Genomic DNA, 72089 nt, shown 5'->3' with positions numbered 1-72089 from the left:
CGCACTGTGCTTTGAGTATGGGTATGGATGTATATGTAAGACATGGTAATTTTAAATCCTTTCAGAATATACATAGGGAGGTTTGCCTGGTTCAAAAGCAAATTAGTATTTTTATTTTTTATGTTATCAAAATGGTTCTACTTTATATTCTTACCAACAACATATGAAGGTGCCTTCCAAAATTTTTAAAACATGAATGCACCCAATTCTCTGGAGGATGTTTTGAAAACATCTATTATTACACTAGCATTCATTTGCATTTTGAATATTGCTTCCAGATTAGCAATTTTTTAGCTAATGTATGTCTCATATTCTTATATACTTGAAGATGAGTTCCTGTCAAAGTTTAATATGTATTCTTTTCATATATGCCTACACATAAATGCAGTTACATACATTTTCATAATGTTGATCATGGAAGACTTGTTTTATACAGATGTATGAGATAGTGTCTCTTGTTACATAATATTACTGCTAACTTAGTTTCCTATATGGGAATATTTCTATATTCAATTGTCAGATTATGCAAAATCAACCTGTATGCATATCTGGAGAATTTTTGTGAGATTAAACAAGTTTGAACATGGCCTCGTTTGTAGAGTTTCCTTGGTTGTAATATTTTTCTGGTCACACAGCAACTCTTGGGGAATATTCCTTTTCCTTATGAATGCAAATTACCTTAGACTTCTTGAGCAATTTTTACATTCTCCTTCAATTTGTGGCTTGCCCCAGGTTCTTCCTGAATTATAGCCTTAAAATATAAAAAGTCATCATATCATTTTATAAAAATTAGCAGACAGCAGTTAGATTCATGGTATAGTATAAACAGGCCTGAGATGTTCTTCAAAATGTTTTCAGATTCTATTTAATGAATCTGTACCACTGAGCAAGAACCAATGCTCTCTCATTTACAAATGAGAAAATGATATCATCCATACCTATAGCAGTCGTATTCATAAGTGTTTCCCACATCACATTTCTGTAGAGCTTCTTTTGGGATAGATTCAGCACAGCCCACTCCTCCATGGTGAAGTTCACAGCTACAGCCTCCAAAGTCACTGCCTCCTAAAAATTCACATATATACTCCCTGGAAGAAGGTTCAGACTCACACCCCGAGGTATCTGAACTTCTCTTGTAAAAGGTGAAGTGAGGCTGATTTTTTAAACTATTAACTCCGTGTCTTAGTCACCAAACCCATGTGTATGCACATATTTTCACACAGCAAATCTGTTACTAGATTGCAACTCACTGCTACAGCAAAAGCAGAATAGTATCATTGGTTGGCCAGCAGGGTCACAGAAATTGTACTTGTGCATTGTTTCTAAAGCAGAGCTCATTTAGGGAGCCTGAAAAATCACCATCTACAAAACGTAGGGGCAGACAAATATCTAATGAATGCTTCTGATAGACATAGATTATACCTCTTTTCAAACCTGATTATTCATAGAATTAAGTCATTCTTTATTTGATTGTATTTAGGCAGCATTTTGAAATTTGAATCTGGTTCTGTAGAAAGAAAAAGAATAGAAGGAAACAATGGAAACAAATTATTTTGTAAATAAAGAGGAAAAGAGCAGCTGAAGGAAGGGAGGGGGATGGGAAAGAAAGAAGCAAGATATACTATGTACAAGTACAAATACATCATGATGAATGTTATCCCTATGTATATCTAAAATATATCAATTAAAAAAGAAAATAAATAAGGTTTATGAATAATAACTAAATTTTTAATGGAAAAACACTATTACTGGAGCAAGGCCATGGACACTGAAAATAGTGGAATGGTGGCATATTATCTTATAGTTCAGAGACACCAAATGTTCACCCTCCACTCAGATATAAGAAATTCTAGGATTGTGTAAGGGAGATTAATGAGGAGAAGAATATGAATAAAATATATTAAATGCATTAAAATGAAGATACCACAAAGAAATTAGGCACTAATTAGAAAAGGAAAACTTCAGCCAGGTGTGGTGGTACATGGCTGTAATCCCAGCACTTGGGAGGCTGATGTGGGAGGATGGCCATGAGTAATGCCAGAAGTCCAAAGTCCACCCCAGCTATTTAGTAACTTCAAAGCTCATCAAGATTACAAAGTGAGACCCTGTGTCAAACTACACCTCAAAAGGAAAACTTAAACAAAATATTGTATCACTTACAAATTACTCCTTTGATTTGTTAAAAAAATTATGGCTGTCCAGTATAATAAAATACTGATAACATTCAACATCTTGTGAGCAAGGTGATAGCTTGCATAGTTTACATAAAACACATTCGTATTCTACCTTTCATGACAGTGTATGATTAGCAGAGAGAATGACAAATTGATCTACAGAAAAAAAAATAGCTTTCTATGGATCCACATATAAATAGAATACTGATTCATGATTCATCTGATGTTAGACATTTCTGGAAGGTATCACAGTATGTTTCATTTATGTTCATGGAGAAACAGGTATATACTTGGCAATCTGGATTGTATTCTCTTCCCTTCTATTTGGATAAATTACACAATGAAATGGGAAAGATAAACTTAAATGCCTTGGGATTTTTAAAAAATTCTTTTATAGGTACACTTTAGGTGCACAATACATTAAGATTTCTCATTGGGAACTTGTACCTTTACATGATGCATCTTGGTTCTTATTTTTTCCCCATTCCCTGTCCTCCCTGCACCCCCTCCACCCTTCCCTATTTACATGGACTTTGTTTCCATTTTTCCCATTTCTCATCATTTTTCCTTTCCCTTCTTTCCTTTCCCCTGCCCCTCCCACTACCCCTACCCCTTTGGACCTTTTCTTCCTATTTTGCATTATCGATTATTCATTCTAACCATTGGTACATTTTAGGTATACAATATAATGACATTCATCATTGGAAATTTGCACCTTTACATAGTCTCTCTTGGTTCTTATTTTCTCCCCTTCCCCAGCCCTCCCTTCAACCTCTCCACCCCTCCCTATTTACAAAGATTTTGTTCTTATATTTCCATTTTCTCATATTAATTCCATTCCCTTCTTTCCTTTCCCCTACTCCTCCCATTTCCCCTTCCCCTTTGCCCCTTTTCTTCTTATTTCACATTATCTATTATACCTTTTAGTCTTTATTTACACTTTCAGTATCTCACACTAGCGAAACTATTCAGTATTTACACGTCTGTCCTATTTATTTCACTTAAGAGTGTCGCCTGAATGTGCATCCATTTAGCTATAAATGTCTCTAATTTCTCACTTTTTATGGCTGAGTAGTACTCCATTTTATTAAAAAAACCCACATTTTCTTTATCTAGTCTCCAGTTGAGGGGCGATTGGGCCGTTTCCAAGTTTCATCTATTACAAATTGTGCTGCTATGAACATGGGTGCACATATATCACTGTGGTATGATTCTTTTAATTCTTTGGGGAAGATCCCCAGCAGAGGAATAGCGGGGTCAAATGGGACTTCCAGTCCTAGTTCTTTGAGGTATCTCCATACTGATTTCCACAGTGGTTGCACCAGTCTACAATTCCACCAGCAGTGGAGCAGGGTTCCTCTTTCCCCACAGCCCCACCAGCATTTCTTATTGGTTGATATCATGATAGCAGCCATTCTTTCTGGAGTGAGGTAGAATCTCAGTGTTGTTTTCATTTGCATCTCTTGAAAGACCAGTGATATTGAACATTTTTTCATGTATTCATTTGCTATTTCTACTTCTTTGTGTGAGAAATGTCTGTTCATTTCAGATGCCCATTTTTGGATTGGGTCTTTGCATTTAGGAGACCTGATGTTTTTAAGTTCTTTATAGATTTGAGATAGTAGGTCTTTGAGGACAGCACATGAACGTTTTTTCCCACATTGTGGGTTGCTTCTTCATACGGTTGGTGGTTTTTCTTGCTGTGAAGAAGCTTTTTAATAAGAAGAGATCCCATTTGTTGATTGTTTGTGCTAGTTCACAGGCAACTGAGGTTTGGTTCATAAAATTTTTTCTTACACCAATGTCTTCAAGAGTTATACCTAACCTCTGTTCCAGCTGGTTCAGCATTTCTATTTTAATATTTAGATCTTTAATCCATTTAAATTTCAGTTTAGTGCATGGCAAGAGAAATAGGCCTAGTTTTAATCTTTGACAAGTTGAAACCCAATTTTTCCAGCACCATTTATTCAAGAGGCTATCTTTTCTCCAGTGAGGGTGTTTGGCTCCTTTATCAAAGATGAGATGACTGAGTGTGTCTGGAGTTGTTTTGGAATCTTCTAATCTGTTCCACTGGTCCTCAGGTCTGTTTCTTTGCCAGTACCATGCTGTTTTTATCACAGTAGCTTTGTAGTATAGTTTCAAGTTAGGAATTGTGACACCCCCTGCCATGTTTCTATTACGTAAAATTGCTTTTGCTATTCTGAGTCTCTTCTTATTCCAAATGAATTTTTGAATTGTTTTCTCAAGGTCTATGAAGTATGCTGCTGGGATCTCAATTGGGATTGCATTGAATCTATATAGCAGTTTTGGAAGTATGGCCATTTTCACTATGTTGATCCTCCCTACCCAGGAGCAGGGGATCTCTTTCCATTTTCTGATAGCATCTTCAATCTCTCTTTTCAGAGTGCTATAGTTTTCAGAGAAGAGGTCTTTGATTTCTTTCGTTAGGTTGATTCCTAGGTATTTCCGTTTTGTGGATGCTATTGTGAAAGGAATTATTTGCCCTATTTCTGTCTCAGTGAGTCTGTTGTTTGTGTAGAGGAAAGCTATTGATTGTTGTGTGTTGACTTTGTATCCAGCTACTTGACTGAATTTGGTTATTAAGTCTAGAAGATTTTGGTGGAGTTCTTGGGGTCTTCTATATACAGTATCATGTCATTTGCAAATAATGACAATTTGGCTTCTTCATTTCCTATCTTTATTCCTTTTGTTTGTTTCTCTTGTCAAATTGCCGTGGCTAATGTTTCCAAAACTATATTGAACAAGAGTGGTGATAGTGGATATCCTTGTCTTGTTCCTGATTTTAGTGTGAAGGATTTCAGTTTTTGACCATTTAGTATGATATTGGCTGTTGGTTTTTCATGGATAGCTTTTATCAGATTGAGAAAGAGAACATCTATTCCAATTTTTGTAGGGTTTTTATCATAAATGCATGCTGCAGTTTATCAAATGCATTTTCTAAATCTATGGAGATAATCATATAGTTTTTGTCCTTGGCTCTATTGATATAGTGTATTACATTGATTGACTTGCGTGTGCTGAACCATCCCTGCCTCCCTAGGATGAATCCCACTTGATCAGGGTGTATGATCTTCTTGATGATCTTCTGTATTCTATTTGCCAGTATCTTATTAAGGATTTTTGCATCTATGCTTATTAGTGAGATCGGCCTATAGTTCTCTTTTTTGGTTGGGTCTTTCTCTGTTTTGAGGATCAAGGTGATGCTTGCTTCCAGGAATGAATTTGGGAGTATTGCTTCACTTTCAGTTTCATTGAAGAGTTGAAACAGTAGTGGCAGTAGTTCCTCTCTAAATTTCTTGTAGAATTCAGCAGTGAAGCCATCGGGACCTGGGCTTTTCTTAGTTGGTAAGTTTTTAATTATGTTTTCAATTTCATTGGTTCATATTGGGTTGTTCAGAATTTTTAGGTCTTCTTCATTCAACCTTGGCAATTCATATGTATCTAGGAATCTGTCCATTTCTTCTGTGTTGTCCATCTTATTGGTGTATAGGTTCTGGAAGTAGATATTGATGATGCTCTGGCTTTCTGCTGGGTCTGTTGTAATTTCACCCTTTTCATTCCTAATTGCATGGATTTGGGCCTTTTCTTTCCTTTTTCTGACAAGGTTGGCTAAGGGTTTGTCAATTTTGTTGATTCTTTCAAAGAACCAACTCTTGGCTTCATTAATTTTTTGTATCATTCTCTTAGTCTCCACTGCATTGATTTCTCCTTTGATCTTTATAATTTCCTCTCTTGCATGAGCTTTGTGGTTGTCCTGCTCTTCTTTTTCTAGAAGTTTGAGATTCAGCATCAGGTTGCTTAATTGGGCTCTCTCTGTTTTCCTAATATGTGCATTTACTGCTATGAATTTCCCTTGTAAGACTGATTTCATTGTGTCCCATAGATTCTGATATGTTGTATTGTCATTGTCATTTAATTGTAGGAACTGTCTGATTTCTTCTTTCATTTCCTCTGTGACCCATTGGTTATTCAGAAGTGTGTTGTTCAATTTCCATGTGTTTATGAAATTTTTGTGGATTTTTTTTGCTATTGATCTCCAATTTTATCACACTATGGTCTGATAATATACAGGGGATAACTTCAATTCCTTTGCATTTACTTAAACATGTTCTATGAGTGAGCATGTGGTCTATTTTGGAGAATGCTCCATGTGCAGCTGAAAAGAATGTGTATTCTGATTTTGTGGGGTGGAACACTCTGTAAACAGCTGTTAACTTCATTTGTTCAAGAGTTCAATTGAGATCTAGTATTTCACTACTGATTTTTTGTCTAGTTGATCTATCTATTTGTGACAGTGGGGTATTTGTGACAGTTGAGGTTCCCTACTACAGTTGTATTTGTGCATATATGACTTTTCATGTCCTTTAGCATTTGTTTTATATAGTTGGGTGCACTAGTGTTTGGTGCATAGATATTTATGATTGTCATCTCTTCCTCTTAGATTGTTCCCTTTACAGGAATGTAATGTCCTTCTTTGTCTGTCTTAATCAGTGTTGGTTTGAAATCTACTTGATATGCAAAGAGGATAGCTACTCCTGCCTTCTTTTGGGTTCCCGTCAAGTGGAGTACTGTTTTCCACCCTTTAACATTCAGTCTATGAGTTTCATTTTGAATCATATTTCTTTTTTTTATGTAGAAAAGCAATTTAATCCATTATAAGCACTTACATAGTTAGTCATGGAGAGTAACAGGCCTGCTGGTGACGGGTCACCTGAAATGGAGATGGTATTAAACTAGTGGTCAAGGACTAACTTCTTTAAAAAAAAAAGCAACTCTTATCAGGGTGAATTGTATTTTTTGTATGCAGCATATTGTTGGATTTTGCTTTTTGACCTATTCTGCCAGTCTATTTCCTTTGATTGGTGAATTGAGACCATTAACGTTAATGGTTATAACTGATACATATTGAGTTATCATTGTCAGGACATTTCTTTTTGTTGGATTCTCCCCCTTTAAATTTAATTTCTTGTTATGCCTGATGGGTTCATTCTCCTGGGCTTCCTGGGGTTGTGATCCTCATTCTCTGTTCCTAGGATATTGTCTAAAATTTTCTGGAGTGCTAGTTTGGTATTTATGAAGTTCCTAAGGTGCTTTTTGTCATGAAAGTATCTTATATCTCCATCAATTTTGGAAGACAGTTTTGCAGGGTACATCAATCTGGGTTGGAGGCTGTTTTCCTTTAGGGCTTGGAATACATCACTCTAAGCTCTTCTTGCCTTGAGAGTTTGCATTAAGAAGTCTGCTATGATTCTGATGGGCTTTCCTTTGTATGTGATTTGTTTCTTTTCTCTAACTGCTTGTAGAACTTTGTTCTTCTGTTGGGTTTCTGGAATCTTAACAATTATATGCCTATGTGTAGATTTTTTTTATCAAGTCTAGTTGGAGTCCTATATGCCTCACTTATCTGTTTGTCAAGTTCTTTTCCCCTGCTTGGGAAGTTTTCTGCCATTACTTATGTGAAAGTTTTTTTATGTCATCTGCACTCTCTCCTGTTTCTTCTTTGACTCCAATCAGTCTTATATTATTCTTCTTTACATCATCTAGCAGCTGCTGGATTGATTTCTCATGGTTCCTTGCAATTTTGAAGCAATTTTTCTTTTTCTGGTCACTAATTGCAATCTTTTCTTCTATATCTGAAATTCTGTCCTCACATTAGCTCATTCTACTGCATAGACTTTCAATGGAGTTTTTAATCTCCTGAAAATCTATTTGCATCTGTTTTATGGATTCCATTTGTTTCCTATGTTGGGATTCCATCGTGTTCCTCAGCTCCTCTCTAGATTTATTAATCATGACTTGCACTATGAGCACAGTCTGCTGTTATCTGTGAAATTATTTCTGATTTCATTTTTTCCTGATCCTCTTCTGTTGCCAGTTCAGGGAGTCCAGGTGGTTCAGCATCAGAGTGTTCCATCTTGTTTCCCTTTGGGGTTAATGTAGGTGATCTGGAAGTCTGGTTTTGAGACTTGTTTATATGTCTTCTCATTTCGACGTGGCAGGGGGGTTGCTATTGGTGCCCATGCTGCTCACCTCCTCTGGGCTGGGAGCAGTGGAATGGCAGCCTGGAAGCACCTTCCACTTACCTTGGGATTTTTATAGTGAAGTAATGTTTCCATATGTAAGATTCAAGTCTTGTTTAAGAAAATCACCAAAGGAAATTGAGGTGTGAGATGTGGAATAACACAATAAGACTTAGGCAAGAACGGAGAACAGACACACTCCACACTCATCTTTCCTTTGGAGTTTACGAAAATCAACAGACCAGTGACTTCTTTCCTATGCCCAGAGAATACATTGTGCTATTATTCTTGTAGATGTGATTCTCGCCAAGTACACTTGAAAAATCTTGAAACTGATTACCAATGGAATTGATGAGAAAGTACTTTCCTTTTTATTAAGATATCAATATTTGTAAAGAAAAGTGAGACAAAAACCCTCACCAAATATTTCTCTGTGCAATTTCTAAAATACTTATTGAGAATTCCAAGGAGGAAAATTAAAAGAACACTACTCATGGAAAATCACACATGGTAAACTTAAGAAAAGTTGCCAAGGAGTAGAGTGGTCATCAATAAGGCAAGAAAGGTTTGAGTCAGATAGGGTGTTTATCACCTGTATACTCTCATACATTGCCCCAGACTCAGCAATGAAATGTTCTGAATATACTCAGGACAGTTATATTGTCATTATCATTAAATCTCACCAAATTTTTTTGAGAATAAAATTTGTTATAAAATATTTAAATAGCAAGTTGTGAAAAACAAAGTTAATATTCATTTATATATATTTGTCTGCCTTCAAACATAAAATGATGAGGCATAATTGACAGATTAAGCAGCAATTGGGAAGTACAGTTGCAAATGTGAGTTCTACAGAGTCTTAGCAAGCAGTGGTCAAACTCTTTATGTTGGCCACCAGGAGAACAGGTCAGACTATCAGAAAAAGAGAGAGCAGGTGTCACAGCTGATCTATGTCTAGACACCTAGGTTATGGAGCAAATCCTATGACTACCTGGACTGGGGTAGTTATTATATGGACACTGGTGATGATATTGTAAGACCGAGGGCCTTACCAAACGCTCCGAGGAGCTGACTGTAGCAAAGAACACCAGGGAAGGAACACACCAGACAAGTTGGAAAGTAAAACAGACCTTTATTAGTCTGGCCAGATGGCACTCACAAAGCAAAGTAGCTTAGAGAGGCAACTGGCTCAGAGTCCGAGGCTGTTTTTATAGGGGGTTGTAGGGGAAGTTAGCAAGCAGAACTTACAGAAAAGAGAGAAAAATGTTGATGGTCAAAAGATGTTTGCAGATTGTCTTATAGATAGCTGTGTCCGGAACATTGGTTTCGGACAAACAAGGAGATGGGTAATTCACTTAGGAACTCTATGTTTGTTACAGACTTTATCTTGTGTCCCAGAACTAACAAGCATCTTTAACCATTAACTCACATTCAATCACAATTGGGGCTAGGGGAGTTTTATGATTACAAAGTTATGCAGTTCCACATAAGTTAGATCCCAATGAAACTTCTCTAACTGACATATGTTCCCTGTCAGAAACCCCTCTGCCTTTTGCCATGGGAACAGCACAGAGTGCTGTATTAGAACAATGATTTCAAAGGTCATTGTAAAAATCAAAATAACCAACAAAAAAAATCATAAAACTGAAAAAAATGTAGAAATGTATTTGCCATGAAATGGATCTGATAAATGTGGAGACAAGAAGAGTGCTGTGGACCTCAGCTGGGAACGTGCGCAACATGTGACTCAAAAATTTTCCAGGCTGTGCATGTCCCAGGACAACTGGAAAGGCATCATCAGTTTGGATTTTCCAATGTGAATTAATTTTTAACAATTACCCAATTTTTTATGGTGCCAATTTTAAATACTTGTATTGAAGACATTGCATTTCCACTTATAATACAGTGCTTATAAAGTGCAATGTTATCTTTTTCCCCTGCACATGTTCCATGTTCAAGTATTGAGAATGCCCAGTACTTTACTGTAGCAGTTAAACTTTAACAATTGCCACAGAATTAACTACAAATTTAGGTGCTTCAATGTTTTATTATGTGGAACAATGCTATTTCGATACTTAGGGTTGGCTTAATCAATCTCTTCAGTAGTAGGCCCTGAGGAAGCACCACCAGAAGGAGGAGCTCCCCACCAGGGAAGCCACCAGGCATTCCTCCAGGCATGCCACCTGCACTCTGGTACAGCTTGGTAATGATGGGATTGCAGACGTTCTCCAGCTCCTTCTGCTGATGTTCAAATTCTTCCTTCTCTGAAGTCTGATTCTTATCCAGCCAGTTGATTATTTCATTACACTTATCAAGAATCTTCTGTTTATCTTCATCATTGATCTTGCCCTGAAGTTTCTCATCTTCAACAGTTGCTTTCATATTAAAAGCATAAGGCTCCAGTGAATTCTTGGAGGACACTTTATCCCTCTGCTTCTCATCTTCAGCTTTGTACTTCTCTGCTTCCTGGACCATACACTATGTCCTCCTTGCTCAAATGGCCCTTGTTATTAGTGATGGTAATCTTGTTCTCTTTCCCTGTACTTTTGTCAACAGCAGAGACTTTGAGTATGCCATTGGCATCAATATCAAAGGTGACCTCAATCTGAGGAACACCTTGGGGTTCAGGAGGTATGCCTGTGAGTTCAAACTTTCCAAGCGAGTTGTTATCCTTAGTCATGGCATGCTCACCTTCATATACCTGAATAAGCACACCAGGCTGGTTGTCAGAGTAGGTAGTGAAGGTCTGTGTCTGCTTGGTAGGAATGGTAGTATTGCATTTGATGAGGATTGTCATGACTCCACCAGCAGTTTCAATACCAAGGGAAAGGGGAGTGACAGCATCTTTGGTTGCTTGACGCTGAGAGTCATTAAAGTAAGGTGGCACAGTACCCACATCATTTGTAACTGTCTTCCCAAGATAAGCTTCAGCAATTTCCTTCATCTTTGTCAGCACCATAGAAGATACTTCTTCTGGATAGAAGCTCTTTGTTTCTCCTTTGTATTCGACCTGAACCTTGGGTCTGCCTGCATCATTCACTACCATGAAGGGCCAATGCTTCATATCAGACTGGATTACAGCATCATCAAATCTTCATCCAATCAGATGCTTGGCATCAAAAACTATGTTGGTGGGGTTCGTTGCAACTTGATTTTTTGTAGCATCTCCAATCAGTAGTCCTGTGTCAGTGAAAGCGACATAACTCGGGGTGGTTAGGTTTTCCTGATCATTGGCAATTATCTCCACCTTCCCATGCTGGAAGACACCCACACAGGAGTAGGGGGTTGTCGGGAGCAATGCTACATAATTTTAGGGAAAAATCATTTGGTTTTCCTAGTTCTCCTGCCTATAGCCCAGCTATGGCATTCTGAGACATAATTCCATTTTGGCGTCTGGTCACAACTGAGACCTCAATGATCTGGTGATGCTGTGATGCTCCAGGACAAGATTACACCAGTGGGAGACATCCTGGGAGAAACCAAATCTTCATCTGCGTAGTTCCTCATTGTTCTTGGATTTCTGCTCCCCCCAGTCTTTGTGACACCTTGTTTATCCCAATGTGAAGTACTGAACTCTGCATTTCATTTGTTACATTTGTTTCTCCTGAGGTATTGAATAAAAGGTGCTGTAAGCTATGGGTCTTTGTCTTTGCTGCCCAGAGCAGCACCGATCAGGCCCAAAGCTCAGGTTCTCCAAGTCTCATTTTTTCTACCTTTCCTGTATATTGTTAATTCACCTTGTGCTGCCTTGGCTCGAAGGAGACTAGGACTCACTGCAGAGGTTCTAGTGATGTCCCCTTTCCCTGTTCCCTACAGGTGGTGCCAAGATCAATGACAACTGCAGGTCCCCTCGACATGGTTGCTTGAGAGTAGGGCTGGTTCTACTGGCAAAGAAATCACACAAAAGCCTCCAAAGCTGCCAGTGCATTCAATGAGCCAATTATCCAATTTTTGAAATGTGGAATCAGCGTGTAGTGACTATCCATGGTAGCCAATGTTGAAACTCTATTGCATTGGAAGTCTGGAACAGCAGAAGTATAAGATCTCAACTTATGATTGCAAAGTTACATTAGCCCAAGGAAAATATGACTCCTTCTTCCACATGTGCAAGAAATAAGCAGGAATATTTAGACTCTGAGCAAAATATTATGTTCCAAAAGTAAGATAAAACCTAAATTAAGAGAATCTTACATGGCAAAAAGTCTCTAGAGGAGTTTCAGTGCAGGATGAGGAAACCAGGCAGTCTAAATTAATTGCTCCTTAGGCCCTCTCTGTAACTGCTCCTGTAGCTCAGTTCTGCATGCTACCAGCTGGTCACCAGCTCCCTATAGGGACATTTGAGTCTGGGCTCACACTGATGTTCCCTCAATGTGACTCTTAGACAATAATACATGGCTGTATCCTTGGCCCTTGGGCTGCTCAATATTAATGAAACTGAGCTCTTGGAAGCCTGCTGAAGCACACTCAGGATTTAAGAGTGAACTTACACCCTGTGTTTCCATGACTTGATATCACACTAATCACCTTCAGCCCCTTTCCTGAAGCCTGAAAGCTCCAGCTGACACCATGCTTGGATAAAGAGAATCCAGAGATAGTGCAGGTGAGGGACAGGGTTTGCAAGGTCTTCACCAGGCAATATCTTGACTCCCACAGTTGTGCCTGAGACAGGACACCTGGAGACAAGAAGCATCACCATCAGTCAAACACACCAAATGTTTCATTCTCAGGTCCCTCTCTTGAAACCCTGAGATACTCATAGCAGGGAGCTGCCATTAGGCAGAGAAGCAGCCTCAGGACATCCATGCTCTGATACAGGCTCCTGTAAGAGGAAACTGGGGCTTGATCCAGAAGATCAAGGTAAAGGATGGACAATTATCTTCTTCACTCTCTGCTGCCACTCAAAAGAACCAAGAAACAAGATTCTTTCCATGGTAGCAAAGGCCACTACATGCTCTCCATAGGTGGCTTTTTTGTCCCCAGTCCAGCACAAAGCCCAATCTACCTTCTTCATGCAGGGCATGGTCTTGATGGCATTGAAGAGAAACTCCCTTTCTTTGAAATCTTTAGTGTTACTGTCAAGAAGGAGACTATACATTTCAGAATGCATGTTTTCCAGGGCCATTTGGAAACCACAGAAACAATGGGCTTCTGTCATTTGAACTTCTCGGCTAAATTGCTCCACCATATTCTCATTGACTTTGCAATCACTGGGAGCAAGAAAGCCAGAACATGTGAAATAAAATATCTCTCCTCAGGCATTAGGGCTTCCCAGTGCTGGATGTCTTTCGATTGAGCCACCTCCTGAGCTGTCCAAAGGAAGCCTCAGGTTTCTTATACATCTGCCAAGCATCATGGTACTCAATAAAGAAGATGATGAAACACCACAAGTTCTCTCTCAGCAGTGGTTCGTCCTCCACTTTGGGGGCAAGTCCCTTACTCTTTGGCTGCTGGCCTCCTGGAAGATCCTCCGAAAGGGCTTGCTGTCTAATACACCAGTCCTGCTGAGGGACCGGGCTGTGTTCTCCTTGTGGGCCAGGCTGAATCCCTTCAGGGGCAACAGTTGCAGCTGCTGCTGGTCCACAATGGTGGCTAGTGGAAGCAGAGCATGGTGCCTGGTGGAGAGACCAGGCAAGGAGCTGAGCAGTGGGAACCGGGATACTGACCCTAGAAGCAAAACTTATGTAGAGCTCCTTGAAAAAGTTTTCACTGTGGGTTTTTTCTTTTTTGGTACTGGGGATTGAACTCAGGACCTTGTGCTTGCGAGGCAGGCAGCAGAACCACTGAGCTAAATCTCTGGCCCTCAACATGGGTTTTAGGAAAATATATATTTATACAACCCTGAGATACACATCATTTAGAAAGCCTCAGAACCAAACATTGACCAAATTTCAGAGGACGGTGAGAGCAGCAAGGACACTTATTCCTTGCTGTTGGGGCTGTAAAATGGTTCTTGTAATATGAATGGCACTTTAGGAATTTCTTATGGAGGTGAAGCTAGTGATGGAGCAGAGGTATATGAGGTATTTGTTCACCAAAGCTGAGCATGAAGTTCTCATACACCTCACAGAGAGGCTTCCATCAGCTTTATCCCTTTCAGCCCTCCCCACTGGATGAAAATTGCTCACGTGGTTTTAGGTGGGGCTTTTTCAGAGATTACTGAATCTAGAATGTGTCACTGGTTCATTGTGCAATGCTAGCCCTGAGGGCACTAGGATTAAGGGTGTGAGTGTTACTCTAAGTAACCTAAGTAGTCCCAATAAGATAAAAGGGGCAGAAAGATCCTGTTAAGGGTCCCTTGTTGCTTTGCTACATTCAGTCCTCCATGAACTGTTCCCACTCTGCCATGTGCCACCCTGCTTTGGAACCAGCTGATTATGTACTGAGGCCTCTACAAACTATGAGCTAAATAAACCTTTCCCCTTTCAACTTTACATGTTGGGTATTTTGTCTCAGCAACAAGAAAAGTAACTAAGACACCCTCTTATGTGGCTCTCCTTGCATGATTGAATAAATCCACTCAATCAAAGAGGATAATTATCATCCATGTGCAGTCCTTACAGATTTTCAATTTTAGTTCGATATTTGAATGGAAAGGGCTCAGGCCCTAGATGAACCTTCCCCAAGTCGTGAACCTGTTCCTTGGTTGCATCTGTTCAGTATGATCCTGAGCCCTTCACTGCTCCCCACCTACAGGAGGATCCCTGTCTGGGTCCCAGGGCCTTTCTGACAGCACCTCTAGCCACAGGAATGGGATCAACTTGCTTCAGAGGCTCCTTCAGGAAGACTGAGCTTCTGACCTGTGTCCTGGAACAGGGAACACTCTTAGTAAACCTCTTACTCTGCAGGAAGACCTGAGCCTGGAGAGGGCAACCCACCTAGGGCTTTATGAGGGACAGTGGAAGCTGAACAGCAACATTTGCAGTACACATTTTCTGCATGGGGAGGCCCCAGTCCTTTAGGTCCCTTTGATGAAGCCGGGCCAGGAGACGGCTGCAGGGACCTGGGGTGGCTCAAGCCATCTCCCCATCGCTCCACTTATGTGGCTGCAGCACAGCTGGTGGCTTGAAGTGGAGGACTCCTCCTTCATCCCTGCCCTGTGCCTACACTCAGGAGCCCGCCCTGACTCCCTGACCTCAGACTCACTTTGTTCTGTGCATAAGGCAGGATCAATGTGAAGACACAGGCAGGGTTCACACTGTGTGTCCCTTGTGCTGGTGGTTCCCGGCTCCTGCAGTGCTGAGGAAGGGACGACTTGTGGAACGTCATGCTGTCCAGCATGCAGATCAGTGCATGACCTTGCACCCTAAATGAAGGAAGCCCAGTGGACATATTGCAAGCATCACTATTTTCAGGGTCACAGCCATCCACGTACATAGGCATAGGGATCCTGCAGTTGGACTTCATAAGCAGAAGCAGGCTGATCTAGGATGAAGACCAGGATAAGAGACCCTGGGCACATGTCTGTGTGGCCTACGCCTAGACTCTCATACACCTGTCCCTGCTCACCTGGGTAGATTTGCTCCATGGGGACTCATGCTTCATGTGAATTATTGAGGTTTCAGTGTAGAGAAGCTTCCTACCTGGGTCAGCACAGCTCCAGCCTTCTTGGTGTTACCTGTGGTAAGGATCCACATGTCTCCCAAGCCCAGCACAGGCTGTACATGAACTGAGCAGGATGTGGGGTCCCCACCAGGGCCTGGTTCCTGCACCTCAGAAGTGGGCTTTTTGCGATACTATTTACTGCTTTCGGCACCATTGGGACTATGTGTCCCATACACTGGGGGTGGGTCCCCATGCTCCCATCCACCACCCAGCCTTAGTAACTGTGGCCCAGTGCTGCAGATGTCACCAGGGATGTGAGTCTTGAGCTGTAGCTGAGGACGGTCACAGGGGTCTGTGGGCCCCCAGACACCTTATCTGTGTGATAGAGATCCCAGAGAAGACAAATGAGGAGGCAGCACTATTGCCCACTGACCATGGTATCAAGGTCACCTGGTTGGGATGGCAGCTGCCTGGTGGGCTGGCTGATCTCCGCGAGGGACACTCAACTTCCGCTCGATAATGTGTCACTAGGAAGGATACAGTGCTGTTTTGGTAGACTTCAGCTGCTGGCCTCTTTCCTCCTGACCTCAGACCGCCCGACCGTCATGACGCAGAAGCACCCCTGAGTCTCCCCAAGTATAATGCCAGTTCCCAGCAGGAATGTTTGTGTCACCCCGGGTGTGTAACTCTAGTGCACCCCATGGACCCCTGGAAGTCCTCCCAAGCCCAGGAAGACAAAACCCTTGCAAAGACACCAAAGGGAGTGGGAGAAATGAGCCTGAGGCCTGGGCATCCCTGATCAGGGTCTGGCAGGTGGTGGAGGTGGAGGATGCACTGTGCAGTCCTGTCCTGTCCTGTCCTCTCCTCATCTCCTCTGCTGTCTATGGCTCCACCAAGTTCTCCTCTCAGATGAACCTGGCTCCTGCAGCTCCTTCAGCTCTAACCCACTCTCATGACACTGCTGTGCATGACCATGGGGGATTCTGAGTTTTCATGGTGAAGTCCCTATCACTTCCTGAATCCTCAACATTGACAAGGGATGTCCAGGGGTTTGGTTCATTTTTGCCTAAACTCTGCTCCCTTCTGGGGGACAGTATGTTCCCTTTCTTTCTGAACTACTGTGTTCCCTTCATGTCATGCTAGAAGGCTGAATGGTTGGCATGCAGTGAGGAGAATTCTTTTCCTCCAGGTACGGCAAAGTTCTGGAGTAGTCCTTCCCTGAGTGTCTGTCTGAAGAAAGCTCTGAATGCATTTGTTAGTCTCTCTTTACCCCGTCAAAGCCTTGAGAGATCCATATGGATCCTCACCTTGAGATCCTGGAGGGCTCTGGAGGGAACATATGTTCCCCGGGAGTGACCCCTCCCCTGGTCCTCTCCTGTCCTCCAGCCACCAATCATCTCCCCCTCAGTATTGCTTCCACTGTGTGTCTCCAGCTCCTTCTGAGACTGGGAAATGGGGCCTGTCTCTGATTCGGACCATCTGGCCTTTATAGTTTTCTGAGTGATTGTTGTCCCTGTAAATTGAGTTTTCAGATAAGTCCAAGAAAAGCTAATTATGCTTACTTATCCCAGAGTTTTGTAGTTTTGAAAATGTAATTATTTCCAATGTCTTAGAAAGATTAAGGTGAAGGAAAAACAGGACTCTCAAGAGAAGTTTTCAGAGATTTCAGGGATCTTCGTAAAGCTGGGATTCAGAAGGTCCAACAGTGAGGAGCTGGCTACCTCTCAGTTGATGGCATGTTCTGAAAAATGTCCCCACACGGGCTCGGTCCAGCAGGTACACCTGGATTGGAAAATCACATCACATCACAAAAGGAACCCTCAGTCCTTAAGCACAGGACACAACAGTGATGATGTTGGTCCCAGGTGATGTGCAGAGGAGGGTGGAAAGGTAGAAGTGGCCTTGGCTTCCCAGGATGTACAGGAATGCCAGGTTCAACCTCAGTTCTGAGGAGACAGTGATCTGTGGCTGGGGACGTTACCTCAGCTCTGCCTCCAGGAGCCCATGTGGGTGGGGGTGAGGGGTACAAATCATTTCTGTCTCCTCACAGTACACTTGCTTCACAGAAAAATATAACAGAAGCTTGATAGTATTATGCATAGTGACATAATTGATTATTGTAAGAAAAATACACAGATATAGGGTTTACAAAAATAAAATTAAATTAAGGCACGCAGTGAGGACAGAATTATGAGAAATTCCATTTCTTTAGAAAGAAAATAAAACTTCAATATTCTTTTAGAATATGTATTCTACCCAATTACATTGAATACATATTTCAAATATGTGTCTCTGTGTATCAGAGAGGCAGACACAGAGATCCAGGGAGAGAGAGACAGAGATACACAGATATAAAATGGTAACTTCACTGCTAATAGATTCTTAATTTTTGAGTTCCCTGGTGAAAGTCTACACCCTATTCCTGCTCAGCCTCCTTTGACAGAAAGAACAGCGAGGCTCCTGGATGCTGCCCTGAGCCCAGCCCAGCTGTACCTCCTCACTTCTCCCCTGAGCACAGGGCTCCGCATGGTGCTGGGGCTGAGCCTGAGGACCAGGGCTCCTGAGGTGGCCAAGGACAGGAGAGAGGTGTGTGGTCTCAGAACATGCAGAGAGGGATGTGAAGGATTTAATTTCCCAGTCAGAAATCTTTACTCTTAAATGAGGCAGTTTCTCTAAATGGTGTCCTAATTATCACATTAGTATTAGAGAATCCCATGATACTGACTGGACACTCCAAAGAACTTAGTTTCTGAAAATCTATAGTCTTTTTCAGGTGTATGGCAGCTCTTCTATTGAAAATTATAAAGTGAGGAAATGAATATATTTGCATTTAAATTTAACCAAATTTACTTTGCTTGGAACTTATACATCTGTATGTATGTGGCAGATGTTTTTCAGTGTCTCTGAAGGTTGTATGACATTAAAAGGAGAGGAAACCCCGGAGGCTGACAGGAAGCCCTCGCTCCCCACCTTCCTCCTCCACACCTGGTTCTGAGCATTGGTCTGGTGCTCAGAGGATCCTCATGGACCCAGCTGGTCCTGGTAACTTCAACCCTTGTGCACACAGGGACATCAGAAGTAATTATAGCAATGTGTTTTGGTGCCAGTGTAAAAATCAAAATTGACAATTAAAAAATTGCAAAACATGAGAAATGTAGCCCTAAACTTTCTGTGAAAATAATCCGATAATTGAAACAAGAGTGTTGGATCCTCAGTGGGGAACATGCACAGTGTTTTACTTATTTTCCTTTCCAGGCTGTGCATGTCCAAGGATGACTGTAGAACCACCTTCAGGTTGCATTTTGATGTGTGAAGTAATTTTATAAATTATGCAAAATTGCACCTGTGAGATCTGTGGGCAATGAGGACCCATTGTAGCCAGTGTCGGACACTCTTGAACTTGGAAGTCTTGAGCATCAGATGTTTCAATTATGATCTTACCTTTGCAACCTTACATTAAGCCAAAGAAACCGTGGTTTTTCCCTTCAACATGAGCAACAAATGAACAGAAAGTTTTGCACATGAATGGAAATCTGCTGAGCCTTCTTCCATAGTCACTAATGTTCAGAATTAGAATCATCCTGAAAAAGATGACTAGGCTTAGGATTGGGTAACACCTGCAATAAGAAGAAAACAATAGATAGCTGAAATTATATGCAGGGTGGAAAAATGATCATTTTCAGTAACTAATAAAAAAACAAAACTAAGAGACTATGACATAGCAAGAGGTCAAGAGGAGTTTCCAAGCAGGAAGAGAAAATCACAGATTTTCAAACGAAGTCCCTCACCAGGTCCCTCTGTAACTGCTCCTGGGGCTGATGCTGAGCTCAGTGAGTCCTGCACACCCCCCACTGGTCCTGAGGACACCTGCAGGGAGGTTTGTGCTGGCTCCCACTGACGTGCCCTCATTGTGTCTCACACAGTGATACAGGCCGTGGCCTCCGATCGCAGGTTGCTTGTTGTAGATGAAAGCCGAGTCTTGGAAGTGTCCCCGCCGAGGCTGACTCTGGAGTTTTGAACTAGATTTTACTCTGTGACTCCATTATGCTATATCGTGCCAACTTCACTCCAGCATTTTTCTTGGAGACTCACAGACCCTCTGAACACCACAGCTGGTTAAAGGGAATCCTGAGATCGTGCGGGTGAGGGACAGGCCCGTGAGGGCTTCACCAGGCCTGGTCCTGACTCCTGCAGCTGCACTTGGAAAACTGGGGGACAAGGAGCATCACTGTCAGTCACACACCCCAGACAGCACTTGCCCAGGTCCCTGGCGTAGCCCCAGGGTGGCCATGCTGAGCTAATGGCTCCTATAAGAGGAAACTGAGGCTGCTCAGCCAGGGGTGGACTTTCAGTCTGGGACTGGGCCTCTTTTGGGGTGGCCCTGCGCGTATAAGTGGAGATGGACAGATGTCAGAGTCTCTCTGTCTTTCCCAAGGACAATGTGTTGCTTAGAGAAACTGGGAACCTGACCCATTGTGATATTTTCCTGCTTATAGTCTGGTGTTTATGCTTGTAGAAAGCACAGTGATTGAGGTGGTAGAGAAGGCACAGGGCTTGGAACAAAGACTATGTGGACATATTTCTCATGGCTTCCTTGGTGACAGTAATTGTGGAAGAGATTAGCTTTTGAGTTCCTGGGCTGGGTAAAGCCAAAGGCAGAATACTCCCCTACCTGTGTGAGCATCATCATTTGTCTTTCATGCTATTCTGTTCCCAGAGAAAACTCTGACTGACTCAAATCCACAGTATAGTAGCAGCATCTTGACAAAAAGACCAGAAGTCTCCACCACAGTCAGGAGAGTGGAACACGAACACCCTCCCATGATTCTATACAGAGATCAAAGAAGCAACTGAACTCCAACAGCCTGGGTGAAACTAGCAGGACATGTCATGATGGTTGTAGCATGGGCCAATTCTTCTGATGGCAATTGCTGGGCAGCCCTGACTGATCATCAATCTTCCTTGTATCATGGAAGGTACAGCAAGCCACCACCATCTTTACCCTTCACTGTTAAATTGACCACTGATTACTTTCACTGCAAAAACAGTGTTTGCTTCCACAGTATAAGTCAGAGCACTTCACCCAGCACTGGCAAAGTTGGTGACTGGGAAGACCTGTGTCTGAAAATGCAATGTGGGGATGGAATGTATTTTTCCAAAATTCATGGGACACATAGCAGGCACCTTTCCTCCCATGGGTTACTTCTCCCTAGTATGTGTGGCCTTGGGGAATTCTGTGCTCTCATGGTGAAGTCTCTATGATTTCCTGTCGCTGTGACATTCACAAGCACGTCCAGGGGTTTGGCTCATTTTCCCCTGATCTCTGCTCCCTTCCCAGGGACAGTGTATTCCTTTTAAGCTCTTTCCTCTATGGGTTACTGTGACTCCTTAAAATTATACAGGAAGGTTAGATGGTTGGTGTATAATGGACAGTTCTTTCCCTCCAAGCAGATTAAGCTTTGGGAAAAGTCCTTCCCTGAGTATCTGTCTGGAGAAGCCTCTGGGTAATCAGTCCTTTTGCCTCCTCTCAGAGCTGTGAGGGATACTTGAGACCCTGGAGAGATTTGGAGAGCAATGTGTGGCCACAGGAGCTCTCATCTCACTCTAGTCCTGTCCTGTCCTCCAGGCATCCATACTCTCTCCCTCAGTTTTCCCTCCAATGTGTGCCAGGGAAGCAGCTGCCATCTGTGCTTGTTGAACTTCCTGTCCCTTCAGATTTCTGGGTGCTCATTTCTGGGTGCAAATTTAGTTCTATGATGGCTCAAAGGAAACTAGGGACAGTTCAGGGGTGATGCTGCTCATAGGGGAGGTGCAGAACAGGGTGAGTGGTGGAGGTGCCGTGGGTTCCAGGAAGTATAGGAGAACCTGGTCCAAGGTCACTTGTGAGGGTTAATGGTCTCCATCTGGAGACATCACCATAGCTCTGGCTTCAGGAGCCTGTGCATGTGTGGGGATCAGGTGTGCAAATCATTTCCTTCTACTTACATTAGCTTCAAAGTAAACCGTGAGAAGGATAAATGGAATACAAAGATTAAAATAAGCAGTGTAAAACAAATATTTTACCTTCAATATATGTTTTCTACAATTATATTGATATATACATCAAAGTCTGTGCATATGTGGGTGCCTGGGAGAGATACAAACACAGACAGACAGAAAGAGTCAGGGAGACAGAAAGAGTGAGAAAATTGTAGCAATGTATTTCACAAAACCCAAATTTATAAATTTTATAGTCGAAGTTCAGACCCAAATCTTGCAAGCCCACTTGGACTGAAAGGGCCTGTGAGGCCCCTGGACACTGCTCTGAGTCCAGCCAGCTGCCCCTCTTCCTTCTTCCCCTTAGTTCGGAGCTCCACATGGTGTCAGGGCAGAGACTGGGAACCAGGCCTCCTGCAATGGCCCAGCAAAGAAAGCACTCTGTTCTCATACTCTGTGGAGATGAGCAGGAAGGGCTTCATTTCTTGAATGCAAACATTTATTTCTGCATGAGACAATTATCAGGGTGATAAAATTAGTTTATTTATTCTTAGATGATGTTGATGACAATTTGACATTTGGAAGTCATAGGAAAGGGTAATGGGAGTTGCCAGAGAGCCCTGCAGTGGTCCTGGCCTCCTGCAAGCCAGTACAATGTCCACGAGATAGGAAAGTAGGAAATAAACACAGAGAAAGAGACTTGAGAGAAACTGATCTAAGCTGCTCTGGGCAGCAAATATAAAGGACTCCCAGGTCATCCAGTATTTATTCATTACAAGTGTGGGCAGGGGGGAAACTGGACAGGCCTTGGGACACCTGCTGATAACAAGTATCAAGCAGGTGGGACTGTAGAATGAGGGCACAAGCATATCTTTGCTGCAGAAGAGAATAAAAGGTTAATTCAGAGGGCAAGAATTTAGCTGGAGTCAGTTGACCTTGACTGGGAGTGAACTCAGCCAAGCTCTACTACTTCCAATGTAACACAGCCGAATTATGGAGTGGGAACAAGCTTGTGCCACTATAGCCTGCTAATACTGGGCAGAGGTGTCTGCTACAGAAAGACTTGTCTGAAAATTTGTAAGTTACTTTGAGATGGATGCAAGTCATGTATGTGCTTCTAATAAAATTCAAATTAATTAAAAGAAGAAAGCCAATAAATAATGTCTTTATGTTGTTAAATTTAGCAAACAATATCCCCTTCTGTTGGGACCAATTCTACCTAAATTTGGGAAAGAATTATTTCACAATTAAAATTGTGATTAGGTCTAGCTCTCCTGGCTTCAGGCCAGCTATGGCATATCAAGAAATAACTCCATTTTGGTCTCACAGCTAAGACCTCAGTGGTGCAGTCTTTAGATGGGTCTCTGGGCCCTCGTCATGGCTACAAGCTGTGCTTTTCCACGGCTACTGAAGATCTTTGTCTCTGTCCCAACATCCTTCCACATCAGTTAATTTGGAGAGGGGAAAATTCAGTCATTTGCCCAACACTAGGTTCTCTGTTGATTTCCACCAGGACCCACTCCAGCTCCCTTCACTGCAGGGCAGATCCCGCAGTCACCTCCATGTTTTTCCTCCCTTGTGCCAGACACTCTCTGACCTGTATGCCACTCTGTACTTCTACCTATGGTCCAATTTTGGTCACTTGCACAGGAGCATCTCTCTATAACCTGCGGACTTGGTGCAGGCCCAGGGCTCTGCACTCTCTGAAGTCCCCAGGAGGGGTGCTGTTGACTTTCCCATGCACAGCCACCAGTAGATGTGGGCAGTTCACTAGATACCCCTCAGGTACAGCATGCCCAGTGTATGGGGAAGGAATGGTGAGTAATTGTTTCTGGTCCGTGTGACTCCACTCTCCTCAAAGTCCTGCTGCTCTCAGATGTTGTTCACTCACCCATCTCTCAGGTGTCAGTCATTCAGTGCTCAGATTCATGTCCTTAACAGAAGGGGGGTGCTTGTTTTCAAATTCCGGAGACCCACCCATGTTCTCATGCACATCACTCTGTCAGTTTCTCTAAAGCCCTGGTCTGTGACTATGTCACTCACAGTGCTGCTTTTCCAGGTGGGGAGGTTAGACTGACTGTGGACACTTTCCACCAGTTGGATCACCTGTGAGGTTTCAGGTGGGAGTCTAATCCTCTCTTAAAGTGGCCTGGACTCTGGACCCAGGGAGCAAGTGTTGCCGTCATCTGGGAGCTGTCTGGAGCACCCTTCCAATGCCCCAGCACTTTGAGTTTCTTTTATCACTGGCCCTCTGGTATCTGGGTTTCTCTATAGATTCCACCCAAGGTATCTAGTTTTGTCCTATGTATAGTTTAGTCTATAGGTTCAGTCTAGCACGATTGTTGTCATCTCTAGCCAACCATGATGATCTCCAGTTTTTCTGTTTAGTCTCATGTCTGATTTCCATAGAGTTTGGGTGATGTCTCTACTGATTTATGTTCTCTCCAACAGTGTACTAGGCTTCCTTTCCTCCAGGTTTTTGAGAACTCTTTCTACTTTTTATCTTGTTCCTAATAGTTATTATAACATATGGGAGGTGACTCTCAGGTCACAACAATTTGAAGTAAACACAATTATTTGAAACAAATATTCGTTACCTTTTAGAGTAGAATGCACTGATTGTATTTTGAATTCAAGTCTGTAAGAAAAAAAAATATGTCCTGCACATTTATGGGTTATTTCTTGGCCTTTGATATGTTGATCTACTTATGCAGCATTTCAATATAAGTGGATTGCTGTAAATTTACAGTAAGTTTTCATCCCCCCTATTTTCTGTTCTTTTATTTTATTTTATTTTTGAATTTTTGAGACAGTCTTACTACGTAATTTAGAATGGCCCTGAAATCACTATGAAGTCAAGGGTGATCTCGAACTCTTAGTAATCATCCTTCTCAGCCTCCTGAGTGCTAAGATTGGAGGCATGCACTACCATGCCTGGCTTGAACTGTTAATTATAGTCATTTGTCTTTGGAGTTTTTTCCCAGAAAAGTGTTGGCTGTTTTAGCTTTTGGTTTATCATGTTTTAGTGACACTGCATGAAAGTTAAGTGAAATATAATATGTTTGATATTTTAAGTATGAAATTGAATGGGATTGTGTATCTCAAACCATGTGTGACTCTATCATAACTGTAGTAATCTGCATGTTCATTGAACATTATAAACAACCTATGCCCATTTCCAGTTATTCACCATCCAGTCCTCTCCCCACAGTCTCTTGAATCTGCAGCTCTATTTTCTGTGGGTGTAGATATGGATAAAGTAGATATAACATCATCAGAGTAATACAGTGTGGACTTTTTGTACTTACTTGTGTATTGTCAATACTTACCCAAGTAATAACATGGATATTAATGCCATCCTGTTTATGAGCAAAATAAATCCCCCTGCATAGATATAATTTATGTTAACTGGCCTTCATGAATTGATAGACTTTTGTATAATTTTTTTATTTTGTCTACTCTGAAGAACTATTTTCTATGAATATCAGTTTGCAAGGATTTGTGCAAATGAGCAATTTCAGTTTTCTTTGGTATATGGCTAATGATAGAAATCATATGAGGAATTTAATTTTATAATATTAGAAGCTATTAAACTTTTTCACAGTGTAGCTATGAAATTTCACAATCTCATCATCATTGTGAGGGCTGCAATTTCAGCACAACTTCATCAATTACTGATATTTCATGTAATTTTTAATTCTAACCATACAACATGGTACAAAATTTATAAAACTGAAATTGTTTTGTTAAGCAGATGAACCTAGATACAAGCACTAAATTTTATTTGATAAGTCAAGAAAATTTCCAGAGGTGGAAAATCATTAATAATAAAAATAGATTTGTTATTTTCTTGACTGAGTCAGGAAGAGGGACAAGCAAAACTGGAAATCAATAACTGATAAGCGAAGTGTTTCTTAGGAGTTAATAAATGGTTTATAATGACATTGAACTGATGATTGCAGGGTTGTTTTTAGTGGAATATACTGACAAAGATTAAACTGTTCACTTTTGTATGGTGAGCTTATTGGTACCTAAATATTTCAATATAATTGTTAAAACAATCAGTATGTTTACAGTTATAAAATGTTGGGTGGTATAAGCTTGTCTGAAGAAGACATAATGAAGGAGACACAGAGGCCATTGTTATTTCATTAAAATAAAGGGAGAGAAATTACTTGCAGGAGGATGAAGAGCAAGGAGAATCCAGGGTCTCAGCAGGTAAAGTCTCCTCAGGTCTGCAGTACACTTGCTCCTGTTTTGGGACCAGGAAGGGCTGGCTCCTGAGCATGCTGACCACAGTGGGTGCTTCCTGGTGGTCCTCAGCACCCATTCTGGGGACTGCATGTCTTCTGGTGTAACTAAGCATACCATGTTAGTCATGATCACCCCAGAACTCAGGTTTGTGTCTGGGCTCACACTGACTTCTCACTGTGGATTCCAACTTCCATGCAGACTTTACCAGGTTCCCCTGAGCTTCTTCACCATCTGGTCCTCATGGCTAGAGCAGAATCATCTTTACCATCATATGTGATAAATTGAGTTTGTGAGTGTGAAAATGTGCTCTACTAAAATAAACTTTTCTAACTCAGAGACTCCAGAGGTAAGGACAGAATGATGAATGCAGTCTCTAGGGACAAGCTATTATTTGTGGAGGAAGTCACTGACCCTGAGAGGAAACCCAAGCTTAACCTTCCTCTGCCTCTGGGTTACATACTGTGCTCTCTGTATGTCCTGGTTGCCCCCTGATGTTTCTAGGTGCCTCTACAGGGAGGTTTGTATCTGGGCTCACACTGAGGTCCCCTCACAGTATCTCTTGCACCGCAATACATGGCCGTGTCCTCAGTTCTCAGGCCGCTCATTTACAGGTACACCATACTTTTGGCATTGTCTCTGGAGATGGTGAATTGGCCCTTCACAGAGTCTGTGTAGTATGTGTAACTACAACTAGCACTGATGGATGAGATCCATTCCAGCCCCTTCCTTGGAGGTTGGCAGACCTAGTGCATATAGTAATCACTTAAGGTAAATACTGTGGCTGCACAGGAGAGTCTCAGGGACCACCCCCCAGGCTGCACTAAGCCCCCTCCAATCTCTACCAGCTGTAATTCACAATGGGCACCTGCAAACGTGGAAGCATTTTGCTTTGGAGACGGTCAAACATGTCCACTGTTTATCCCACTCATTTCCACTCACACACTCAGTATTTCTTATTCTCCATAAATCACCTTTTAAAAGAGCAACAAGGAAAACCCAGCTCAGCCCAAGCTTCATGGTAAACCATCTGTGTTTAGGCATGATCACCAAGTGGGAACACCTGGGCATCCAGGGCTGGGCTCCTCTGCAGGGCTGCAGGGTCAGGGCTGGGCTGGTTTTCATCAGGAGAGGGAGGCCCTATTTTCATGGCCTCCTGACATAAAGTAGGTCCAGGGCTTGTTGTCTTAGGGACTGTAGTGACAACAGCAGATGTGAATGTGTTGAGAGACACTTGTAGGCATTGACAGTATTAAGGAGAAGATAATGCCTTACTGTTTGTGTTGTAATGACACTTGCAAGTTTATCTAAGGGTTGCATGTGCTAATAAGTGACAGATTAAGTTAATGTCCTACATTAATCTGATGACCATGAAGAGGCAGAGGCATAGAACTCTATGTGATATTTTTAAGAGCTTATACTGATTAAAAATCTCATGCATTCAGGCCTGCAGTCTTTACAACACTTCTCAAAAACTCCCTGAACTATTCCAAGTCACAGTTCAAATACTTAGTGATGCTTACCATGTCACTTCTTTTAATGAGAGTAAATGACATGAATTTTCTGCATTCTAATTCTTCTGTCAGTATATGTAGAGAGAGAGCAAGATTCTTTGAAGTATGTTCCTATGATTCTATAATATTTCCTGTTAATCATCTTGGTGTTAACATTTTAAAAATTCTTTCTTTTTGAGTTACTATTCTTTTTATGACGTGTAATTGAAATCTGTTTGAATCAAAATACACAATTTGTTAAACATTCTCTTAACTTTCACAATTGTCATGCTATATAAGGAATCATTTCTTCAAATTCTCTTCTATTTTTCTGAAATTTTCTTTTCCTATAATTTCCTGCATTTCACCCTATCTACAGGCAGATATTATTGTATTTGTTATTTTATATCAGTCTTGATTATTTAAAGTTTATAAAAATGGAAGCACATAATACATAATTGCTTTCCTTACTAAACTAGGAATGAGTATTTGTAAATTTATGCATGTTTGATATATTATTACACGCATTGAATTTTAAAAGAATTTTGTTCAACGTATTTTCCAGGATTTTCTTGTTTATTATCTTGCTTCACGAAGACATAGGCACCTGAGAAACATGTTCATCTCTATCCAACAGCAATATCACATGTGTCAGAGACCCTGCCAATTCTCATATTTTCTTCTCTAATTGAGGTAATTTAACTCTATATCAAATAATATGCCTGAGTCAAAATTACCACAAATTTTCCGTTAGGTAAGAGTTGAATGTTACTCCTATTTCATGAATTGAGGCATCCTCCAATTTACAAAACAGGATAGGAGCCCATGCTAGACCCTGGCAGAGGAGTGTTTTGTAAGTTGGAGATAAGGAAGCAGGGAAAGATTGATAGGGGACCAGAATGGCTAATGACAGGTAACTGCATTTTACTTTATTTGTAAAAATTAAAACACAGAGTCTTCCTTGTTACTGTGGGACCAAAATGACTCCATTTTGGAGCCGTCTCCTTTGTTCTCTCAAATTTGTGCTTAAACTAGGAATTCACCACTTGAAATTCCTGAGTTTATTACCCAACCACCTGTGTACCCGGGGAGAGAGCGTTCCAGGCACACTATCTGTAGGATAAGCAGTTAATGAGCTGACTGTCCACACAAGATAGATGCGGCCATTAGTTAGTGGGTCTGCTAACGATCAGTATGTAACAACCGGCCGTTAATCTTTGCCCCTTTTCTCCCTCACAAAAACCAATACGTAATCCCCTTCGACCCCCAAAGCCTAGCCAACCAAAACCCTACACTTCATATGTATTAAGTATTAACCAATCACCTGGCTACTAATAACCAAAGCTTGTTGTATTCTCAATAAAAACCCTGCTAGTTAGGGACTCAGGGCTCTCAATCTCGATCCGCTGTGTCGGTGACAGTTGAGAGTCCCTGCTTAAGCTTGAATAAACGACCCTTGTGTGCTTACATCGGAAACGGCCTCCTGGTGGTCTCTGGGACTTCACAATCTGGGCACAACATTACTTCCTCGCAAGAGCACAAGAGTCTCTTGTTTTATGAAAAATCTGGTCTGTTTTGGCATCCATTTGTCCTGTAAAGTTTAAATCTGTTTTGCTTACATTTAGCATAATTATTTTATTTTTGGTTTGTCTTAGTCTGTAGGGGTGCAGGGCTCAGCTGAAAATAATGGTTTTCCATAAGTTTTGCTTAACCGTTCCATCTCTGGTCAGCATCTCATCCAGATAAGAGTGTGGCCAACCTGAGAGCATTAGCACTGCTCCTATTTACCATGCTTCTGGTTGCTGATCTTAACATTGCTCAGAAGTGCTGCACCCAGTGAGAAAGAACCAACCAGAGACCGATCTTAAATCCACACAGGAGCACTGGACTCGAGCCTGGACTGGGGGAGATTAACAAGTTTTATACACCTTTGAGGCCAGCAGTTTCTAGGCCCCCCTATGGGATAGAACTAGCAAAGCAAGCAAAAGGTACAGAAGCAGAGCGTCGCGTCATTAAAACATTTGTAAAACAATAGTTGATTAGTTGTTGTTTCTAAGAGACTCTAAGGGGAGGAGGTTTCTAAGCTTCCTCCTTTTGAGTTCATCTAAAGGGCAGGCAGGTGGGTCTTTCAGCAGCTGCAATACGGAGTCTGTCTTGCGAACTAGGGTCCTTCAAGAAGAGATTCAAATGCCCAGTAAGTACATGAAAATATATTCAACATAGTGGCCATTGATTAAAATGAATGATTGATAATTTGAAATAGGAAAAGGTCCAAAGGGGTAGGGGTGGCAGGAGGGGAAGGGGAAAGGGAAGAAGGGAAAGGAAAAATTATGAGAAAGAAAAAAAATGGAAACAAAGTCTATGTAAATAGGGAAGGGTGGAGGGGGTGAAGGACGCATAGGTAATGGGGAAAAAATAAGAACCAAGATACATCAGGTACAGGTACAAGCACCCAATGGTAAATGTAAATGTATTGCATACCTAAAATATACCAATTAATATATAAATAAAAATGAAAAACCAGTATTAAGCCTCTGTATTACTCCAGAAGGAATGGATTATCTAGGCCTTTGCTCCCCTACTTTGTGAGCAGAATGTTTCCTCATCCAGTTGCTGGACATTCCTGTTGAGGTTTGCAGATCTCTCTTCCTGTAGTGAGAAGTCGTGTGATTTTGCTTTGTTCTGTTCTTTTCTGAAAGCAAACAGCACCAGTATTCACGTGGATGCCTGTTAATGAGTTTGTCAGTTCCACCTGTCATTATCTCTCTGCCAAGCTTTTCCTGCTTTTTTAGTTCTGATTAATTTTTATCAAATGGGACAGTTTATTGTGGTGCTTCATACATGTACATAAAACCTCTTAATTCTGTTTTCATCCGCCTCCCTCCCACATCCCTCCATCCCTAATTTCCGTGTCTTTACTTTTGCAAAATATCTGTTTCTTATTATTTGTCTTTTATTTTATTTTTTATTTTTATGGTACCAGGGATCGAACTCAGGTCCTTGAGCTTGCACAGCAGGCGGTGAAACCACTGAGCTAAATCCCCGGCCCTATTTGTCTTTTATTTTGCCATTTAGTTTATCTATATATTTGGTTTTTTATAAAGTAAACCATGCAATATTTAAGCTTTTATGTCTGATTAATTTCAATTACAGAATGGGAAAAATTTGGCAAGCTATTCCTTAGACAATGAATTCATATCAATAATATACTAAATAGAGAAATGAAAAAATTAGATCCCCACAAAATAAAAAATGGGCAATTGAAATTAATAGACACTTCTGATAGATAGAAGTAGAAATGCCCTGGCATTGCCTGGATTCCTGACGCTCTCTCACAGTGATATCTCCATTGTGAATTAACTCTGGAACTGTCTTAACAGACTGGTGACCCCATTCAGAAGAGCAACACGCAGGAAGATCCCACTGAGTCCAGTAAGAAGACTGGAATAGCCTGGTATAGTGCTGCATCACTGTAAACCTCGCACTAGGTGTCAGGCCTCCTGCCCAGGCAGAACAGAAAAACATCTCACAGCACCCTTGCCCCAAACTCTTCACACCTACCAGAAATGTACAACAGGAAGCCAAAACATGGGTTCGAGAGGAACATTTGCTCACTGCACCCAGCAATACCTGCAAGCCTGGATTCCCACCAACCACAAGAGACATCCTGCAGCCCAACAGATCAGCCCTGCCCAGGTCTCAAAAATTTCCACTCTCCCTGAAAACCCACCTCCCCTTCCCAACTCTCTACAAAAGTTTCCTCTCGCCTCACCTATGGGGCCAGCAATCCTCTGGCCCTTGGCCTGCTTACACCTACACTCAAAATGAACTCTGCTTCTTGCTTCAACTTCACCTAATCGGTGGTCTAGGTTGCCCCTCAGTTTACCCTAACACTGGGAGACTGGAGCATGAGGATCACAGCCAGCCCTAGAGCAGCCTGAGCTACATAGTGAGTTCAAGAACAGACTAAATTACACAGTAAGACTCTTGTCTTAAAAACAAAAAAAGGCAGAAGCAGTTCTGTGAAGCCAGGAGTAAACTCTTCTGAAATGCAGGCTTTTATAAAGAATCCACTTGTCAACAAAAGACAGGCTCTCCGTTGTGAGAAAAAGAAAAGTTTATTCAGGTGAACAGGGACAGGCACTAATGTCAGGAGATTCTAATGGCTACGGGGACGGGGGGAGATAGTGGTGGCTAGCTGGGAGAGATTTCATCCCTGAGAGGATGGGCTAACACCAGGGGAGAGAGATGTTAGCAACTAACCGGGGAAGGAATTAAGCTTATATAGGTATTGAAGGGGCTAAGGAATCTGGGTGACATAGTTATGATTTAGCTGCAAAGGACAGTCTAAACAGATATGTATACAAGTACTGGACTTTTGGGTGCCAAGGGGTTGTAAGCCATATTTTTTGGTTCATTTACCTCACTTACTAGGAAGCTGCTGGTATTGGTTAAAAGCAACCCGTTTATTTTCCCTGTTGATTTAGGGCAGGCCTGACACAGGCTAGGACAGGTCAGCATCCTGGGAGACAAACAGGTCAAGAAGTGTCCAGATTATCATTCGAGAGATGCAGATGAAAACAACACTGAGATTCCACCTCACCCCACAAAGAATCGCTGCTATCAAGAAATCAACCAATAACAAATGCTGGCGGGGGTGTGGGGAGAAAGGAACCCTTCTCCATTGTTGGTGGGAGTGCAGACTGGTGCAACCACTGTGGAAATCAGTATGGAGATAAGCTCAAAGAACTAGGATTAGAGGTCCCATTTGACCCAGCTATTCCCCTGCTGGGTATCTTCCCCAAAGAATTAAAAGAATCATACCACAGCGATATATGTGCACCTATGTTTATAGCAGCACAGCTTGTAATAGCTAAAGCTTGGAAACAGCCCAAGTTCCCATCAACTGGAGACTGGATAAAGAAGATGCGGATTTTTTATAAAATGGAGTACTACTCAGCCATAAAGAACGAAAAACTAGAGTCATTTATAGCTAAATGGATGCACATTGAGGCGATACTCTTAAGTGAAATAAATAAGACACACTCGTGTAAATACCGAACTTTCTCTAGTGTGAGAAACTGAGAGTGTAAATAAGGATTAAAAGGATTAATGACTAACAATTGATACTTTGAAATAGGAAAAGGTCCAAAGGGCTAGAGGTGATGGGAGGGAAAGGGGAAAGGAAAAAAGGGAAACGAAAAATTATGAGAAAAGAAAAAAAAAAATGGAAACGAAGTATGTAAATAGGGAAGGGTGGAGGGGGTGAAGGGAGGACTGGGAATGGGGAAAAAATAAGAACCAAGACTCATCATGTACAGGCACAAGCACCCAATGATAAATGTAAACGAACCGTATACCTAGAATGTACCAATAAAAGAATTTAAGCAAAAAAAAAAAAAAAAAAGGTGTCCAGGTTAGAATCTCCCATTTGAGCAGCACTCACACAGGAAAGAATCCGCTTCTGTTGTCACTCTCAGCTCAGAGGGCGGGCAGTGGAGCAGGAGCCAGTCAGCGTTGAGGGGCGGGCTGTATGAACTGTCCAATCAGGTGGCGGGGAAGGCGGGTTCTGTTTCCTGGCGCCAAAGCCCGGATCCTGAGCACGGCGCTGAGAGCCGCCCAGCTGGCTAGGCCGTCCTGGTTTAGGATTTCTACTGGCTGCAGGCTGCGGGAAGCACCCGGGGAGACCCTCCAGCAGCAATGGTGAGGTTGTGCAACGGGTGCCCTGACTCGGGACAGGACGGGAAGGGGCGAGGCCTGGGCGGAAGCGGTGGGAACAGCAATGGCGCCGGCGCCTCCACGCTGCTGGGACCAGAGCTGCTCCTGGTCTCGGCGCCGTGGACACTCTGACCTCCCACCCTGCCTCAGGCAGGTCTACACTGTGTGCCCAGCACCGTCTCTCCACAGCCCACCCCCTGCCGGCCTGGAGTGCAGTGCGGGGACAGCCGCAGCTGCGTCTCCACCTGTGCGCAGAGAGTGGGAATTGTGGGGAGACCCTGCCTCCGGTGGGGAGTCAAGCTGGGGCACTGTGGTGTTCGGGATCCCTGGTCTCAGGCGTCCCTCCAGCTGACCTGGTGGACCTCAGTTTTATAAATGTCTGTGGTACAGGTTCTCAGCCACACCTTAGGTCCTCAGACCACGCTCCTTTGTGATGGCAATAAATTGCCAAAATTGCAATGTATGCCCACAGTGCCACACTCAGAATCAGTGAATATTAATGCCATGAGAATTAATAGAAAGGATCGCCAGGCGTGCAGGTGCACACCTGTAATCCCAGCACTCCAAAGGCAGAGGCAAGAAGTTCACTCTGAGTTGGAGTCCACTCTGGGCTACCAAAGACCAGCCTAAACTGCATAGTGAGACCCAGAGAACAACAACCTGACCCCCCCCCCCCGCCAAAAAAAAGCCCCAAAGGAAGGAGAAGGCTTAGTAAAATTTAGATAAATATATCTTATTTTACTACTAATTAGGTAACCTAATCAATTTTTTTTTTGTCTTTATGAGACAAAGTGCTTCTGCATATTTCAGGCTGGCCTTGAACTTAACTGTGTAGATCAAGTTTGCCTCCAATGTATCTATCCTCCTGACACTGCTTCCTGAATTTTGAATCTAGTGGTGTGTTTCAGTACCCTTGTCCCTAATTGTTTTTGATGTAAATGTGAAAATTAGGAAACTGTTTGACTTGCTTGGCTTAAAAATTAGATATCGTCCTCTAAGTATGCTAGAAAGGGATTTCTCTGGGGTACAGTAGATTTGAGATGTGGTTAATATTTTTATTGTAGAAATATTGAACTTAGGACTTTTTCTCTGGACTACGTTCTCCACCTTTTAATATTTTTAAAATTTTGAGAGCAGATCTCACTTTGTGGCCCAGGCTGCAGCAAACTTTTCATCCTGTTTTTTCAGCCTCCTGGAGTGCAGAGATGACAGGTATATGGCACCTTAATCACCATTATTATCTAGAATTACTGTGCTTGGTTAAAGGAACTTTAGTGAGGCATGGTGCTGCCCACCTTTCATCTCAGCTACTTGGGACACTGAGGCAGGATTATTGCAATAGCAAGTTCAGCCTGAACAATGGAGCAAGACCCAGATCAACATAAAGTAAAATCACTGGGGCTGTGTCTCCAATCCAAAGTAACTTGTGCAACACGTGCAAGGCCCTGAATTCAGTCCAGCACTGAAGCATAAAGGAAAAAGTGATAAGTACTCAGTGGGAAATTTACTTTTATTTTGAATTCTATGCTGTTTGCACTAGTGGTCTGTGCTATAATACTTGCTTGAGATGCTGGGGGGCAGCAGTGAGTCCCTGCTCTTTTAGCAGCAGGACCCCAAGTGAAAATGTCCAGTGATTTACAGTGTAGCACATTCAATAAATTATGTGATATTTAGTGATATTTATATTTATTTATTTTATTATGAAATAAGCAGTGTTACATACATTTCCTCTAATACAGGTCAATATAAGTGTGTTTATCAGTTTTAAGGAGGCAAGGCTTAAAAATGCTTGCTAAATTATGTATATTTGGTGCATTTCCCATACATTATATTTTGAACAGCCTGTGGGTTGATCAAGCTAGTTTCCTTTGGTTACTCAAGCAGAATGTGTAGACTTGTTCCTTCAACTCTTTGTACAGTGCTTCTTTGTAGAATATGAAACTTATCAGGCAGTATACTGTGTTTAGTGCTGTATTAATCAAGTTCTCTGCAGCAACTGAAATGGGATACAGTACAAGTAGTTTTTTGATTAAAAAAATAGCAGTGCTGTGGCTTTTGTTTTCTGGTTTTGGTTTGATTTGGTTGTTTATTGTTTTAGTATTATAGAGAGGTGCACCACACTGGTCATACTGTCTGACTTGTTTCAAGAGGACAATGGAATAGGTTAGAAATTGTCAGTGATCAGACACAGGGGTGAGCAGTTTGACCACAAGACACCAACCATTGACAATGCTGAAGAGAAAACACTTCCATTTCTACTTCTATTTTATGGTGATTATGGGAAAAATTCTTACTGCCTCAGTCTTGGAGAAAATATATGGCTTTCTACTCTACTATTTTCTGTTTTGACTACCTCTTTTCTTAATGGCCTGAACTCATGTTTGCCTAGAACTGTCACCTTCCAGACTTAATGGGACTCCTTCCAGACTTGGGCTCTTTTTCCTTTGCAGTGATTTTTATCACTAGGGAAAGAGATGACCATGGGCATATCTTCTGGGTTGCATATGGGGCTGGAGTCTGCAGTCCATGAAATTCCCCAGCATTTTGTGGAATTCCCCACACTCTGTGGACAACTCTATCATGTTGGGATCCTGGAGAAGCCCGTGGGAATGGCCTCTGCAGAAGGGCGCAGCTCAGATAAAGCAGAGCTTCAGTTTACTTACCTCCATAGTCTGGCCTCTACATCCCCGGTGTGTGTCATCATAGCATAGCAAGCTGTGGAGACCTTTGTGGGGTTTTGCTCCAGTAGAATCTTAAAGGAAGTGGGGGGAGGGGAGAAGAAGAGAAAAAGCACCTGGCATGGTGGCACATGCCTGTAATGCGACCACTCAAGAGGCTGAATCAAAAGGATTGCCACGAGTTTGAGGCCAGCCTGGGCTACTTAGTGAGACCTTGTCTTTAAAAAACAAACAAACAAGAAAGAAGAAGAGAAAAAGTGTTCAAGTACAGACTGAGATTTTTGTGTCACTGAGCTTGGATTTGTCATGCAGTTAAAGTTAGAAAAATGTCATCTTCTGGGGTCTTTTTGACCTAACAGGGGTGCCATATCATCCAGGAGCTTATGTGTCCACTGCTAGCTGCTAAGTGAGAGGTTTTCAGTCATTGGTAATTCCACACTTGAGAAAACATGTGTATGGAACATAACACCTCAGCTGCCTTTTCCACAATTGTGGGAAAGCAGACTTTTCAGGTTCTGTCAGTGATATAAATGCACTGGAAGCATTCTCTTTCTTGCTGCCCTGGAAACAGATTAGAGGAAATGCCACTGATGCTCAGGAGCATGCTGCACACTGTGCACTAGCAATTTAAAATCTAATATACACCATCTACACTACCACCACCAGGGGGCAATAATTTCTATTTGTCTTCCTGATAAACTCCAGATGTTTTCAAATTTGATTAATTTTACTGAGTTGAATTGATATTTACGTCCATTTTTCCATGTCTTCTATGTCTTCATTTTTCTACTTTGCTGTGTAAGCTCTTCTTTAATTTATTTGCTTGTATTATGCATGCATTTTGTGTTGAGATAATTTTTTAATGAGCGATTTTCTCTTCTAGTTATTTATCACTTGTAGAGAATGAAAATATTTTGTATAATTTTTGTATGTATTTTTTTTACTGGTACCAGGGACCGAACTCAGGACCTTGTGCTTGCCAGGCAGGTGTGGTGCCATGGAGCTAAATCCCCAGCCCCCTTGTATAATTTTTACTCTACAGGTTAATTTTGTCAAGGATATTCTTTGCTGAACAGAAATCCTGTTACTCTTTTTGTGTCTTTTTACAGTCACCTTAACATTTGTGCCTTTACAAATTTATATTGGGAGATTTTTCCACTCTTGCCAGATGAGAAAGTGATTTTCTTATACCTTCTTGCATGTGTTATAGTTTCTTTTTTTATATTTTTGCCTTATTTCTGACTGGAATAGAGTTTGGCCCACAAAATGTACAATTTACCACCATAAATGTGTGATGAATCACTTGTTCCTCTTGATTTATACTGCCAACCATATCAAGTCTCACTTTAGAATAAAGCAGAAGTACTTCTTTATATATCTTATAAATTTAGTGTGTCTAAATGTTATCTCCTATGTGGATGTAAATGATTGTAACTCTCCAATATGACCCAGAAAATGGAAAGGGAAACATCTCTTTACTTTTTGAGATTTAAAGAATAGAGTGCTATACTTTGTTTCTCCAAAGGGATTGTAGAAGATTTTTGTCACATTTATAGTTGCTTCAGTGGTATTATAAATATGCTTGTATCAGAATATAATTTGAAAATTTTAGCATATCATATCAGATCTCTCTGTACATTACTTTCTAAATGTTCAGATTATCTTTTCCGTTTCATTTTTCTTGGTTTTTTAAATCATGTTTCCATTTTTATTTGTTTCTAAATATTAAAAAGTCAAGATTCTTACACCAATTTCTTCAACTGAGACCATGCAAAGCAGTACACTGTGTACAACAATCAATTCTTCCATTTGGTTTTCCTGCTTCATAGAGTGATGTGACTGGCAGGAAACTGGATGCACTGTGCTTGGTTGGAAAATGCCATCTCTATAAAAACATACAGGGCCATTCGTACTTTGTCTACAAGTCAGTTCACAATAACTCCTTGTTTTCTGTTTGTATAGGAGGCACATGGACCTTAATTTTACTTCCTCATTTTATTCAGCTGCCCCACAAATAGGCCCAAAGGATCGTATCAACACAGTAAACTTTGGAGAGTTGAGATAGTAGATATTATTTATCTTTAGTGGGTTCAAATATTTAGGGCTGAAAATGTTAGCTTTTTCCCCGAGCTTCCCTAGGACTTTCTCTTCTAATTTTGCAAGACTGGGTTCCAGAAGAATCCCTCATGGAATTTAAATATTTAAAATACTGACATAGATTGAGACAAGTAGCAGAGTGGTCCATCTGTTAACTTCTTTTAAGTCTAACATTAGAAGTTTATGCAAAAATTGATAAAAGTCCAACCTTCTAATAAAATGTGTTTTTAAAAATATAATTTCTTCCCTACAATGTTCATGATTCATGTCATGAGTACATTTTTGCACTTTTGATTCTATTAATAGCAAATCATTTTTTAAACTTGTAGTATTGTCAAAAACCCATCCTTAAACAAGCCTAAACCAAAGACCATTTCTCTGTAGCTATTATGTATATACTGACCTTGATAAAAAAACAATTCTAGAGCTATTCCTTTATACTATATTTTCTGATTGGAAATCCCTTGGATTTGTTGTATTCATGTTTTAGTGATATTAATACTATGAGGAGTATAATATTGTTTAGTTGATCTCTGACAAGATAGGTCTTCTTGTCATTGTTCTAAGTTGTTACATCTTGTTAATTTCATTATCTGTGAATAATGATTTTGCCTCTTCCATTTCAATCCTTGTGGCACTTATTTCTCTTCCTTGCATTATAACATGACATGTGAATTTTGGTCTCCTGTGACAGAAGAATGGAGGTAATGAATATCCTTGACTCATTTCTTATCCTAAAATAAGTCATGAAGAATTTCTTCATTTAGAGTCCCATATGTTAGTTTTGGTATATCTGCTGAATCTAGTTGTTAATCCCTTTTAGCTTTTTATTAGAGACCTTTAATAAAGAATTAATAGAAGGTAAGATTTAGAAAACGTGTATGCTAAGATTCAAATAATCACATGAGGTTTTTTTTCTTGATTTGTATCTCTGATCCTGAACTATTCTAATCTTTGATAAAATATACAAGCATCACTTAGTTATAATATTGTTTCTGTGTGAGTGTGTCTGTGTGTATGTAGTACTTTGTATTGCACCTAGGGCATCACATATGTTAGGGACCCATGCTACCACTTAGCTTCCTGCCAAGATGAGAAGTTATTTTCTAACCACCCTTGTAATTTACTATTTAATGTTTTATCCTGGCTTTGAAAATCTGCATTCCTAGGTGTTATGCCCTTGTAAACATGCTGCTTGGTGTCAAGTAAAGATTACACTAACTTGATGAAATTTCTGCAGAGATTTCCTATGTATGTATTTATGTATGTATGTATTTATAGACAGGATCTCACTGGGTAGTCCAGGCTGGACTTGAACTCACTATGTAGCCCAGGCTGGCCTTGAACTTATGACAATACTCCAGTTTCTCAAGTGCTGGGATTATAGTTATGTACCACTGTTTCTGGCTCTCTTGCTCCTTTTTTAATTAGACATAGGAGACCTTGTCTAGTTGAGGCTACTACCTTTTTTTAGTATAATGGTTGGATCAGTATATATTTTACATACTTAACAAATATATTCATCATAGGGAATTGGTGTATATACATATGTTGATCTATATCTTAAAGTTTCATTGAAGCACCTGTAATCACACTGGGAGATGAATTTATGAAGGGAAATATTTTGTTTGCCACTGGAGTTGCTTCCCAACTTGTTGGATGCTCCACAGTTCCTCTTATTCACATACCATATTTGAAATTTTACATGTTGCTAAGAATTTATATCTATGTTCTAAAGTTCATTAATTGATACTTTAATTATACTTTTAATCTTAAAATATCCTCAATCAGCCAGGTGCAGAGGTATGCTTGTGTAATCCCAGCATTCCAGATTCTGATCAACAGGATCAAAATGGGTCACTGTCAGAAATTAAAATATCAGTGGTCTGTGCAAATATTTCTCATTTTCCTAGTGAGATTTGCTGTTACACTTGCTTTGTTGTTACTCCCTGTGTTGTTCATATTTTTCATATTATTGATTTCAGTTTTATTAATGGTTGTGTTTTTCTCATGAACTATTTTGTTAAACATATTTCTTAAAACTTCTGTATTTAACTGAGTGTTTTCTTATTTCAAGCTGGTAATATTTTTAAATTGTCACTTGATTCTAAATATTTTGAACTTCATTTTCTGACATATTTGAAACAAGATCATTGAAGAAGGAATTTTGCATCAAAGAAATACATGGTGAACTAAATGTAGTTCAGTTATAGAGCACATGCTTATGAACACTGAGGCCCTGGAGTTCCTTCCCCTACCCGTGAAATGAAAGCTAATGGGATTTGTAAACCTATTCACTCTCTACAACTTCTAATTTTTGTGTATTACTATCAAGACTGTATTTATATGTAGTAATGGAGGATGATTGCATATGTTCTGACAAAAGTTTTGTAAAACTTGCCTGTTGTTTGGAAACATTGTTTTTTTGTGTGATCTAAATACATCTAACACCTAGTGCATGAATATTATTAAGTGACTTAGAATGAATCATCTACACTTTGCATTTCTGAAGTTAGTTAAAATTTGGAACTACAATATCTACCTGTGTATTATCGATTTAACTATTTCTACTTTTATCTCAGTGAAGTTCTATTTACTACTTGAAATCCAGGGACATTTCACATGTTTTTATTTTATGCTGGTTGCCTAACAATACACAGTCCTGCTGAATTGCTCATTTTGACCTTGAAACTGTGATCCCCTTGCTTCATAATTCTAATATGCTGTGTTTCCATGTGTGTAGCACCATCCTTGCTGCATTCGTTTTTTAAAGTTTCATTTATTTATTTTTAGTTTTTTGAGACAGGGTCTCACTATGTAGTTCAGACTTCCCTTTAGCTCACAAAGGAATTTGAGGCAATGCACTTTAATTTCCCAAGTGCTGAGATTACAGGGATGCACAATGATGCCCAGCTCTCATTTTATAGAAAACATGAAATAAGATGTCTAGAGTGATAACCAGTATTACAAATGTGAAGCAATATATATTGGTACCTTGTTTTATGAACTTAATTTTTCAATTTTGGGAAAGATGGATGCATTTGTGTTTGTATGGGGAGGATGGCTGTGATAGCCAACCTGACTCCATTTGTGTAAAGTCAAGTGATTCCAGGTAGTTGCCTTCCCCTCCCCTCCTTGGGATCCCCTCAGTTAAGGTATATATGTTATCCTCATGACCTTTTAGTAGAGCATTCTGCAGCTGTGTTATCTGATAGATTCCTTTCTCCTTAAAATAGCCACTATATATGATGGCCACCTTCTTCCTATAATGCCCCATTTCCTGCCACAAGCTCCCCTTCTTCCCACAATCTGCTGCATTCCTGCCTAAAACCCAACCCTGAGATAGCTTCCTTCCCACCCAAACTGGTTTTCTTCTTCCCATGATGCAATATTTCCCGCCTAAACCCAGCCCTCAAAATGGCTTGTCCCACCAAAAGGCAGCCTTCTTCCCAACATGCCCCTCTTCCCACCAAAAGAGTAACCTGATACTCGCTCCCTTCCTGGCAACTAGTGATGTCACAAATTCCTCCAATCCCTTGGTGACATGCCTTGTAGACCCTCCAATCCCTTACTGTCATACCTCCCAATCCCCACTGAACCTCTATAAAGGTGCCCAAGTCCCTGCCATGCTGCTGCACTCTTTGTTCAGAGGCAGCCTGGCAGATTGTCCCTTCTCCTTAATAAAGGCTTTTTGTAGTACTTGTCTGGTCTTGGTTTTCGGCTCTTTTACCTAACATATCTGGTGCTGAAACCTGTGAGGTAGGCAGTCGATCAAGTGATGATCTCCCAAGGGTCGGGGTCGATTGGCCTTTTGGCCATCTCCTCTGGACCACATCTGCTGAGCAGGACCTTCTTGGGGCTCTCTGCCTTTGCCATTGCTGATGTCATACATCCACACTGGTCACTGATCCCTTGGTGAGTAGGTGGCTCAGCCTCCCTCTCTCGGGTCCTCTGTCTGTCTGTTTCTCTCTAAGAAATTCTAGCGCTAGGTCAGAGACCCCTCAGCCACTGGCCCAGGACTGCATCCCTGGGGGATGCCCCATTGGCCTGGCTCCTCTTGCTCTCCCTCTGGAGACTCCAGAGATTGTCAAAGGGAATGAAGATGGTCCTCCCTTTTGCCCTTCTCAGGGGGCTGCCTCCTTCTCACCCACCCTAACATGGGAGCCCAACAATCCAAATCCCCCCGTCAGCACCTCTTAGCTTCCTTCTGGCACAACTCCAGCCCCTTGGATTGTTGGGACCAGACTTCAAATCAAAACGACTCATTTTCTATCATAATCAGATCTGGCCACAATACAAATTGGACAGTGGGTCTCAATGGCCCAGAAATGGTACTTTTGATTTTAATATGCTGTGTGACTTACACAATTTCTGTCAACGCAGTGGCAGATGGTTAGAAATCCCCTACATACAAGCCTTCTACCTATGCACTTGCCCCTCTCTCTGTCAAACCTGTTCACCCTTTCAGATACTTCTAGGCCAAATCCCACTGTCCACCCATCCCGATCTCGACTCCGACACGTTTGATCCCACTGATCACTCTCCTTTAACCCTTCCTCCTCCCTACAATCCAGCATCATCATCCTCTGCCCCTTTTAGTAATTTTTCATGCTCTGCTTCCCCTTCATGTCCACCCCCCCCCCACCCGGCACCCACCTTCACTCCCACATTCCCCAGCCCACATCCATTCTCAGTACCCTACCCTTCCAACATCGACCCTGGCTACACAGATGCCTCTCCTTGAGGTTGCTGGGACTGAGGGCATTGTTAGAGTACATGTCCCCTTCTCTTTCTCTGATCTTTCTCAGATTGAAAAACACTTAGGATCTTCTCTGATCTCAATGTCTAATATAAAAGAATTCTGCTACCTTACTCAGTCCTGTGATATGACCTGAGGAGATATCTACATGATTCTCTCCACCACTCTTTCTCCAGAGGAGTGTCAGAGGGTCTGGAGGGCAGCCTAGGCGGCAGGAGATGATTTCCATGCCATAGACCCGACTAAGCTAGTAGGCACGCAGGCAGTACCGGACACCCAATCTAATTGAACTTACCAGGACAATGGCCCAGGCAGGGAATTTTGAGATTATGTGATTGTCTCATGGAAGGCTTAAAGAGGATTTCCCAAAAGACAGTCAGTTTTGACAAGATCAGAGAGATAACTCAGGGACCCCAAGAAAATCCAGTGCAGTTTCTTTCCCGATTGGCTGATGCTCTTCAGAAGTATACCAAGATTGATCCTACATCTCAGGTGGGCACGATTGTTATTAACACTCATTTAATTTCACAGTCTGCCCCCAACATTAGAAGAAAACTTAAAAAGGTTGAGGGCCCCCAGGCCATGCAAACTGAACTCCTCAATGTTGCCTTTAAGGTGTTCAGTATCTGTGAGGAACAGGTAAAAAACCAGAAAATGGCCAATTACCAGATGCTGGCAGCAGCCCTACAGGGCAAACCGCCATCCTACAAGAGAAAATTCACCCGTGAAGGGCCCCCTGGGGCTTGCTTTAAATGTGATCAAACTGGGCACTGGGCCAAAGACTGCCGCAATCCCAAACCTCTGGCTGGCCCCTGTCCTGACTGCAGACAGGCCACTGGAGGGTTGACTGTCCCCTTTGCAGAAAAGGTAAGAGGCCGTTCCCTCCTCAAACCCAGGCAGCAGGTACAGAGACATCCCTGTCAGAGCTCATCGGGCTGGCGATGGAGGATTGACGGTGCCCAGGGTCACCCGCAGCCCCCTCGGCCATCACTTCCAGTGAGCCCAAGGTAACTGTCAGCATCTCAGGTAAGCCTATTTCGTTTTTGCTTGACACGGGCTACATACTCGGCCTTACCACAGTACTCAGGCCCTACTCGTCCTTCCACAGTAACCATCTTGAGGGTTCAAGGGATGCCTTCAAACCCACTAATCACCCCACCCCTAGCCTTTTGCCTGTTAGGCAGCACATTCTCACAGTTTTTAAATTATCCCTAGCTGTCCCACCCCCATCCCGGGCAGGGATATCCTTTCCAAATTTAGGGCCTCCCTCATTCTCTGTCCCACAAATTTAAACCCCACCAACATTCTTACTGCTCCAGGCTGCCCCCTTGACAGATCTATCCTCCAGCTCTTCTGATATATCCTCTTCTATATATGTCAATCCCTCGGTATGGGATTCCTCTACCCCTTCCATTGCCAGTCACCACTCTCCTAATCTCCTGGAAAGATGCCACACCCCCAACATCCCACAGTATCCCATAGCTCTAAAACATCTACGAGGGCTCAAACCCCTTGTCACAGACCTCCTAAACAAGGTGCTCCTATGGCCCACCCATTCCCCATACAATACTTCCATTTTGCCAGTCTTAAACCTCAACAGCTCCTACCCATTGGTCCAAGACCTGAGGGCCATCAGTGCTGCTGTTCTCCCCATACACCCTGTAGTTTTTAACTCCTACACTCTCTTGTCCCACATTCCATCTTCCTCTCATTCACTGTCCTGGACCTTAAGGATGCCTTCTTTACAATTCCCTTACACCCAACATCTTGAGACCTTTTTGCCTTTACCTGGACAGACCCTGATTCTGATCATTCCCAACAACTCACCTGGACAGTCCTCCCACAGTGGTTTTGGAACAGCCCACATATTTTTGGACAGCCCTCCACTGCTGACCTTTTTATGTTAGATCTTTTGCCCTCTAAACTGCTCCAATATGTTGACAACTTACTCCTATGCAGTCCCTCCCTTGACTTCTCCCAACAACACACAGCCTCACTCCTCAACTTCTTGTGCCAACAAGGGTACCGAGTCTGAGAAACCAAGGCCCAACTCTGCCAATCCACAGTCCACAATACCTTGGGGTGAAGATCTCATACCAGCAGTGAGAACACATTAGACCACAAACAGCTCACTTGAGACCTCCCGGTTCCTTCCTCCAAAGCCGAGATTCTGTCTTTGCTGGGACTTGTGGGCTTTCTTTGCTTGTGGTTAGCCAATTTCAGTCTACTTGCTAAACCCCTGTATGAGGGCACTCTCCCACTCCTGCACAGTGGCAGTTGAAGATCTGCTTCCTTCCCTTCCCAGTGTCTCCTCAGAGGCCATCCCAAATCCAGAGTTCACGTGATTTATTGATTGCAGCTCAATTCCCATCCATGTGCCTGGCCAGAAGGGGGCAGAATATTCCATAGTTTCCCTTACACAGACAATTGAGGCCAACACACTCCCATACAATACTACCTCCCAATAGGCAGAATTGATTGCCCTCACCCGAGCTCTTACCTTGGCCCACAACAAGCGATGCATTTATACTGATTCCAAATATGCATACCACATCCTACCCTCTCATGATTCTACATGGAAAGAAAGAAGCTTTATGACCACAAAGGGAATCCCCATTGTCAATGGGTGTCTGATACATGCCCTTCTCCAAGCAGCCACCCTCCCAACACAAGTGGGGATCATTCACTATAAGGGACATCAGTCTTCTCCTGTAGCTCAGGGAAACAATAGGGCTGATCAAACTGCCGGTGAAACGGTACAGAACCTCACTCCCCCAAACCAAATGCTAATTATTCCACCTCTCAAACATAGCTACACCCCTCAGGAAAAGGCCAATTACATAGAAAGAGGCTCTACACTGAGGGATGATTGGCTCCTCTATCAGAGATGCCACGTTGTACCCAATGACCAAGTAATACCTCTTCTCACTGACCTACGTAACTCACTCCACATGGGGACTCAACACCTCCCATACCTCAGGCCATTTTTATACTACTCATCCCTGACAACACACACATAGGCAATAACAGGCTTGCTCCATCTGCTCTACTACCAACCCCCAAGGTGGTCTTCAGACATGTGTTGAGACTCACCAGTCCTGGGGACAGTTGCTGGGGGAAGACTAGCAAATTGACTACCCACATGCCACCCACCAAAAGAGCTAAATATGGGGCTGGGGATTTAGCTCAGTGGTTTTGGCGCCTGCCTCGCAAGTGCAAGGTCCTGAGTTTGATTCCTGGTACCAAAAAAAAAAAAAAGTTAAATATGTCTTAACCTTGTTAGACACATTCACAGGGAGGATAGAAGCATTTCCATGTACATTGGAGGGAGCGGCTGCAGTAGTCCATATACATCTGACAGAAATTGTTCCTCAGTTTGGCCTTCCACACTCCGTCCAATCTGACAGTGGACCTGCCTTTGTCTCTCAGATCACTCAGCAGGTAGAAACACTCAGCATACAATGGAAGCTCCATATCCCCTACAGACCCCAGTCATCTGGCAAGGTAGAATGAGCTAATGGACTCATAAAGGCTCAGTTGACCAAGCTTTCCCTAGAATTAAAACAAAACTGGATCACCTTCCTTCCCTTGGCTCTCATGTGGCTCTGTTCCATGCCTCGAAAACCTTTAAATTTAACTCCCTTTCAACTGATGTATGGGGGGCCTCGCCTATTCTCTAACTTGCCTGATCTTTCTCCACCACTTGCTGACTATATTCCAATGCTCAGCTATGCTCATCATCTCCAATCTCTCGCAGATCAGACCCTTCCTCCAAATTCTCCAGACAAGCTATACTCTCCTCTCTCCCTGGGCAACTAGGTATATCTTAAAACTTTCCCCTAAACCCCTTCAGCTGAGTTCGGAGGGACCCTTTACCATCTCCTTGTCTACCCCTATGGTGGTAAAGCTCCACGAGAAGGTCCCCTAGTTTCACCTTTTGAGGATAAAGAGGGTCCCTCTGGCTCTCCAGAGAGATCAGTCTTAACAACAAAAACCCAAAACTCCCAGCTATTCATCTCTTTTAACAGGCCCTCTAAGACTCAAACTTTCTTGGATCCCTGAGGAACCACCCCCAGACTGATGTCTCTCGATGATCTGACTTTGCGGTTTACGGCCTTTCTTCAAGCACTTCGGGACGACCTTGTGTACCTCTTCCTTGAGGATAACGAGGAGCCGAGAGAAGTTTGGGTTGAGACCCTCACCGAGTGGATCACTGATTGCTATTTTCAGGGAACCCTGACTGATTTCCGCTATGAAGAGGTTTCTTTATACTTCTTTCTCTTACTCTGCTGGTTCTCTTTACCCACATCAGCTCCCTTCCCTCTAGATCTTGCCCTAGATTAGACTCAGCCCACTGATATCCTCTCTCTCCTCCTATGTTGGTTAACGCTACCCTCACCCCACTTTCGTGACATATCCCTGTGTTAACCTGCCATCCAGCCTCTTTGGCTTTTTGTATAACCCTGTCCCTCTTTTGGACATTTGGACTTGTTTCTGTCTCATCCTGCAATTGATTGGTCTCATACACAAAAATGTCTCTTTTCTCTTCTCTTCTTTCTCTTGGCAGGACTTACCGCTATCCTGTCATGTGCTATGGGATCCACACCATAATCCTCTCCAATGTCCCCACTCTCATCTTCTTCCTCCTCCTATATTCTGTTTCCATGACCCCACTCCTACCTATTGACCCCAACCATACACACAACACCCTCCAATTAACTCACTCCCTGCTTCCAAACTATCTATATAACACGCTACAGTTAACCCACTCCCTACTAAATCAATCCAACCCACCACTAGCCAGTGACTGTTGGCTCTGTATATCCCTATCCACTTCTTCTTACACGGCCATCCCGGTACCTTCAAAAGTCTGGGCTACAACCGATCTCACTTACCATCCTCAGTATAAGGTGGGACGCCCATTACAGTTACTTAATAAACAGTCCCTCACCAACTTTCACATCACTGACATGACAAGAAGAACACAAACAGGCCGTGCAGCCCGACTCCTTCAATCTTACATGGCTAACCTTTCTCTATATGAGAGTAAGGAAAAACCTATACTTGGACCTATAGCTGATGACATCATCTTGAGCGTTCCAGCCCCACTTTGCCTTCAGCGTAACTTGTCCATGGGCTCCATGTTGGGACATCTCCCCTCTCAAAAGTGCAATTACACATTACAATTACAGGCCTCATCAGGTCATGCTAACTACATGGTCACCCAAGATGCTCCCTTTACTCAGCTTGTCCGGTTCACTGCTGCTCCAAAACTTATAACACAGGATCTTCTCAATAAAAATTCAGAGTTTTGCAGTGGTCGCCATACACCTTGCATGACTATACACCCCTGGACCCATTGCAACACAGCCCCCTCAGTATCAGAATGCCTTCTTATTCCAACATTTAACCATTCTCCAGAATGGCTTCTGGTTGATACCAAGAGATTCTTCCTCCTATGGGAAAATAAGACCAGCAATGCCCAACAAATCTCACACCAAAGACCTTTTCAACCCTTAACAGGTGCTGCATTGGCAGGAACACTAGGAATATGGGAAAATGAAAATAGCAAACTCACACATCTTTTTGACATACACAACCAATTCTGTTTACCTAGTCAAGGTGTGTTCTTCCTTTGTGGAACTTCGGCCTACCTGTGCCTACCGGCTAACTGGACTGGAACCTGCACACTAGTTTATCTCAGCCCTAACATTGATATAGCCCCAAACAATCAAACTTTATCAGTTCCAACAAAAACACAGGTCAGACATAGACGAGATGTCCAGTTAATACCCTTGCTCACAGGACTAGGCATCACTACCACTGTGGGCACAGGAGTGGGGGCCCTAGCTACCTCACTAACTTATTTTCAAACTCTTTCCAAAGACTTGAGTGATAGCTTAAATGATGTAGCTCAATCAATCATAGTTTTACAAAGCCAAATGGATTCCTTAGCGGCTGTCACTCTCCAAAATAGAAGGAGGTTAGATCTCCTCACAACAGAGAAGGGTGGTATATGTCTTTTCCTAGCTGAAAAATGCTGTTTTTATACAAATCAATCAGGTATAGTATGAGATGCAGCAAAGAGACTCACTAAAAGGGCCTTAAACATTGATCAACGCATGTCCAATTGGGCAAATGGAAACTTCTTTTCTGTAAATAATTGGCTGCCCTGGCTTCTTCCTCTAATGGGACCACTAGTCACCATCTGCCTTATCCTGCTTCTCGGACCCTGTCTGTTTTGCTGTTTCCAAAACTTTTTACAGGACCGTATGCATGCCTTCACCAACCAGACAGTCACTGAGCTCATTATGGCAGGATACCAACCACTGTGAAAATGAGACAACACTTCCACCTGCCATCAGATCCAAGTCTAGCCCCAACCTCCGCCCTGATGTCAGCTTGAAGCAGCTCCAGAAGAAGAGACCTTCGCCCAGCAACCATAAAACAAAAGCCTGGAATGATAGATTTCTTTCTCCTTAAAATAGCGACTACATGTAATGGCCACCTTCTTCCCATAATGCCCCATTTCCCTCCACAAGCTCCCCTTCCCACAATCCACTGTGTTCCCACCTAAAACCCAACCCCAAGATAGCTTCCTTCTCACCCAAACTGGTTTTCCTCCCATGATGCAGTGTGCCCTGCCTAAACCCAGCCCTCAAAATGGCTTCTCCCACCAAAAGACAACCTTCCCAACATGCCCCTCTTCCTGCCAAAAGAGTGACCTGATACTCGCTCCCTTCCTGGCAACTAGTGATTTCACAAGTTCCTCCAATCCCTTGGCGACATGTCCTGTAGACCCTCCAATCCCTCTGTCATACCTCCCAATCCCCCCCCAACCTCTATAAATGTGCTCTAGCCCCTGTACTCTTTGTTCAGAGGCAGCCTGGCAGATTGTCCCTTCTCCTTAATAAAGGCTTTTTTGTAGTACTGGTCTGGTCTTGGTTTTCAGCTCTTTTACCTGACACTATTGTTACTACCTTAACAAGACTCCCTCACCTGTGTGATAGTTTGTTTTAATTAAACTGTGAAACCACCCCTGACACCTAATGACTTTGCAAAGTTTTGGTCCTGTGAAATTCTGCTTGTGTTCCCCCTCTCAGCCCTCCCCAAATAGAAGAGCCCTTAAAAGGACCCTACAAACTGCTTTTCCTTTGTTGAGAACTTTTCTGGTGTGAGCCATTCTTGATCACCTGACTTATAATAAAGTACTCCATTCAATCCAGAGTGTGGCACATCTGTATAGTTTTAGCTCACCTGGCCCTGCAACAAGGAACGGTCATTGGTCACCGGATGTGCAGTTTGCTAATGGAATCAATTTTTTGTCTTATGCTTTTGTGTATGTGAAAGGGGAATTTTGCCTCCATGGTTCAAGCTGGACTTACTATGGGGAAATTCCCTACTTGAAATTTTTCTTTGTTTAACATGTCTGAGCCAACTTCCGCATCTCAGGAATGTCAATGTCCCTGAAGTAGTTTTGTCATTTTGCTGGAATGAAATATTAACCTCATGTTTGAATTGCCCAATAAGCTTGACGCTAATATTATGTATGGGCCAATACCACAGTTCAGCCTACCTGCTAATGCATATTTGAACTCTGTAACCAATGAATATTACATGTGCCTTGCTTGTAACTCCACCTGTCCCAGAGAGTATATCCTCCTTGGCTGAGTGCTGGACAGGGCCAGTCTTCCGTGTGCAAATCCAGAATGGTCTGGCAGTGTTAAAGCTTTACTTTTGCTTTGTCTTCGTGGCTCCTGGTGTGTTTTTCATCCTTCCAGACTAGCGGCAACAAGCTGTATCAATTGAAGGGAAATTTGTCATTTCATATGAAACAAATTGTTTCCAAAGGGAAGCATTTGTGACAAAGTATTACTGTATTTTGAAATAATTGAGAAATACTATCAAAACCTGTTTTATATAACAACCCAATTCAAATATTTCCTGGAACATGCACACTATGAGAAGCTTTATCATATGTGCCTTACTGTAACTGCACCAAATGCACTCACTTTCCTGTAGTCAGTGCTAAACAAACAACTATTAGTGACTAAATTCTGACTTAAGGACTCAATACATTGGTCTCATTTTACTCTATCACCATAGTGAATGCCGAGACAATTCCTAAATAGGTGAGGAAAGTCAGTAATGCACCAAAAGTTTTTTATTAACATAGAATTATTAAGAAACAGTTACTAACCTCTTAAGTTCATATGCTCACCTGTTGGCCAATTAACAAATCAAAGGAATCTGTATTTGGTTAAAAATGAAAAAGAAGGGCCAGGGATTTAGCTCAGTGGTTCTACTGCCTGTCTCACAAGCACAAGGTCCCAAGTTCAATCCCTGGTACAAAAAAAAAAAAAGGGGGGGGGTTGCTGAAAGCTAGCAGTGAGAAAATGGAGTGGCCTCTCGGTCAAATCACCATCTCCATTTAAGTGTGGGCAAAGGTAGTTTAGCTTAAGGAACAGTGTGCAGGGAGCATGGAGAGGTAATGCAAATCTGCACACTGGCTTCATCCTTCCAGCCATCTTTAGCTCATCATCCTCTTGTGGAAAGAAAACCAGGCCCCAGGCTTCCTGGTGTCATCTGCATATTTTGTTTCTCATCTGGGCTGAGGAGAGCTGGGAAACTATGTCCTAGTTCTCAGAAAATCACTTGTCTCTAAGGGGGGAATTTTTTTTTTCTTTTTTTGGTACTGGGGATCAAACTCAAGTCCTTGCACTTGCACAGCAGGCGGCAAAACCACTGAGCTAAATCCCCAGCCCTAAAAAAAACCTTTTAATGACCTATTTTAGGCTGGACATGGTGGTGCACATCTGCAATCCTAGGAGTATGGAGACTGAGGCAGGAGGAACATTTGGAGTTGGAGGCCACCGTAGGCTAAATAAGAAGACCTTGTCTCAAAAAACCCCAAAGGAAATAATACAGTTCTATTTTCAGTGCTTGTTACAATACTATTCTGTGTACAGTCTAAAATTTCACCATTGTATCTTTTCCTTTTTAGTATGTCTTTGCAATTCATGTAGTTTACAATATTATGGGGAGTGATTGTGTACCACAGCATATTTCTTTTTTTTAAAATTTCTTCCCCCTTTTCTTCCAATTCCACTATGCCAGATTTTGTTCTTACTATATTATTACTTTTAGCTCATGTAATGCCATATTACCTTTACATTAATTGACGTTGTTAGATTCTTGTACATGGAACATCTTTATTCTACTTCCCCTTTCCCTGTTCTTCACCCCTCAAACTTTTTCCCTTGGACTACTTCCCTCTTGCAAGAGAGCTATCATCTAATACCCCTCTATCTCTCATTATTATTCTCATTGTACTTTGCCTCACTCAACTGAGAGATACCATGTAGTATTTAAGCTTCTGGGTCTGGTTTATTTCACTCAATAGTATATTTTCTATGTGCATCTATTTTCCCAAATCCTTTTGCTTTCCTGGGTCACTTCTGGTTCCATATGAATCTTAGGGTTGTTTTCTCAAGATCTGTAAAGTATGTTGGTATTGTGCCATAGACTGCATTGAATCGGTATAAGAGTTTTGGGAGTATGTCCATTTTGACCATGTTGATTCTGCCTATTAAGGCACAGTAAACGTCTTTCCATTTTCTGATGTCCTCAATCTCCTTCCTGAGAGCACTGTAGTTTTCTATGTAGAGGTCTTTCACTTCCTTGGTTAAGTTCTTAGGTATTTCATTTTTCTTAAATATACTGTGAATGGTATTTTCATAATTTCCTTTTCATCCTGTTTATTACTGGTGCACACAAATGCTGATGATTTTTGTGTGTTGATCTTGTCTCTTGCTAAATTGCTGAACTTCATTATTCTAAGAATTTTTTTGTGTGCTAGGGATCGAACTTGGGATCTTGTGCTTGAGAAGCAGAGAAGGTGGAACCACTGGGGTACATCCCTGGCCCAGAATTTTTTCTTTTTTTTTTTGGTGGAGTTCTTTGAGTCTTCTATGTAGAGTATCATATCATCCATAAATAATGATAATTAGAGTTCTTTGCCTATGTGTATCCCTTTTATTTCTCCTTCTTGGTTGATTGCTCTGGCTAATGTTTCAAGTGTTATGTTGAATAGAAGAGGTGATAGTGGACATCCTTGTCTTGTTCCTGATTTTAGTGAGAATCCTTTTAGTTTTCCCCATTTAGTATGAGTCTGGCTATTGGTGTGTCATAAATAGCTTTTAATCATATTCAGGTATGGTTTTCTCTATTTTCAGGGTTTTTATAATGAAGAGGTATTGGAGTTTGTCAGAGGACTTTTCTGCATTGACGTGATCATATGGTTTTTGACCTTGTATTGATTTACATATGTTGAACCATCCTTGAAACTCTGGGATAAAACCTCCTTGATTAGGATCTGTGATCTTTTTGATAATGAGCTGCATTCTATTTGTTAATATCCTGTTGAGGATTTTTAAATGTTTATTAATGTGATTGGCCTATAGATTTGTTTTAGTTAGGTCTTGTTTGGGAAGCAGGATGATATTGGCTTCCATGGGGCACTCCATCCCTTTCAGTTTCTTTGAAGACCCTGAAGAGTATTGGTAATATAATGTCTTTAAAAGTTTTGTAGAATTCAGCAGTGATTCCATCAGGTCCTGTGCTTTTTGTACTTAGTTGATTTTTTTATTACTATGTCAATTTCATTGGTTTGTTTTGTGTTGTTAGACATCTTTATGTCTTCATAGGTTCATTTCGGTAGTTTGTGTATGTCTAGGAATCTGTCCCTTCACAATTTTTTAATTGTTTGGAATATGTTTTTGAAGTAGTTATCTTGATTTCCAGTATCATTTCATTGGTTAAGTTTGGGTTGTTAGGCACCTTCATGTCTTCATAGGTTCATTCTGGTAGTTTGTATATGTCTAAGAATCTGTCCATTTCTTCAAAATTTTTAAATTTTTCAGAATATAAGTTTTTGAAGTAATTATCTTCTTGAGTTCCAGTATCTGTTGTGACTTCACAATTTTAATTTCCTACTTGAGTTGTTTTACTTTGTTTTGTTTTCAGTCAAGGTCTCATTATGTAGTTCAGTTGGGCCTTGAACTCACTATACGGCCCAGGCTAGCCTTGAACTCAAGGTGATCCTTCTGTCTCAGTGTCCTGAGCACTAGAATTATAGGCTCCACACTCAGCTCACATTTTTTCTCTTTTTTTTTTTTTTTTTTTTTTTTTTGTACCAGGGATCAAACTCAGGACCTTGCACTTGGGAGGCAGGTGTGGTGCCACTGAGCTAAATCCTTCGTCCCACATTTTTTATTTCTAATTGCATTGATGTGAGTCTTTTTTCACATTCTCTTGTTAAGCCTGGGGAAGGGCTTCCCCCCTCCGCATAAAGTTTATTGGTACATTTTAGGTATACAATACAGTTACATTCGTCATTGGGGTCTTGTACCTTTACACGATGTATCTTGGTTCTTATTTTATCCCCATTCCCCTGCTCTCCCTTCACCCCCTCCACCCTTCCCTATTTACAAAGATTTTGTTTCCATTGTTTTCCTTTTCTCTTATTTTTTCTTTTCCCTTCTTTCCTTTCCCCTACCCCTCACTGCCCCTACTTCTTTAGACCTTTTCTTCCTATGTCACAATATCTGTTATACATTTTGATCCTTATTTACACTTTTAGTTTTTCACACCAGAGAAACTATTTGGTATTTACACATGTGTGTCTTATTTATTTCACTTAAGAGTCTGGCCTCAATGTGCATCCACTTAGCTATAAATGTCTCTAGTTTCTCCTTTATGGCTGAACAGTACTCCATTTTATAAAAACCCCACATCTTCTTTATCTAATCTCCAGTTGATGGACAGGTGGGCTCTTTCCAAGTTTTAGCTATTACAATTTACTGCTATAAACATGGGTGGGCATGTATCACTGTGGTATGGTTCTTTTAATTCTTTTGGGAAGATATCCAGCAGAGGAATAGCTGAGTCAAATGGGACTTCCAATACTAGTTTTTTAAATTTATTCTTTCAAAGAATCAACTCTTTGATTTATTCTTTTATTATTTTTCTTTAGTATCAGTTTCATTGATTTCTACTCATCTTTATAAACGCTCCTTAGTTTCTGTTTGTGCCTGGTTTTTTTTTTGTTGTTTTGTTTCTCAAGTATCTTAAGATTTCTCATAAGGTTGTCCATTTGAGCTTGCTCTGTTTTCCTAATATGAGCATGGATTGCAATGAATTTTGCTTAAAACTGCTTTCATAGTGTTCCAGTGTTTTGATGAATTTTGCCATCGTTGTTACCTTTCAGAAAATTTTAACTTTCATTTTTGAGTTCTTCAGTGACCCAGTTGCTATTTATGAGTATATTGTTAATTTTGTTGGAGCTTTTGCCTCCAACATTTATTTTGTTATTCATTTCCATTTTCATGGTCTGAGTATGCATAGGATCATTTCTCTTTTTTATTTTTACTGAAGCAGGCTTTGTGGACAAGTATTTAGTCTATTTTTAAAAAAAATACCATTGTGTTGTTGAAAAGAATATATACTCTGTTGTAGAAGGGTGGAATACTCTGTATTTATCCATTAAGTCCATATGTTCAAAGATGTTTGGCTTTGAAATGTTTTATTGGTATTTTTTTGGTCTAGTTGATCTACCTCTTTGCAAAAATGGGATGTTAAAATCCTCTACTATAACTGTATTCGTGTTTATTTGGTCTTCTACTTTCAGCAGTTTTTGTTTTATTTTTACTTTTTGGTACTGGGGATCAAACTCAGGTCCTTGCACTTGCAGAGCAGGTGGTGGAACTACTGAAATCCCCAGCCCCAGGAAATTTTGTTTTATGAAAATAGGTGTTCCAGTAATCTGTTCATATATGTTTATCAATGTTGTCTCTTTTTATTGGATTGTTCCTTTAACTAGTATGGAGTCATCTTTGTGTTTTCTAATCAGTTTTAACCTGAAATTTACCATGTCTGATGTTAGCATCAATACCCCTACTTTTTTGGTGGGTCCTGGTGCATGAAATATTGTTTTTCTATCCTTAAATTTTTAGTCTATAAATATTTTGGGGGGTAAGATGTGTTTTTTGAATGCCACAGATTGTTGGATTCTGTTTTTTGATCCAGCCTGCCAATCTATGTCCTTTACTTGGAGACTTGAGGCCCTTTACCAGTGACAGATGTTACTGAAATGTGTTCATTATTATCACTGCCTTTATCTTTTGGTGTATCCTTTGTTTTTCTTCTGATATTTGTTGTTGCTGCTTATTCATTGACCTCACTAAGTTTTCTGTGTTGTGAACTGTGTGCATTTCACTTTTTTCTGCCAAGAATATTCTTAAGTATTTTCTCTGAAGCTTGTTTAGCTTTGATATAGCTTCCCAGCTGACTTTGGAAATATCTCCATCTATTTCTCCATCTATTTTGAAGGATAGCTTTGCTGGGAAAGGTAGACCCCCACAGGCATCCAAAATTTTTTGAAAGGCACATTATTTGGGCTATATAATGCCCACTGTTTTAGAGGTATTTGTATTGATGAGTTATTAATTTGAATTTTATGAGTTTTATTAAATACTGTGTACTTAGGAAAATAAAATATCAATAAGATGAAATACTAAATGTTTAATAGTAATGAATATTTAGAACAAACATCAACATTTTCAACATCAACTGATTATCTCCTTACCAGATATAAAAAATAACAGCAAAAATAAATTTCTATGTACTACAATGAGAATACAAACAAAACCACAAAAATAATCTTTGCTTCAATTATCACACCTAAGGCAGTCTTCACACATGAGAACAGCATGTTCCATACACAAGTCTCACTTACATTGACAGCACATGTGTTTAGCTTCCCTTTCCTCTTTGGTGCCATAATTGTTACCTCTCTTGTCTTCCTCTTTTGTCAGGAGCTTCTTATTATACAATGTGTACTTCACAGGAAAATAAAATACGAGTAAAATAAAAGAAGTATTTGGAATAAACAGTAACATTTTCAACATCCACTGTTTACTTGCTTACAAGATCTAAAAAACTAACAGCAGAAATAAATTCCTAAGTGAACTATAATGAAAATACAAATAAAACTCTACCACAAAAAGTCTTTACTTCAATGATCACAAGGCAGTTTCCACACTTGAGAACAGTATGTTGCATACATACCTATCATTTATACTGATAGCATATGTGTTTTGTTTTCCTGTCTTCTTTGGCAGGATATACTTGACATCTTGAAGGTCTTGTTTTCTTAGGAGGTTCTTGTGATGTTTCACCAGTATATTCACCTATCTGCTCCAAAATTCTTTTGTGGAGTTCTTTGCACAGATACATAATTGTTCTTCCTCTGTTGTAATTGAATCATTTGTGTATTCCAGTTGCAATCCTGTAAGAAAATTTCCCTGATATTTTATGTTCATTATCTTCTTTGTAAACTATGAAACTATGCCTGACATGTTTAGAATCAGGTAAAACATAACTATTGTCCAATGCTTTGTGTTTTGCGTGACATCATAGTTACTGTATAACTCACTAAACATCTACTCTACCTTTTATTTTATTATAAAATGTGACCATTTCTGGATTGATTTGTATTAGGATTTATTATCAATTTTTGTTTATTTGTTGTTTGTTTTGAGACAGAATGTCCTTACACAGTCCAGAGTAGCTATTACTCACTATGTAGCACAGGGTGACCTTGAACTCACAGGATCCTCCTGCCTCAGCTTCCCAAGTGCTAGGATTGCAGGCATGCACCACCATGCCTGGCTTCACTATCAATCTTATCATCATGGTATAATGTTGACACTGTCAACACTACCTTATTTTTCTTTGCCATATAGGAGGCCAATTTCTTTCTGAAATCCAAAAATTGTACTATATATCTATTGTGAATTTGCAACATTTTTCAGCTTTGTTCTTGGGGACAGTTCCTGTGCTAGTCAACTGGTGTTTTAAGCAAATATAACATCAATGGGTAACTAGTAAACCATTAGTCAAATATGACATTAGGATTACTTTTTGAAATGCATGCAAAAAGCCTGTTCACAAAGTCATGCGGTTTATTACTACATGAATAAAGACCTGGTGGCTGAGTTCTAGAATAAATTTCTAAATTCAAGGTGTAAAATGTCTTCCCATCTACCAGGGCATATATTTTCATACCATATTTGGAAGATTTATTTGACATATATTGCAAAAACCTTCAATAACCATGCAATAATGCAAGTTGTTCATCAATTGCCAGATACTCAAACCATGTATAAATTGCTTGACAGTTTGAAACAAAGCTTTGCAATAATGAGTGAATAGCAGCCAAACTTTTGAATATTTTTTTTTCATGGTGGATATTTCTGTCATCACAATGTAGGGAATTTTGAACGAAAAGAAATCTTTTGAGTATCATTATTGTTCTAAAAATCTCAGCCTCTTCTGTCACTTCTCCACAAATACTTTAGATTCTGAATATTAGAATGATAAAGTCCTGCTATGAAGACTTTTAGTTCAGATAGTGAGGTGTCATGATAAATATACTTTTGAATATTACTATTGATGCTCATAGAATGTTTTATTTGTATTTCATTATTAGTTTATCTCAAAACATCTTGTAGCAATCATCCATTACAAACAATTTCTAACACTGAATCTCAGTGTTGGCATTTCATCCAATAGGTTTCACCCCTGGCAAGAGCCTAGTAACATTTTCTGACCTAACTTCTAACATTAGATCATTCAGGTATACAAAACCATTGTGTAGCATTTTGATTAGTCAAGTATTTATGTACATTATGGTTTTCTTCCTCATCTGAATCAAGGTCTTCATTCCATACTTATTTTCTGTTATGTCTTGCTAACTTCTTTGGCTTACGTGATCCAAGTCATCATAGGTAGCAGAGCCACCTGAAGATTCACTTCCAATCTCCTCCCAAAGTTGTAAAAGCAGATTTTCATGAGAAATTGTACCGTATTGGGCTAATTTTATAAGAAAACCCAAAAGAAAGCATTTAATTTAAAAAGTTGTAAATACACAAAAATGCAACGTGGCACATAACATGGATAAAACACCTGTTTACACATTGAAACATGTAGATATACTTTACTCTTTGTCCCACCAAATGAGTGGACTCAAAGATTGCTTCCTTTATTCCTCCACCACAGATACTGAGATGCACAGCTAGGTACCATTATGCTACAGTATATATTTTCATTAGAAAACTATGGTATGTGCATCTGCGACCCTGAGTGATAAAACAGGGGATCTGGTTGGAAGTTATTTGCCATTAGGGGTTGAAACACTGCACTGCAAGCTCTTTTGGCCCTCTGAGTTTGGCTGAGAAGTCTGCTGAATTCTAATTGGTTTACATTTATATGTAATTTTTTGTTGGTTTTCTCTGGCTACCTTTAAATTTTCTTTTTTCCAGGATATCTGGTAACTTGGTAAGGATATGCCTTGGTGAGTTTCCCCTTTCATAAATGTTTGTTGTTCTGTTAGCATTGGTTATTTGTAGGTTAAACTCTTCTCATATTTAGGAAATTTTCTATACGCATGTTAGTGAATCCATCTGTGCTGTATTCCAGTCTTTCTCTAACTCTCATTTTCCTTATTTTGGTCTTGTTACCTCTAGTAGCTGCTGGATAGTCCTTTCTTCTTTGATTTTCTTTTTGGTTTCTTTAGGGTTAGTTATCATAATTCACAATTTCATCCTCAGTATCAGACAGTCTGTTTTCACATTGGTCATTTCTGCAATGTGTGAATTCTGTACAGTTTTTTTTCTCAAGTATTTCTGTCTGACATCTTGAGAATTCCACATTCTGGTTGAATCATTCAAATTTTCAACTTGAAAATCTTTCTGTCATCAAAATTTAGGCAATTTTGAAAGAAACCAAATGTTAGCTCATTCATTTTTTAAAAACTATTTCCCAAAAATCAGTATGGCGATACCTCAAAGAACTAGGACTACAGGTCCCATTTGACCCAGCTATTCCCCTACTGGGAATCTTCCCCAAAGAATTAAAAGAATCATACCACAGCAATATATGACCACCTATGTTTATAGTGGCACAATTTGTAATAGCTAAAGCTTGGAAACAGCCCAAATGCCCATTGACTGGAAACTGGATAAAGAAGATGTGGTTTTTTATAAAATGGAGTACTACTCAGCCATAAAGAATGAGAAACTAGAGACATTTATAGCTAAATCGATGCATATTGAGGCCATACTCTTAAGTGAAATAAATAGGACACACATGTGTAAATACCAAATAGTTTTTCTAGTGTGAGAAACTGAGAGTGTAAATAAGGATGAAAATGATTAAAATGAATAATTGATAATTTGAAATAAGAAAAGGTCCAAGGGTTTGGGGATGGTGGAAGGGAAAGGGGAAAGGGAAGAAGAGAAAGAAAAAAATTATGAGAAAAAAATGGAATCAAACTCTGTATAGATAGGGAAGGGTGGAGGGGGTTAAGGGTGAACAGGTAATGGGAGAAAAAATAAAAACTAAGATGCATCATGTTCTGGTACAAACACCCAATGATAAATGTAAATGTATTTTATACCTAAAATGTACCAATAAATATACATATATTTAAAAACAAACAAAACTATTGCCCCAAAATTCACAGTGGGTATATTGAATGAAATTGCTGTGAATTTTGGTTCATTTTATCTTTGAACTCATCTATTTTCTTCATCCCTTCTAAGAACTTTATAGATTTCTGCTACCTGGTATTTGTTTTGTTCTCCCTTTGTGACTCTATGATCTGCCTTGAGAGAATTGGGGAGAGGGGAGGTTCAGAGATCAATTTCCTTACTTCTCTATTCCTCTATATGTATATGTGTGTAGATAGAGAAGCATACAGAGTCTGTTTTAAAAATTATATATAGCTCCCTCTTTTTACTCCCTTTTTTGGTGGGGGATTACTGCAGGTTGGTGACTAGAGAAGTGAGGAGAGTTTATGGTACATATGGAGATTTTTAGTAGGATGTTGCCTCGCTGTGAATAATTTTCAACTTTGTCCAATGCTAGTATTTACTCATTCTATTATTTATTGACATAATTTTGACTCTACCTCTCTGTTTTGCCAAGAGTCACTTCTGTTTATAACAGTATCCACAGATTCAATCTTACAACACTTCTGTATGATAGTCCTTGCAGTTGCTCTTCCCCCGCTTTGTTTATTCTCTGTGCGCACTATGACAGTTTATTATTTTTGTTGCTTTGCAATGAGGTAGATGGTGGGGAAAATGGAAGGTGGTTGGATGAGGAGTGTTAGACACTAATAGGGAAATTTGAAGGGGCAGAGTGCTATATGAGAAGAAAAGCTTATGTGGTTTCTGATTTTATTGGAAAGCTTTTAGTTGAGTTGAAGTGTTAGTATCAAGGGTTTTCAGAACATATTTTATGGGGGTAAGGGCAAGATGTGGAAGAAAGGAGGTTTACTTTGTGATTGAGGAAAGCTATGTGGGAGTATGTGCTGATAGGAAGGACAATAAACTGGACAAAATATGTAAGAGCCAAAGGCTGGAGATGGGAAAGATCAAGAAATTATACTTGTGAAGATAAGTGTAACTGTGATGGGGTACATATGATAAATTTAAAAATTTGGAGGTGGAGTTTCTGTGTTTGAAAAAAATAAAGAAATACATTAATTATTGACTTGGGGGTTTCAGATGAAGAAACTAGATAGAGATGAGAGAGAAGATAGATTCCTATTAAATCAGAGCCAGTGAAAGAAATAATATCCAAAAGTAACAATCTAATAAACACAGGAAACAATAAAAGAACATTACATAACCCCACATTCCTAAATAAATCAAGAAACATTAAAAAAACTTAAATAAGATGCCAGATGGGAACACAGATTAACCATTCTAATGAGACACTGCATGTATGATTCCCAAGTAGCTTCTTTACCAGAGACCCTGGTGTTCACACCCCAGTAACTCCTTTGATCCTCCATTGCAACAGTGAAGTTAACTCTGTCTCAGAACTCCTTTTTTGCCAGGTTGCAGGCATTCCTGCAGAGTGTGATCCAGTCCAAGTTCTTGGGTTGAGAACACTTGCTGTCCCTCTCCCTGAGTGTGATGGTGGATTTGGCAGACAGGTTCACTGACACTTAATTGTCCACTGAGTCAGGATTATTCCTGAGCAATCAAGTCATCTACAGGAATAAGAGGCAAATCTATGTCAGTAGCATCTATCAAAGTTAGTTGAGAAATAAGCACAAATGTGTAATCTGTTGTTTGGTGGGACACTGGAGATATATATTAAGTCCATTTGTTCAAATGTTTGGTTCAGCTCTGATTTTTTTTTGATTGTTTTGTCTTGATCTATTTGTGACAGTGGGTTGCTGAGGTCCTTAATACAGTTGTTTTAGTCCTTATCTGATTTTTCATATCTATTGGGGTTTTTATATAGAGGACATGCTAGTTATATATATGTACATATATTTATTGATATCTACTAAGTATTTGTTCAAAGAGTTGGCTCAGCTCTGATAATTCTTTGTTAATATTTTGTCTAGTTGATGTGTTTATTTGTGACAGTGGAGTATTGATGTCCCATAGTATAACTGCATTAGTGCTTATCTGACTTTTCATATCCATTAGTGTTTGTTTAATATAGTTGGGTGCACCAGTAATTGGTGCATATATATATTTATGTTTTTATCTCTCCTCTTGGATTGTTCCCTTAACAAATATGTAATGACCTTCTTTGCCTCTTCTGATCAATCTTGGCTTGAAATTCGCTTTGTCTGAACATAGGATAGCTACTTCTGCTTTTCCCCCCAGGTTCCTGGAAAGAGTAATGCTTTCTATCCTTTAACTTTCAGTCTATGAATTTGTTTTAAATATGTTTCTAATATGCAGCATATTGTTGGTTGTTGTTTCCTGATCCATTCTGCCAATCTGTTTCTTTTGATTGGTGAATTGAGACCATTCACACTGGTAGTTATAACTGATATGTATTGACTTTTCCTTGTCATATTATTTTCCTGTTGTTGATTCCTTTTATTTCCCTTCTATCTACTTCTCTTGCCTGGAGAATTCATTCTGTTAGGATTCTTTGAATTTTTGTCTTCATTTTCCTTTTCTAGAATATCCTTCAGAACTATTTAGAGTGCTGGTTTTATGATCATGAATTTTTTCAGGTGTTCCTTGGCATGGGAGTATCTTATTTCTCCATCAGTTTTGAAAGAAAATTTTGTGTTACAATCTGGGTTAGACATTGTTTTCTTTTAGGTCTTGAAGTACTTCACTCCAAGCTCTCGTTGACTTTAGGGGTTATGTTGAGAAGTCTGCTGTAATGCTGATGCATTTTCCTTTATAGGAGATTCATTTCTTTGCTCTAGCTACTTTTTAAATTTTGTTTTTGTGTTGAATTTCTGGAATCTTGAGCATTATTTGCCATGGTTTAGTTTATTTTACTGGTCATGAAAATTTAGAATTCTATATGCCTCATTCATCTGTATGTCAAATTATTTTTCTGTGCCTGGAATATTTCTACTATTTCTTCTGTGAACAGGTTTTTTTATGCCCTTTGTTCTATCTTCTGACTTTTCATTGATTCCATGTAATTTTATATTAGTCTTCTTTACATTGTCTAGCAGTTGTTGGATGGATTTTTCATGATCCCTTGCTATTTTTTTCCCTTAAATTCTTTTATTGGTACATTTTAGGTATACAGTATGTTTACATTTATCATTGGGTGCTTGTACCTGTACATGGTGTGTCTTGGTTCTTAATTTTTCCCCATTGCCTGCCCTCCCTTCACCCCCTCCACACTTCCCTATTTACAAAGACTGTGTTTCCATTTTTTTCATTTCTTATAATTTTTCATTTCCCTTCTTTCCTTTCCCCTACCCCGCCCACTTCCCCTACCCCTTTGGATCTTTTCTTCCTATTTCACATTATCACTTATTCATTTTAATCATTAGAACATTTTATTTTTTATTTATTTTTTACTTTTATTTATTTTTTTTGGTACCAGAGATCGAACTCAGGTCCTTGCACTTGTACAGCAGGCGGTGAAACCACTGAGCTAAATCCTTGGCCCCATTGGAACATTTTAGGTATGGAATATAATGACATTCATCATTGGAAATTTGCACCTTTACATAATCTCTCTTGGTCCTTATTTTTTCCCCCTTCCTCTTCCCTCCCTTCAACATCTCCATCCCTCCCTATTTACAAAGACTGTGTTTCCATTTTTTCATTTTCACATTAATTTCATTCTCTTCTTTCCTTTCCCAAATCCCTCCCACTTCCCCTTCCCTTTTGCCCCTTTTCTCCCTATTTCACATTATCTATTATACCTTTTAGTCTGTATTTACACTTTCAGTTTCTCTAAATAAATAATTTCTGTACATACTATTCAATATTTACACATGTGTCCTATTTCACTTAAGAGTGATGTGCATCCATGTGGCTATAAATGTCTAATTTCTCATTTGTTATGGCTGAGTAGTACTCCATTTTATAAAAAACCCCACATTTTCCTTATCCAGTCTCCAGTTGATGGGCATTTGGGCTGCTTCCAAGTTTTAGCTATTACAGATTATGCCACTATGAACATGGGTGCACATGTCACTGTGGTATGATTCTTTTAATTCTTTGGGGAAGATCCCCAGAAGTGGAATAGCAGAGTCAAATGGGACTTTCAGTCCTAGTTCTTTGAGGTATCTCCATACTGATTTCCACAGTGGTTGCACCAGTCTACACTCCCACCAGCAGTGGACAAGGGTTCCTCTTTCCCCACAGCCCCACCAGCATTTGTTGTTGGTTTATTTCATGATAGCAGCCATTCTTTCTGGAGTGAGGTGGAATCTCAGCATTGTTTTCATTTGCATCTCTCGAATGACCAGTGATGTTGAACATTTTGTCATGTTTATTTGCTATTTCTACTTCTTTGTCTGAAGCCTGTCTGTTCATTTCAGATGCCCATTTTCAGATTGGGTCTTTCAATTTGGGAGGTCTGATCTTTTTAATTAAGTGCAAAGGAATTGAAGTTATCCCCTGTATATTATAAGACCATAGTGCAGTGAAATTGCAGATCCATAACAAAAGAAACTGCAAAAATTTCATAGACACATGGAAATTGAACAACACACTTCTGAATAACCAGTGGGTCACAGATGAAATTAAAGAAGAAATCAGATAGTTCCTTCAATTAAATGACAATAACAATACAACATATCAGAATGTGGGACACAATGAGAGCAGTCTTATGAGGGAAATTCATGGCAGTAAATACACATATTAGGAAAACAGAGTGAGCCCAATTAAACAACCTGATGCTGAAAATCAAGCCTCTACAAAAAGAAGCGCAGGACAAACCCAAAGCCCATACATGGGAGGAAATTATAAAGATCAGAGGAGAGATCAATTCAATGGAGACTAGAGAATGATACAAAAAATTAATGAAGCCAAGAGTTGTTTCTTCATAAGAATAAAAATTGACAAACCCTTAGCAACCTTATCAGAAAAAGGAAAGAAAAGGCCCAAATCCATGCAATTAGGAATGAAAAGGGTGAAATTACATCAGACCCAGCAGATATCCAGAGGATCTTCAATACCTACTTCTAGAACCTATATGCCAATAAGATGGAAAACACAGAAGAAATGGACAGATTCCTGCATACATATGAATTATCAAAGTTGAATGAAGATGACCTAAAAATTCTAAACAACCCAATATCAACCAATGAAATTGAAAACATAATTAAATCTTACCAACTAAGAAAAGGCCAGGTCCTGATGGCTTCACTGCTGAATTTTACAAGACATTTAGAGAGGAAGTACTGCCACTACTGTTTAAACTCTTCAATGAAATTGAAAGGGAAGCAATACTCCCAAATTCATTCCTGGAAGCAAACATCACCCTGATCCCCAAATCAGAGAAGGACCCAACTGAAAAAGAGAACTATAGGCCAATCTCACTAATGAACATAGATGCAAAAATCCTAAGATACTGGCAAATAGAATGCAGATCATGAAGAAGATCATACATCCTGATCAAGTGGGATTCACCCCGGCGATGCAGGGATGGTTCAATATACACAAATCAATCAATGTAATACACTATATCAATAGAGCTAAGGACAAAAAACATATAGCCATTTCCATAAATGCAGAAAAAGCATTCAACAAAATCCAACATGCATTTATAATAAAAACTCTACAAAAAATTGGAATAGATGTTCTCTTCCCCAATCTGATAAAAGCCATCTATGAAAAACCAACAGCCAATATCACACTAAATTGTCCAAAACTGAGTCCTTCGTACTAAAATCAGGAACAAGACAAGGATGTCCACTATCACCATTCTTGTCCAATATAGTTTTGGAAACATTAACTATGGCAATTAGACAAGAGAAATAAATGAAAGGAATAAAGATAGGAAATGAAGAAGTAGAATTGTCATTATTTGCAGATGACATGATACTCTATATAGAAGACTCCAAGAACACCACAAAAAGTCTTCTAGACTTAATAACCAAATTCTGTAGAGTAACTGGATACAAGGTCAACACACAAAAATCAATAGCTTTCCTCTACATGGACAACAGACTCACTGAGAGAGAAATAGGGCAAACTTTTCCTTTCACAATAGCATCCACAAAACTGAAATACCTAGGAATCAACCTAACAAAAGAAATCAGAGACCTTTTCCCTGAAAACTATAGCACTGTGAAAAGAGAGATTGAAGAGGATATCAAAATGGAAAGACATCCCCTGCTCCTGGGTAGGAAGGATCAACATAGTGAAAATGGACATACTTCCAAAACTACTATATAGATTCAATGCAATCCCAATTGAAATCCCAACAGCATACTTCATGGACCTTGAGAAAACAATCCAATAATTCATTTGGAACAAGAAGTGACCCAGAATAGGAAAAGCAATTCCAGGTAACAGAGACATGGAGGGGGTATCACAATCCCCAACTTGAAACTATACTACAAATCTACTGTGATAAAAACAGCATGGTATTGGCAAAAAAAAAAGAAAAAAAACCAAAACCAAAACCAGACCAGAGGACCAGTGGAACAGATTAGAAGATGCAGAAAAAACTCGACATACTCAGCCATCTCATCTTTGATAAAGGAGCCAAACACCCTCACTGGAGGAAAGATAGCCTCTTTAATAAATGGTGTTCAAAAAATTGGGTTTCAACTTGTCAAAGATTAAAACTAAACCTATATCTCTCACCATCCACTAAACTAAAATTGAAATGGATTAAAGATCTAAATATTAAAATAGAAATGCTGAATTGGCTGGAACAGAGATAAGGTAGAACTGTTGAAGACATTGGTGTAGGAAACGATTTTATGAACAAAACCTCAGCTGCCCGTGAACTAGCACAAATGATCAACAAGTGGGATCTCTTCTTATTAAAAAGCTTCACATCAAGAGAAACCACCAACAGTGTGAAGAGACAACCCACAATATGGGAAAAGTCTTCACCTGCTGTTCCTCAGACAAAGGCCTACTGCTGCTTTTACTTCTTTGTCTGAGAAATGTCTGTTCATTTCAGATGCCCATTTTTGAATTGGGTCTTTGAATTTGAGGGACCTTATTTTTTCAGTTCTTTGTATATTCTAGAGAGTAGTTCTTTGTCCGAGGAAGAGGTGATAAAATTTTTTCCCACATTGTAGGTTGTCTCTTAGCTCTATTGGTGGTTTCTCTTGCAGCAGGCACTGTTGTTTTAACAACCGAGTTACTTTCCTATAAGTACATTGTTATATGAGTTGATTGCTAAATGAGTATTTGCATATATACTCTGGTATGGACCTTACAATATTCAGAAGAAAGAAATAGTAAAAGGAAAGTCCAATCTGATGACTTTATTTTATTTGCATAACTCTTACATGCAGTACTGTAATGTATAAAACAATATAAATCTGTTGTACTCTATTGTACAATCAGCAAAATTTACTGTATGGTAGTAACAAGGTGTATAGTGGAACAAAAAGAAAAGACATCAAAGCTTTATGAACTAGTTGTACAGAACTGTAACAAAATGATTCCTAAGTCCTAGAGGTAGGTCATAAGTATAAACACCATGACTCTGACATAAATGCAAACCATTGTTAAACAAGTAGGTTGTTAAATGAGAAATGTCTATTAGACATCATATTATCAAAATAGTTCAATGAAAATGATTTATTTTCTTAAGAACAAATGCTCTCCTTATGATATAGCAATGATATAGAAAGTGCTCATAAGAAAGTGTAAATAAGGACTAAATGTATAATAGGTAATGTGAAATAGGAAGAAAAGGGGCAAAGGGGAAGGAAGTGGGAGAGCTAGGGGAAAGGATAGAAGGGAATGTGATTAATATGAGAAAATGGAAAAATAGGAACAAAATCTTTGTAAATAGGGAGGACTGGAGGGGTTGAAGGGAAGGCTGGGCAAGTTTGAGAAATAAGAACCAAAGATTATGTAAAGGTGCAAATTTCCAATGATGAATGTCATTATATTGTATACCTAAAATGTACCAATGGTTAGAATGAATAATCGATAATGTAAAATAGGAAGAAAAGGTCCAAAGGGGTAGGGGTAGTGGGAGGGGCAGGGGAAAGGAAAGAAGGGAAAGGAAAAATGATGAGAAATGGAAATAAAGTCTTTGTAAATAGGGAAGGGTGGAGGGCGTGAAGGGAGGGCTAGGAATGGGGGAAAAATTCCCAATGAGAAATGTAATTGTGTTGTATACCTACAATGTACCAATAAAAGAATTTAATACAAGAAAAAAAAAGAACCCTTCTTACATGGCTTTCCTTGCACTACTCAGTTATTTAAACTCACCCAATCAAACATATTTATTAAACATCTGTAATCTTTACAAACATAATTTTAGATCGCAGAAGGACCTAGGTCCTAGAAGAACAAGCCCCTCATCTGGCAACTGCTCCTGCCCTACAGATGTGCAGCACAGGTCCTGAGGCCCTGGCTACGCTGAAGATAGGGCCCTGTCGTGTTCTCATGCATTTCCTGCAGTGTCTCCAGCACACAGCAAAGGGTTTGCCAGTATCAGAGTTTCCTTCAGCTTGACCCTGAGCTTCTGACTGTGTCCTGGATCTGGAGACAATCCTGACCCTCCTAATCTGTAGGGAGACCCAAGCTAAGAGGGTATGAACCACTGAATATTCCCAAGGGTCTGTTGAGGCTGGACAGCAATCTTCCTGGGAGTCTGGTCACTCTGGGTGGGGCAGAGCCTGTTTTTTAAGTCCTTCTTGGACTTAAAGCTGAGCCAGGGGACAGCTGCAGGGACCAGAAAGGCACAAGAGCCCTCTGTATCAGTCCTCCCATGAGGCCACAGGATAGAAAGTACCTGGAGTTGAAGTATGACCTATCCATCCTCTCCCTGCTCCCACATTTGGGAGCCCCCTCTCCTCCTGGTGGGACACTCAGTTTGTCCTGAGCACAAAACAGACGTGATTCATGGACTAGGACAGGGAATACACTGTGGATCCCCTGTCTTCACAACACTCTAGACCTGCAGGTGCTGAGGAAGAGATGGCCCACAGAGGGTCATCCTATCAATCACTTGAGTGTGTGACTCTAAGCTCCATGAATAAGAGGGTTGGCTGGACCCAGTGCACTGAGGCACAGCCAGGCAAGACCCAAGCATAAGGACATCACTCTGGGAGCAGAATCATGCTGATCTAGGTTCAAGACCTGGATCATTGGCCCTGGTGATGTGTGTATGACCAAGGACTGGACCTCCTGGTGGGTGCCCCATGTGGTCCTGTCCTTGTTCCCCTGGGTAGATCAGCTCCATGGCAGTAACCATTCTCCATGCCAATTATTGAGGCTCCAGGGCAGAGAAGCTTCCTGGCTGGGTCATTGCAGTTCCAGCCTCCTTAGTTTTGACAATGGGAAGGGTCCATTTGTTGCCCAAATCCAGCAGGGGCTGTATGAGACCTGAAAAGAATGAGAGTGACTCCAGCCTGGCTGTAATACTGCATCCTAGAGAAGGGTCCTTTGCAATGTGAGTTCCAGTGCCGCCCACAAAAGGTGGGGTGTGTGTGTCCTCACACCCTGGCCTGGTCCCAGACCTCACTGCCACCAACTGATATGCCTGTAAATCAGGACCCCATGCTGCAGATATCACCAGGAACAGGAGCCAGCACTGCAGTAGAGCACATTCACAGGAAGCTGTGGGTCCAGTCAGGTCCCTGAAACCTTATTGTGCAGATTGGAGCCCTGGAGAAGACAGAAGTGGTGCCAACATCATTACTCCTGACACTGGTGATGTGGTGTCAGGGTCACGTGTTTGGGAAGCAGCTTCCTGGTATACAGGCTCATCTCCATGAGGAACACTCAGGTTCTCCAGGATACATTTTAACAAAGGACACAGTGCTGGCCTGGTGGGCTGCAGTTACTGGTCTCTTCCATTCATGACCTCAGACCCAGGGCAGACATGGACGCACACTCATGAGTATCCCAGATATGTAGCCAGTTCCTTGTCCTTCTGGGTCTGTGACTCCAGCTGCACACCATGGCACACTTAGATATGCCAAATACCCAGGAGGAGGTAAACCTTGCAATGAACACCAAGGGGAAAGGGAGAAATGAGCCTGAGGTCCTGGGGGATCTGAGCAGGGTATGGCAGGTATTGGAGGCAGAGGCTCCTCAAGGCTGTCCTGTCCTCTCCTTGGTCTCCTTTGCTGTCTGCACCTTCACTAAGTTCTCCTCTCAATGAACCTGGTTTCTGCACCTCCAGCTCTAATCCACACTCATCACACTGGTCTGCATGACAATGTGGGATTGTGTCCTCTATGATATCCTCTCCATGTGACAGTCACAAGGAAACCCTAGGGATTTGGCTCATTTTTCCCCGAGATCAACTCCTTTTTGTGGGACTGTCCATTTCTGTTAATTGATTGCACCAACAAGCTATTTTGACTCCTCAAGATCACACTTGAAGGATGGGAGGCTTTTCTGGAGATACAATACTTTTTCTCCCAGTAGGATAGATTTCTGGAAATGTCCTTCCCTGAGTGTCTTCTCTCTGGACAAGGCTCTGTGTCCATTTCTCAGGGATCAGTCCTCGCTTCCCCCTGTCAGAGCCCTGCATGATCATTTTGAATCTTCCCCTGAAGATTCTGGAGGCTTCTGGAGGTCACACACACGTGTGTGTGACCTCCAGGTGCATAAAGTGACCTCATCCTGGGCCCTTCCTGTCCTCCAGTCCTACATCATCTCCCCCTCAGTTCTCCCTCCACTGTGTGCCTCCAGCTCCTTCTGCACCAGGAAGTGGGACTCACCTGTGACTCTGGATATCCAGTCTCTCCAGTTTACTTCATAACCATTCAATCTGCATTTTATTTCTTTCATGGACTCATGAAAAGATAATGATGTTTATTTTATCTAGATTTGTGTAGATTTCAGTATTGAGTAATGATTTTCTATGCCTTTACAGGTTGGAGTAAAAACCAGAAGCACCTTCAATAGCCAGATTTGAACTCTTACTTGAGTCAGGGTTCTAAGATAAGTAATTAAAAAATGACATTTGGACAATCATGACTAAACACTCAATAACAGAGAAGGAAACTCATAAAATATTTCTTTCCACATTATAAGTTGTCTCTTAGCTCTGTTGGTAGTTTCTCTTGAAGTACAGAAGCTTTTTAATATGATGAGATCCCAGTTGTTGATTCTTTGTGCTATCTCCCGTGCTACTGAAGATTTGTTCATAAAGTCTTTTCCTATGCCAATGTCATCAAGAGTTCTACTTAATTCATCTTCCAGCAAGTTTAGTGATTCTGACTTAATATTTAGATCTTTAATTCACTTCGATCTTAGTTTAGTGCACGGTGATAGGTATGGGTCTAGTTTTAATTTCTGACAGGTTGAAATCCAGTTTTTCCAACACCATTTATTAAATAGGCTATCTTTCCTCTAACGAGGATGGTTGGCTCCTTTGTCAAAGATGAGGTGGCTGAGTATGTCTAGAGTTGTTTCTGCATCTTCTAATCTATTCCACTGATCTTCAGGTCTGTTTCTTTGCCAGTGCCATGCTGTTTTTATCACAGTAGCTTTGTAGTATAGTTTCAAATTGGGTATTGTGATGCCCCCAGCCATGTCTCTGTTGCCTAGAATTGCTTTTGCTATTCTAGGTTTCTTCTGTTTCCAAATGAATTTTTGGATTGTTTTCTCTAGTTCTGTGAAGTATATTGTTGGAATTTCAATTGGCATTGCATTGAATCTATATAGTAGTTTTGGAAGTATGGCCATTTTCACTATATTGGTTCTTCCTGCCCAGGAGCAAGGGATATCTTTCCATTTTCTTATATCCTCTTCAATCTCCTTCTTCAGAGTGCTGTAGTTTTCAGTGTAGAGGTCTTTTGCTTCCTTTGTTAGGTTGATTCCTAGGTATTTCATTTTTTTAGA

General features: G+C 40.7%; 1 long non-coding RNA gene and 2 pseudogenes across 1 annotated transcript; 1 reads left to right on the top strand and 2 right to left on the bottom strand.

The window, feature by feature from the left end:
• Positions 1-10286: 10286 nt before the first annotated feature.
• Positions 10287-11336, bottom strand: LOC101714861 (heat shock cognate 71 kDa protein pseudogene; annotated as a pseudogene).
• LOC101703254 (ribonucleoside-diphosphate reductase subunit M2 pseudogene) lies at positions 11310-15481 on the bottom strand (annotated as a pseudogene).
• A 17533-nt stretch (positions 15482-33014) lies between these two features.
• On the top strand, positions 33015-49659 carry LOC147821620 (uncharacterized). Its single transcript, XR_015446759.1, has 3 exons — positions 33015-33180; positions 43626-43755; positions 46758-49659. It is a non-coding gene; the product is annotated as an uncharacterized LOC147821620 (long non-coding RNA).
• The last annotated feature ends 22430 nt before the right edge of the window (positions 49660-72089 follow it).

Source organism: Heterocephalus glaber, unplaced genomic scaffold (assembly GCF_053883595.1).
Source record: "Heterocephalus glaber isolate CG9 unplaced genomic scaffold, H.glaber_assembly_v1.0 deba00001724, whole genome shotgun sequence".
Lineage (NCBI taxonomy): Eukaryota > Metazoa > Chordata > Mammalia > Rodentia > Bathyergidae > Heterocephalus > Heterocephalus glaber.
This window is presented reverse-complemented; position numbering and strand designations above follow the sequence as displayed.